The sequence below is a fragment of the Neomonachus schauinslandi genome, chromosome 16 (genome assembly GCF_002201575.2).
Source record: "Neomonachus schauinslandi chromosome 16, ASM220157v2, whole genome shotgun sequence".
NCBI classification, from domain to species: domain Eukaryota; kingdom Metazoa; phylum Chordata; class Mammalia; order Carnivora; family Phocidae; genus Neomonachus; species Neomonachus schauinslandi.
In genome coordinates this window covers 31,900,506-31,970,948 of record NC_058418.1, presented here as the reverse complement: position 1 = coordinate 31,970,948, position 70,443 = coordinate 31,900,506, and the positions used below count along the sequence as shown (strand labels likewise).

General features: G+C 47.4%; 3 protein-coding genes and 1 long non-coding RNA gene across 4 annotated transcripts in view; 1 reads left to right on the top strand and 3 right to left on the bottom strand.

Moving 5' to 3' along the window:
• Window positions 1-101: 101 nt before the first annotated feature.
• Window positions 102-1,036, bottom strand: LOC110593284 (metallothionein-2). Its single transcript, XM_021704540.2, has 3 exons — window positions 925-1,036; window positions 559-624; window positions 102-380 (listed from the first exon to the last, which is right to left on the bottom strand). The coding sequence occupies exons 1-3, from the start codon at window positions 950-952 to the stop codon at window positions 289-291; spliced, it is 186 nt and encodes a 61-aa protein (XP_021560215.1). The 5' UTR covers window positions 953-1,036; the 3' UTR covers window positions 102-288.
• A 27,249-nt stretch (window positions 1,037-28,285) lies between these two features.
• Window positions 28,286-30,514, bottom strand: LOC110593288 (metallothionein-4). The gene is made up of 3 exons (XM_021704552.1): window positions 30,424-30,514; window positions 29,108-29,173; window positions 28,286-28,543 (listed from the first exon to the last, which is right to left on the bottom strand). Exons 1-3 carry the CDS (start codon window positions 30,452-30,454, stop codon window positions 28,452-28,454), a joined length of 189 nt encoding a protein of 62 aa, XP_021560227.1. The 5' UTR covers window positions 30,455-30,514; the 3' UTR covers window positions 28,286-28,451.
• A 4,251-nt stretch (window positions 30,515-34,765) lies between these two features.
• On the bottom strand, window positions 34,766-43,722 carry LOC110593297. The gene is made up of 3 exons (XR_002481149.1): window positions 43,667-43,722; window positions 43,085-43,184; window positions 34,766-34,777 (listed from the first exon to the last, which is right to left on the bottom strand). It is a non-coding gene; the product is annotated as an uncharacterized LOC110593297 (long non-coding RNA).
• A 17,882-nt stretch (window positions 43,723-61,604) lies between these two features.
• BBS2 (Bardet-Biedl syndrome 2) overlaps window positions 61,605-70,443 on the top strand; it is a 32,598-nt gene continuing 23,759 nt past the window's right edge. The window contains exons 1-2 of the mRNA XM_021705814.1: window positions 61,605-61,847; window positions 66,804-67,031. Of these exons, the coding sequence (XP_021561489.1) occupies window positions 61,731-61,847; window positions 66,804-67,031 (345 nt within the window). The 5' untranslated portion in view covers window positions 61,605-61,730. The remainder of the gene's footprint in view (window positions 61,848-66,803; window positions 67,032-70,443) is intronic.

Here is a 70,443-nt window from a genome sequence, read left to right as displayed (position 1 = left end):
CTAGAGAATTAACATTTGTGTCCAGAAAACAGGTTTCTGCAATTCCCGTCGAATTCCCCACCCTAGCCCCGGTAGGCACGCAAAGAAAAACAGAGCAAGAATAAAAGTCGACAACTTTTATTATAATTCACGCATTTTATAGGAAAAACAAAAAAGAAACAAGGAATGTAGCAAACGGGTCAGAGTTGTACCCAAAACAAAAAGCACCAAAAAAAAACAAACAAACAAAAAAAAAACTGCAGGTGTGTACACGTGGCTGTATTTACATCCGGCGCAGGTTCCCCCGCATCAGGCACAGCAGCTGCACTTGTCCGATGCGCCTTTGCAGATGCAGCCCTGGGCGCACTTGGCACAGCCCGCGGGACAGCAGGAGCAGCAGCCTGGGCCAGGGTAGGGGAGGGCAGCGATGAGCGCTGGGCACACAGGATTAAGGATTCGGGTGGTCCGGGACAGGGAGCGCTGTGGAGGCAGCACGTTCCCTCCCCCAGCTGAAGGATTTCCCTCGGGGTATAGAGGGTAGGGGTGGGTAGGGGGTGTAGGAGCAAAGATTTCACTCACTCTTCTTGCAGGAGGTGCATCTGCACTCTTTGCATTTGCAGGAGCCGGCGCACGTGCAGGAGCCACCTGCAAGGAGCAAGGCAAGCGGTGACAACTGTCCCTGGACCCGAACGCGGGAATGCGTGCGGGTTCCCACAACCAACCCCTGAGAACCGGGACCCAGCTATGAAGTCCGACCCCTTATCGGTAGAAGCGGGGGGTGGGCTGGGGTGGGTGCCTCGATGAACCTAGAGAGAGGTGCACCAAAAAGCTTTGGAAAACAGCAGTTAGCAGCCCCGAAACTAAGTGGCCAGGAAGAGAAGGGGGCATCAGAGATTGCTTCTCTAGCTCTGAACGGACGCGCGGCCCCGGCCCGGATCTCCTTACCGGGGGTGCAGGAGCAGTTGGGATCCATAGCGAGAAGAAGCGGTGGTGGAGTCCGGCGACAGCGGTCTGAGAACGAGCTGGCACTTCGGGGAGGCGTGGCGCAGCGCGGCGGGCCGGGCCGCCTTTATAGCGGGAAGGAGCCGGGATGAGTGCAAAAGCCCGCCCCGCCGGCCGCTGCCTGCACACGTCCCGCGCTGCCTCACCCGCGGCCGCGCGGCGCACGGCGGCTGTGCACACGGCCGCCAGCCCGGGTTCCCAGAAGCCGCCTCCGTGAGCTCCGGGCCACCCCGCACGAGGGAGGGCCGGGTGCAGAGCGGGGACGCCGCGTGCCTGGTGGCTGGGCCGTGTGCCCACGGCCCCCGCCCTCCTGGTCTGTGCTTGAACTCGTTTGTCTTGGAACGGGGACTGGGACGGGGATGGGGGGGAGGGGGGGAAATAAGCTGGGAGGGGGTGGGGAACGGGTCTTGGACAGAAAAATCGGTTGGAAGTGCGGACAGATTACAAAAACCTCTTTGTACCTGTCAAGGCTTAATAATTTTAACAGCATAGTAAGCCCATGGGGTGGATGGTTATGGAAAACATACCTATCCAGGGTATATGGAGTGCTTTATTGTGTGATTGTGTGTTATTGTGTGTTATCTGCCGGCTCTCATTTAATCCTGTAATAACTGTTAAAAAGAAAATCACAGGCCTGGGGCGCCTGGGTGGCTCAGTCGTTAAGCCTCTGCCTTCGGCTCAGGTCATGATCCCAGGGTCCTGGGATCGAGCCCCACGTCGGGCTCCCTGCTCTGCGGGAAGCCTGCTTCTCCCTCTCCCACTCCCCCTGCTTGTGTTCCTGCTCTCACTATGTCTCTCTCTGTCAAATAAATAAAATCTTAAAAAAAAAAAAAAAAAGAAAATCACAGGCCCAAAATGGTGTCACTTAGACCAAGTCACCAAAGTGGGCTTAATACCTAACCTAACTGCAGTTTCAACCTCCCCCAGAAATGTAAGTCTTAGGGGTCAATCAGGAATTTTCTGATCAGCACGCAGGAGGCAATCTGTCACCAGGGTCCTATTTCCCAAAGGAAGATGAAGTGATCCACCTAATAAGACCCCTGCCCTTCCACCTAAGGGAAGGTGACCTTGCCTACAACAATCCTTTCCTTTTCCCTTGCTCCTAACTTCTTGCCCCACTCTTTCCTATAAAAACCTTCCACTTTGTACAACTCCTCAGAGCTCCCCTCCACTTACAGATGGGATGCTGCCTGATTCATGAATCATGCAATAAAGCCAATTAGATGTTCAAATTTACTAATTTTTGTTTTTATTTTATTAAAATATTTTATTTATATATTTGACAGAGAGCAGGAGAGAGAGCGAGAGAAAGCACAAGCAGGGGGAGCAGCAGAGGGAGAGGGAGAAGCAGGCTCCCCACCAAGCAGGGAGCCTGATGTGGGGCTCGATCCAAGGACCCCGGGATCAGGACCTGAGCCAAAGGCAGATGCTTAACTGACTGAGCCACCCAGGCGCCCCTGAATTTTGTTTTTAAACACAACCTTGTGAGGTAAGGACTATCTCTTAGTCTTATTTTAAAGAGGAGGAAATGGCAGCCCAGAGAGGTTAAGTAACTTGCCCAACGTCACAGAGCTAGTGCATAGCAAAGCCTGGTGATTCAAATCAAAGCATCCAGCAGATGTTAAGGATATAGATCATCTAAGGGTACACATCACCAACAGGGGAGAGTAAGGATCAATAAACCAAGAGCCGGGGCTCCTGGGTGGCTCAGTCGTTAAGCGGCTGCCTTCGGCTCAGGTCATGATCCCAGGGTCCTGGGATGGAGCCCCGCATCGGGCTCCCTGCTCGGCGGGAAGCCTGCTTCTCCCTCTCCCACTCCCCCTGCTTGTGTTCCCTCTCTCGCTGTGTCTCTCTCTGTCAAATAAATAAAATCGTAAAAAAAAAAAAAAGAAAGAAAGAAACTAAGAGCCTGGTGTCAGGAAACTCAGAGTCATGGGGGCAGCCCCATGGGCGCATAGGGAAAAGTGACACCAGGGTCCTGGCTAGGATGGAGGTTGCCTTCGGGGACGGGGGAGCAGAGAGGGGGAAAGTCAGTCCAGCCTGGAAGGAGGTGGGCCAGTGAGGTAAGGAGGGTGAGATTCAAGGAGTTGTATTCCAGCCTGCAGTTGGAAAGTTGGCATTGCCCTGGAACATTTGGAAAAGCCCACAAGAACTTTCTATCCCCGTGTAGTGGACGGGAAGAGTGGAGGTCGCATCCAATTTCCTCTCTGAGGGGGCACACCCTGCTTCACCCTGTGGGTCTGGCCGCTGGGTAACGGATCTTAGATCATCATCCTTGGAATGCCCAGAGTGTGTCATCAGAGGAGTCAGCAAGCTTTGGTTGCTGGAAGTTTCCGGGAAGCTTTAGGGAATGCCAGTTGCTGCAGCAGGAACTTAAATGAGGAGACGGGCGAGGACAGGCTGTTCTCGTAGCATGTATTGTAAGGTCCTGTGGAAATGTCTTCAATGTCTCAAACGTCACTTCCTCGGGAACCCGTCCTGAACCCTGTGCTCGGTCAGGATGTCCATGGAACCTGCTGGTAAACATCCTGTCCTTCTCCTTCCTGGCACTTTCCATGTCTGTAATATGTAGGAACGTGTGTGATTCTCGGATTGATGTCTGTGTCCCTCCCCATTCCAGCATGCTGCTGAAAACAAGAATGGTCATTGCCCCCAGAATGTGGCTCTTCCCCGGGCACAGGGCCAAGTCTGCAGTAGGTACTAATAAATATTTGTCAGATGAGTTATCCCCTTAATGTCCCCTCCTTCCCCAGCCCCCGCCTTACATTAGGGCCAATTACAAAATGAAAGTAAACTTTTTTTCCACTGCCCTGGGACCTGTGTGCTCATTCCAATAAAAACACCAAGCAGGGCGGGAGAGTTCTGCCATCAGAAGGACTAAATTCTTTTTTTTTTTTTTTTAAGATTTTATTTATTTATTTGAGAGAGAGAGAATGAGAGACAGAGAGCATGAGAGGGAGGAGGGTCAGAGGGAGAAGCAGACTCCCTGCTGAGCAGGGAGCCCGATGCGGGACTCGATCCCGGGACTCCAGCATCATGACCTGAGCCGAAGGCAGTCGCTTAACCAACTGAGCCACCCAGGCGCCCCAGAAGGACTAAATTCTAACGGTCACTGCCATTCACTCGCTGAGTGACCTGGGTGCAGTTGCATGCCAGGGCCCCTCCAAGCCTCCGTTTACCCATCCTGTCAAATGATCCAATTGTACTAGAACTCGAGGGTCACCTGCAAACTTTCTCTAATTTTAGAGCCAAGGTCTCGGAGGTCTCCCTGTGTCCAGCAGCCTTGTGGACTAGTGCACTCAGGGTCTCCTCTTGGGGCAGCGGGCGGATTTTGTTGTTGTTGTTGTTATTTACACTGACACGCACATTAGATGCGAAAGTCCTGGTTTCCAATCAGGGGGTCACTGGTCCACTCAAGAGAAACAATCCAACTCTATGAAGAGACAACAGGGCTTGTTTTTGCCCCAAAAGTCTTGAATCTAGCCTTGGGTCTGGGCCATCCATGTTGGCAGTAAAATTTGCTTGCTGCCTTCAATCATTGTGACTCAGTAAGGGGAGGGATGACCAATCATCAAAGGGGGACCTGGCCCTAGTCTTGCTCATTGACATGCCCCTGAAAACCTCACTGTGCTTGGGATGGAGCTGGAGAGGAAGGACCTTCCAATGTCTGCATCCCTAGCATGGTAGAGGGTGAGGGAGATGAAGCCAAGCAGCATTAGATGAGGAAAAATACCACACTGCTAATCTGATGGGAATCATCAGTGTGAGGCAATGATGTGGCCCTGGATTGCATTAATAGAAGTATGTTATCTAGAATGAAGGAGGTGAATTTTCACTCTCCTTTTAATTTTCACTCTGATGCCCAACCATCCATTCATCCTTCCCCTATGGTAGTACCCTTAGTTCTCCTTTGTAGAATCTCTCCTCCTTACTCTTGGTTCATATATGGTTTGTATGGTAGAGACCCTGTCTCTGGGATCCCAGGCCATTCTGCTTCCCTGGCCACAGGGATTGGCTCTGATGGGTTCACCCAGCCACGAACCAAAGAGAATCACTGAAACTTTTGCTGGGAATGCTGGGAAAATGAAGTTACTCTTTCCATCTACACTTGAACCTGAGAGGAGGTGAAGCTGAGTTTCTAAAGCCTTTTGTCTCTAGGAGAAGAGCCTGAAAATAAAACCGTGACAAAGGAAATGGAGACCGACCTCACTGGAGCACCTGGACCCAGCCATCCCTGAAGCTGTTGTGAGTGAATCATTTCCTTTTTAGTGAAATCATTCTGGATGAAGTCCTAACTGGCACTGTGGGCCAGACCATCCTGAAGTTTGTCTTCATGTCAGGCTTCAAATGTCCAGGAGATGGTTGATCACAATGGTCCTAAGACTCAAAACTCCATCTCGTGAACAACAGTTCAGAGGGGTGGACAGGTTCATTCTGGAAGAAAAGTTACCTTCGAATATTTGCACAGTGGATGCTCTGATTGTCTACAACTGTGTGACAAACGACCTGAAACTTAGTGGCTTAAACAACCACCATTTTATTGTCTCTGGTTTTGGGGGTCAGGAATTCCAACAGAGTTCGTTTGGGTCATTCTTTTGTTCTGTGCATCATCGACTGAGGTCACTTGGTGGCATTCAGTTGGTGAATGGGCTGGACTGGAAGATCTAAGACAGCTTCACGCACATATCTTGCGCCCTGGCAGGGATGGCTGGCTGGAGGTCTGAGCTCAGCTGAAGCTGGTGACCAGAGCTCCCACATGTGGCCTCTTCAGCATGGCAGCCTCTGGGCAGTGAGGCTCCTTCCATTCAGCTCAGGGCTCCAAAGGTGCAAGGACCGAGAGTCAGGCATGGTAGCTGCGAGTCTCTCAAGGGGAAACAATGAAGGCCCTATGTCTTGATGGGAGGAGTCAGTGACTTGGCAGGCATCTCTACTCTTCAGACTAGTTCTGGGGAATAACATATATAATATATATTACTATATTATATATAATATAATATTATATTATATATTAATATAATTATTAATATAATAGCATATTATATTAATAATATACATTATTATATATTATATATATTATTAATATCGATAGTATTACTATAAATACAATATTAGTATATTATTAATATTAATGATATATAATATGTTATATATATATACACTTGCTATATTGCTATATATACTTTTTTTTGAGAGAGAGCACACAGCAGGGAGTGGAGAGAAAGGCAGAAGGAGAGGGAGACAGAGAGTCTTAAGCAGGCTCCACACTCAGCATGGAACCTGACTCGGGGCTCGATCTCACGACCCTGAGATCATGACCTGAGCCAAAATCAAGAGTCAGATCCTTAACCCACTGAGCCACCCAGGCGCCCCGTGGGGAATTTCGAGCACCTGCTATGTACCAGGCGTGGTGCTAAGGACATCCTGAATTTATCTCACTTAGACAGCTCAACGAGGCAGACACTGCTTTTTTTTTTTTTTTTTTTTTACAGATTTTATTTATTCGACAGAGAGAGACCCAGGGAGAGAGGGAACACAAGCAGAGAGAGTGGGAGAGGGAGAAGCAGGCTTCCCACAGAGCAGGGAGCCCGATGCGGGGCTCGATCCCAGGACCCTGGGACCATGACCTGAGCTGAAGGCAGACGCTTAACGACTGAGCCACCCAGGCGCCCCCAGACACTGCTTTTTATAGACGAGACCCTGGAGGTTCATGGCCTGCTCAGGGGCACAGATGTAAACGGCAGCACTGGGATTTGAACCCAGGACTTTCTGACTCCACACTTAGTGTTCATGCCGTGCCAAAAAGAGGAAATTAGGCTTGTCCTCTGTGGTCCCAAGGGCAGAACCTGGCCAAGGATGGGGCTGCAGGGATAAAGGTTCTGCTCCAGATGGGAAAGGCCTTTCTTGCAATTCGAGCTGGCCATGACCGAAAGGGACCCACTTGGAAGATAGTTTCCTGTCACCTGTCACCTCACAGAAACAGAGGCTGGTGATTCCAGCATCAGATAGGGGGGTAGAGAGAGGTTAGGTCCCTTCTCAGGGAGCCTAGAATTCCACAGTTCCTGTCCCAGGTATCATCTGTGTGATCTTAATCTTTCTTTTCTTTCTACTGACCCTGACTTCATTTTGGAGGTGTCTTAGTTATCTAATGCTGCGTAACAAATTTAGCAGCTAAGACAACACACAAGTATTATGTCGTGGTTTCTGTGGATCAGGAAGGCAGGCAAGGCTTAGCTAGGCCCTCGGGCTCAGGTTCCCTCACGGTCAGCAAGCAGGGCATTAGCCAGGGCCACAGTCATCCCCAGAGTGAGCTGGGACAGGATCGGCTTCCAAGCTCCCTCATGGGGTTGTTGGCAGGATTTGGGTCCTCGGGGGCTACTGTGCTGAGGCCTTGGTTCCTCATAGGCTGTTAGCTAGAGGTCTCCCTTGGCTCCTGGCCACACGGGCCTCTCCCTAGAGCATCCCACAACAGGACAGTGAGCAAACAAGAGAGAGTGCCAACAGCAAAGTGCGATCAGATGGAAGTCATGGTCATTTTATTTTTTTTGTTTTTAATTTTTAATTTTTTTTATTTTTAAAGATTTTATTTATTTATTTGACAGAGAGAGACACAGCGAGAGAGGGAACACAAGCAGGGGGAGTGGGAGAGGGAGAAGCAGGCTTCCCGCGGAGCAGGGAGCCCGATGCGGGGCTCAATCCCAGGACCCTGGGATCATGACCTGAGCCGAAGGCAGATACTTAACCGACTGAGCCACCCAGGCGCCCCAGTCATGGTCATTTTAACACAGAGTGACATCCTGTTGCTTTTGTAGTGTTGTATTTGTGAGAAGGAGTCACTAGGTCCAGGCCACACTCAAGGGGAGGGGATGCACAGGGACATGAGGAGTGAAGTATAGCATCATGGTGTCACGGCATGACAGAGTAATGGAATATGGCATCATGGCATGGCGGAGGCCATCTTAAAAGTCTGGCTACCCCGGGTGAAGACGGTGGGGTGCCTTCTGCCTTCAGGCCCTTTGCGCAGGCTGCTTTCTTTGCCTAAAATGCTCTCTCCATCCCTGTCCTTTTCATTTTGTTGGGTCTCAGCTTAGAGGTCACTTCCTCAGAAAAGCCTTCCCGGACCCCAAAATACCAGCGTGTCTCTGTTATCTGCAAATGCACGTCTTCTCTGTGGCAGTTATTACAGTGACAGGTACGAGTGATAAAGCAGCTAATATTTACGTCCTCCAGATCCTGTGCCAGATGCTCAATGCTGTACACGTGCGAGCTCCCTTGATTCTTCTGACAGCTCCCGAAGATAGGGACTGTTGTCACCCACATTTTACAGAGGGAGAGGCTGCAGCTCGGAGAGGCTAAGGAGCATTGCTGAAAGCCAATCGCTAGCAAAGGGCCCGACCAGGCCGTCTTTCCCCAGAGCCTGTGTGCTCCGGCCCTCTGCCACACGGCCTCTCCCAGCAGCTAATGCACTGTGTGATTTTTTTTTTTAAATTTAATCTTTGACTCCCCACTAGGCCGTGCGCTGTGTCTGCTGTGCTCCCACTGTCCTCTGGCACCTGGCGCAGTGCCCGGCTCGGGGTGGGTGCTTAATAATGCAGAGGGATGGAGAAAATGGAGTCCTGCCAGAAGCCAGGAAGGAGGCTCCTTGAAGGGCGAGACCTGCCTTGTGGAGAGTCAGCTCTGAAAGCCTGCATTCAAGGAGCAGCTAAACACCCTCTGGCATCACTCTCTTCTTACTAATCTGGCCTCAACTTCCCTTTTCTGTCCCCAAGCACTTCCACCCTAGGATCAGGGCATCTCACAGCCTCCTCCAAACACATGGGACACTCCACACTCCATGTTTTCGCTCCCTCCTTCCGTCCCCAAAAACCTCTTTCGGATGCCTCCTCCTCTAAGGAGTCTTCCCTGATCTCCCAACCTGGTGGGGTCTCTCCCTTCTTAAAGCCACCAGAGCTTTTGCTTGTACTTCCTCACCCTCCCTGGGCCTCAGCCTCCTGAACTCTAAAATGAGGAGAGCCTGGGTGCCATGGTCTGTTAAATTTCTTCCAGCTTCTAAAGCATCCAGGATTAAGGAGGGCAGGTGATGCAATGAGCACTGGGTGTTATATAAGACGGAGGAATCACTGGCCTCTACCTCTGAAGCTAATAACACATTATATGTTAATTAATTGAATTTAAATTAAAAAAAGAATAAAGCATCTAGGATTCCACTCCGGAGTCTTAGAATGGCTTTACCCTCCCCACCAGTCTGTGAGTTCCTTGAAGGGCCAAGACTATTTCCTTTCATCTCTCCTCAGTGTCCACCACAGAGCAGGGTGATTTTTAGGCATTCATAAATATTTTTTTGTGAGGAAATGGTTGTGGGGGGGGGCAGGTTGAGATGGCAGCTCAGTGGGGATGTATATCTCCTGTGTCTGCTCAAAATCCCATGGAAAGAGGGAAAAGATCATTCATTAAAAGGCGGAATGATGGAAAACTCTAAAGAATGCCACCAGAAGGCATCATGCTCCCTGATTCCAAACTATATTACAAAGCTGTAGTAATCAAAACAGTATGCTATTGGCATGAAAACAGTCAAACAGACAAATGCAACAGAACAGAAAGCCCAGAAATAATCCCACACATATATGGTCAATTAATTTACAACAAAGGAGCCAAGAATATACAATGGAGAAAGGACAGTCTCTCCAATAAATGGTGTTGGGAAAACTGGACAGCCACATGCAAAAGAATGAAACTGGACCATTATCTCACACCATATACAAAAAATAACTCAAACTGGATTAAAGATTTGAATGTAAGACCTGAAACCATAAGACACCTAGAAGAAACATGGGCAGAAAGCTCCTTGACATCAGTCTTGGTGATGATTTTTTTTTTTTTTTGGATTTGACACCAAAATCAAAGGCAACGAAAGCAAAAATAAACAAATGGGACTCCATTAAACTAAAAAGCTTCTGCACAGCAAAGGAAACCATCAACAAAATGAAAAGGCAACCTACTAAATGGGAAAAAATGTCTGCAAATCATTTATCTGATAAGGGGTTAATATTCAAAGTATATAAAGAACTCATATAACCCAATAGCTAAGAACTAAACAATTTGATTAAAGAATGGGCAGAGGACACATTTCTCCCAAGAAGACATACAGATGGCCAATAGGTACATGAAAAAATGCTCAGCATCCCTAATCATTAGGGAAATGCAAATCAAAACCACAATGAGGTATCACCTTATACCTGTTAGAATGGCTATTAACAAAAAGAAAAGAAATAACAAGAGTTGGTGAGGATGTGGAGAAAGGGGAACCCTCTAGCACTGTTGGTGGGAATACAAACTGGTGCAGCCACTCTGGAAAACAGTATGGAGGTGCCTCAAAAAGTAAAAAATAAACTACCCTATAATCCAGCAATTCCACTTGTGGATATTTATCAGAGGAAAATGAAAACACTAAATGGAAAAGATATATGCACCTTCATGTTCATTGCATTATTTACAATAGCCAAACACTGGAAACAACCCAAATGTCCACTGATGGAAGAATGGATAAACACAGTGTGGTATCCACATACAATGGAAAAGTGATTCAGCCTTCAAAAGGAATGAAATTCTGACAAATGCTACAACATGAATGAACTTTAAGGACATTACGCTCAATGAAGTAAGACACGAAAGGACAAATATTGTATGAAGTCACTTACATGAGACACCAAGAGGAGTCAAATTCATAGAGAAAGTAGAATGGTGGTTTCCAGGAGCTAGAGAGAGACAAGAATGGGGAGTTATTGTTTCATGGGGACAGAGTTTAGTTTGGGAAGATGGAAAATTTCTGGAGATGGATGGTGGTGATGGTTGTACAACCATGTGAATATATCCAAGGTTACTAAGCTATATACTTGAAAATTGCTAAAATGGTAAATTTTATGTTATGTATATTTTACCATAGTAAAACATTTTATAATGGACAAAATATCTGAATAGACATGCCAGCAAAGAAGATACATGAATGGCTATTAAGCACATGAAAGGATATTCAACATCATTAGTATTGGAGAAATGCACATTGAAACCATAATGCAATACCACTTTACACTTACTAGGAATGGCTAGGGTAAAAAATTCAGGTATCTGAGAGGGCTGGCAAGGATGTGGAAAACACACAATCCCTATGCACTGCTAGTGGAAATGTAAAATGGTACAGCTACTTTGGAAAGCCATTTGGCAATTTCTCCAAAAAGTAAACACAGAGCTACCGTAAGACCCAGCACTTGCACTCCTAAATATCTAACCAAGAGAAATAAAAACATATGTCCACACAAAGACTCATGCACCCATGTTCATAGCCATTTATGAACATAGCTATTATTTGAAATAGCCAAAAAGTGCAAACAATTCAAACGTCCATCAACTGGTGAATGGATAAATATAATGTGGTATATCCATACACTGAAACACCTATTCAGCAATAACAAACAAACAAACAAACGAATGAATTACTAAGCAATGCAACTACGTGTCATGAATCTCGAAGACACTATGCTAAGTGAAGGATGCAAAGGACTATGTAGGATTCCATTTATATGAAATGTCTAGAAAAGGCAAACTCATAGAGACAGAAAGCAGGTCATTCACTGGTTGCCTAGGGCTGGTGGTGGGAGCAGGAATAAACCGCAAATGGGCACAGCAGAACTTCTGGATGATGATAATATTTTAAAACTGTATTGTAGTGATGGTGGCACAACTCTAAAAACTTGTTAATGTAATTGAATTGTACACTTACAATCAGTGAATTTTATATCATGTAAACTATATCTTAAAAAGGGGTTAAAAAACAAGAAAATAGAATTCCACCAGAAGCCCAAAACCTTCAAGAACTTCCTGAAAAACAAAAAAGCAGATAGAAAACAAAGGATCAGTGGCCAACCTATACAAAGAGCTTCTACAAATCAATAAGAATACTACAAACAAATGAATAGAAAATAGGACAAAGGACATGAATCAGTAGTTCACAGAAAATGACAACCGAGGGCCAATAAATCATTGGAAAGGGGCTCAGCCTTACTGTTAAAAGGAAAGGTGTAATTTAAAATCTAAGATGTCATTTTCACCCATCAGGTTGACATAAAAAATTCAAAGTTAATATGCAGGGTTGATGAGGAAATGGAGCATTGAACACTCTCAGACATTGCTGGTGGAATGCAAGTTGGAACAGTCCCAGTGGAGGACTTTTGGCGAGATCTAGGAAAAGGGCTGTTTCTTGTACTCCAGCAATTTGACCTATCAGCTCACAACTCAGAGAAACTCACTGACCCATGTGTACGAGAAGGAGCCGCAGTCTGCATGTTGAAAAAAGTGGAATCTACCTAAATATCCATCCATTAGTCTGTAAGAAAATTTTGAAATGAACTGCGATATAATCATTCCATGATATACTCTATAGCAGTTATTAGCTACCTATGTCCTAACAGAAATATCTCCAAGGCATATTGTTGAGTGAAAAAAGAAAAAAGTAAGTTGTGGTATTCACTTGCATACATAAAAATTAGCCAAACAGAAGTTAATGCAGTCTCTTTGTAAAAGATTAATATGAATAAAGCTAAAGATCTTTGATTGTCTGGGAAAATCCCACTCTCCATATATATATGAAGTTTTTAAAAAAAGATTTTGTTTATTTGAGAGAGAGTGCATGCACGAGAGAGAGAGAGAGCGAGAGCGTGAGCATGAGCTGGGAGTGGGGGGCAGAGGAAGAGGGAGAGAGAAAAGCAGAGTCTTCACTGAGCAGGGAGCCCAACGGATGGGGCTCTATCCCAGGACGCAAGGATCGTGACCTGAGCTGAAGGCAGACGCTTAACCGATTGAACCATCCCAGCGCCCCTATATGTGAAGTTTTAATTTCCCTTTTTAATGTAATTAGTATTATACTATATGTACTGTTTTACATGTTTGGTTTTGGGGTTTTTTATTTGTTTGTTTTTACTTAATCATAGGTTGCGGTGGTCTTTCCATAGCAGTACCCAGAGCCTTACATCATCCTTTTTTTTTTTTAAGATTTTATTTATTTATTTGTTAGAGAGAAAGCACAAGTAGAGAGAATAGCAGGCAGAGGGAGAAGCAGACTCCCTGCTGAGCAAGGAGCCCGATGCGGGACTCGATCCCAGGACCGGTCATGACCTGAGTCAAAGGCAGACCCTTAACTGACTGAGCCACCCAATGTGTCCCTTACATCATCCTTTTTAATAGATGTTCATTATGACCAATTTTATACTTCCCTACTAAAGGATATTTAGCTTATTTTGAGGCTTCTGTTAATACAATGATGGTACAGTGAACTTCTTGGGTTGAAGGTATACACATTTTAAGTTTGACTAGCTACTGTTAAAATGTCCTCCAAAGTGGCTGTACCAATTTACACAGAGGATGGAGATTCATAACCACTCCCCTACCACCTCACTATTAATAAAAAAATAAGTCTTTCACTCTGTTGCCAAACTGGTGGGCAAATGTTATTTTTATTTATACCTCCTTGATAGAAATGACATTGAATATTATTTCATTGGTTCTTTGGCCTTTCCAGTTTATTTTCCCATGAATTGCTTATTTATATCCTTGGGAAATTTTTTTTTTGAAGGTTTTATTTAGGGGGCGCCTGGGTGGCTCAGCGGTTAAGCCTCTGCCTTCAGCTCAGGTCATGATCCCAGGGTCCTGGGATCGAGCCCCACATCGGGCTCCCTGCTCAGCGGGAAGCCTCCTTCTCCCTCTCCCACTGCCCCTGCTTGTGTTCCCTCTCTCACTGTGTCTCTCTCCGTCAAATAACTAAATAAAATCTTTAGTTATTTGACGGAGAGAGAGAGAGCACTAGCAGGGGGAGCGGCAGAGGGAGAGGGAGAAGCAGACTCCCCGCTGAGCAGGGAGCCCAAAGTGGGGCTCGATCCCAGGACCCTGAGATCATGACCTGAGCTGAAGGCAGACGCTTAACCGACTGAGCCACCCAGGCATCCCTCCTCTAATATTTTTTAAAAAGGTCTTATTTATTTATTTGAGAGAGATGGCACCTGAGCGAGGGTGGGGGGCAGGTAACAGAGAGAGAGAGAGGAACAAGCAGACTCCACGTGCTGAGCTGGGCTCGTAGAGGGGCTCAATCCCGCCACCCTGAAATCATGACCTGAGCCAGATCAAGAGTCAGACGCTTAACCGACTGAGCCACCCAGGTGCCCCCAGTTTTGTCTTTTTTGTGACTGGCTTACAACTTCACGTTGTAGCATATCTCAGAACTTCTTTCCTTTCAATGAATGAATAATATTCCACTGTATATATATACCACATTCTGTTTACCCATTCTTCTATCAGTGGCTACCTACATTGCTTCCACCTTTTGGCTATTGTGAATAATGCTGCTATGAACATGGGTCTACGAATATCTCTTTGAGACCCTGTTTTCAATTCTTTTGGGTTTTACCCAAAGGTGGAATTGCTGGGTTCTATGGTAATTCCATCTTTAATTTTTGAAGACTGCCATTCTGTTTCCATAAGTGGCTGCACCATTTTGCATTTCCACCACTGAAGCTCAAGGATTCCAGTTTCGCCACATCCTTGCCAACACTTGTTATTTTGTTTTTTGATAGTAATCATCTGCTATGGTCTGAATGTTTGTGTCTCCTGGGGCCTTTGGGAGGTGCCTCGGTCATGAGGTGGAGCTCTCATGCAAGGGATTAGTGCTCTTCTAAAAGAGACCCCATGGGGCTCCCTAGTCCCTTCTGCCATGTGAAAATGCAGTAGGAAGTCTTTGACCCAGAAGAGGGCCTTCACTCTGATCTCAGGCTTCTCCACTCCAGACCCGCGAGAAATAAATTTCTGTTGTTTATATGCTTCTCAGTCTGTAATATTTTGTTATAGTAGCTCCAACAGACAAAAACATCACCCTAATGAGTGTGAGGTGATTCAGGTTTGTTTTGATGCCTTTTGTAACACAAGGCAAGCCAGAAGCACGAAAACAAGCATGGTTAGGTTTAAGGGTCTGATTTTAGTCAGTTAGCCTAGGTTCAAATCCTGACTCTCCCATGTTCTAGCTACATGGAAAGTAGAAGCAATGACCCTGAGATCATGACCTGAGCCTGTTCTTTTTCTTTTTCTTCTTCTTCTCCTTTTTCTTTTCTTTTTTCGTCCTATTATAACTTCATTGGTCCTGCTCCCTTCTGCCTATAAAAGTCTTTCACTTTGTGCTCCTTGGAACTCCTTTCTATCTGCCAGACTGGAAACTGCCTGATTTGGATCAATGTTTGCTCAAATAAACACATATGCCTCAGTTTCTCTTTTAACAGACCTCTATAGTCCCATCTGTAAAATGGGTATAATCATCATACCATTCTTTTAGAGTTCAAGGGTTAAGTAAGATAACATACTTAAAAGATACATTTGAGGACTTAGCACAAGTCCTCAAATGTATCAGTCTTTTCTTTTATGTCTTATTTAAAAGAATCATCTCCACCCCAGAGTAATAAACATCCTATTTTTCCCTTCTGATTCTTTTATAGCTTTGATTTTGCTCCTAGGTATTTAAATCAATTGAAAATACTTTTTACATGATATGCAAAAGGATAGTCAAATATTCCAACGCTTCTCACTGACTACTAGTGTATTCTTTTGCCACTAACCTGATCATCTCTTACTCCCAGCTACACAGGGTCTGTTTTTGGACCCTCCTCTCTGTCCAACGGATCTATTCCTGAGCTGACATTACTTCCTAGAGCTTTAGAACAAGAAATGCTAGCGGGTTAGAGCAAACCCTTTTTGCTGTTCCTTTTCAGAACTGGTTTGGCTTTTCTCAAACTCTATTTTTCTACACAGCCTATTAGGTCTTAAAAATAAATCCTGGTGGGCTTTTGAATGAGCTGTCCTGAAAAACTAAATTGGAGGAAAATCGCTGTGTTTACAGCATTGTAACCTCTTGCTGGGAAACTCTTGACTCCCGGAATTCTGTCTCTCCCTTCTCAGCCAGCCCAGGTAGAGCTGAGTGTTCTCTTTCACCAAGGACTGGATCACAACCACAGTGGATAAAAGCTCTTATTACCCTACTTGCCCTTGAAGAAAAAGGGGCTGGAGACAAACTGCCAAAGGAGATGATTTGAAAGGAGCTGAATAATCTGTTTCGGGGAGACAGGCTATTCAGGGTGGTGACCTTGGAAACGCAGCTGACAGTTTGCCAAGACAGGCCCCTGGGCCTCCTGGACTCTCTCCTCTGATGGCTCTCACAACAGGCAACTTTGTAGGAGCACTTAGAACATTCCAGGAATCACAGGGCTTTGGGACTGTGAATTAACTTCCCCCCAACCCCGTTGTACAGATGAAGAACGTGAGGTTGACAGGTAGGAGCAAAAGACCAGCATATGGGTCTGGTCTCTCTGTCCCCAGATTTGAGCTTGACTTAGCAGGAGGTTCAAGTGCCATCTGAAGGTTGGGGTGGGGGGGTACGGTGCCTAGAGCTCCCTCCCAACCCCAAGCAGAACGGTGGCCATGTCTCAGGATTTCACTTTTCAACGGGGCAGTTCCCTCAGATTAGACTCCCCCTACCCCCACATCCTTCCCCTTTAAGAAGAGACCAGTCCTTGGCTTAGGCCATTCATGGGATTTATTGTCACTTGCCAGGGGCTGGCAGTGGAAGGGGACACAGCCACCACAGGAGAGGTGGCACTGGGCCACCCAGCTCTCTTCACACGCGGTTCACACGGAGGGACGCATCCTCACTGGCGGCAGCTACACTTGTCAGCCTCGGCCTCCGCACCCTCTCCACCTTTGCACACACAATCCTTGGCGCATTTCTCACACTCTGCGGGGCAGCATGAGCAGCAGCCTGCAGATAAGATCGGGAGCCACCAGGCTGATGGCCTCTCCCTGCATCTATCTCCATCCAAAGGGAGGGGGACAAGGAGGGCTGCTAGGGGCCTAGTCGCTGCCACCCCCCCCCCCGCCCCCGGAGTAGTCTCACGCCTGGTATGACTCAGCATCTATGGTGTGTCAGCTGCATGCTGGGCTACCACGGGAGAGGAGTGTCCAGGAAGTAGCCCACAGCCCCTTCGGTGGATGCAGGGGAGTCCCGGGGATGGTGGGGGTAGTGCTGGACCGTAAGGAGGAAGCATCACAGGGCCAACGGCCTTGAAAAGGGACTTGAAGGATAAACTTGGAGGAGCCCAGATGATATAGGTGTAGGGGTTCCAGGAAACCCGTGGGAGGATCTATGGTTAGTCTTATACACCAGGGAGGAAGGCAGCCTTCCTCCCACCTCCTACTCCCCAAGCATATTACACTGCTCCTGGGGAGACTGGGGGAGGTCAAATTGAGGGGACCCTCAAAGGCCTGAGAGGGACCAAGGGACCATAACTCCAGAGCTGGCCCCCAGCCTTGCCACTGGCTTCCCCAGGCACTGAGGTTTGGAGGTGAGGGTTTGGACCAGGGTTGCGTTCTCCATCCCAGCTCCCCATGAGAAGCTGGGGATTTACAAAAACATCTTGCCCCAGGCCTACTGTTCCAATCACTGGGGGTGGGGCCTGGGCGACTGCATCATGGTCTCCCCAGGTGATTCTGTCCCAGTAAGAGTCAAAAGCAACGTAATAGGGGGCCTCCGGGTCTCTCCATCTTGCGTAGGGAGACATGGACTTCAGGGAGCAGAGGGGGCAGGGGCGGGGGGGTCCCCACACTCACTCTTCTTGCAGGAGGTGCATGTGCATCCCTCGCACTTGCAGGAGCCGTCGCAGGTGCAGGAACCGCCTAGAGGGGGGGACGCCACAGGAAGGGTTAAATGTGCTAAAACTGGGGTGCGGCCAGGCCTAAAGGAGGAGATGGGGTGTCAAATCTCAGCGCCCTCTGGGATATAACCAAGTCCACCCTTCGACGAGGTTAAAAATGGCAAACAATCCCTTCCCCCAAATGTCCTTGAGCGGGTCCGTAGGGCGTGGGATTCTCTGCAAGTCAGGGGCGCGCTGTGCCGCGGGCTGGGGGCGGGGGCTCACCAGTAGGGCAAGGGCAGGTCTCAGGGTCCATGTCCAGAGGAGCTGCCGCTGGAGGAGGTGAATTGGCTTCTCCGGGCAACTGGACGCACTAGTGGCAGCAGGTGGCGAGGCTTTTATAGCCCCAGGCGGGGGCGCGCATGCACAGCCCGCTCGCGCACGGCGCCCCCTCTCTCCATCTGGGCACACGGGCTTCGGCGGAGGCGCGCATTGCGGCAGCGGACCCCCCCCCCCCCTCCCCCCCCCCCCCCCCCCGCTGCGGTGTGCACTGCCGGGTGCGCGCGCGTGCTCCCCAACTCCCCTGCGGGGGCCCCTTCCCACTGCGTGTGCAGGGGCGACCCTCCGCGCTCGACCGTGTGCGCGCGGCCGTGAGCGCCGACGGGGACGCGTCCGCCGCTGCAGCGGTCCCCGGCAGAACGTGCGCCCTTCCCCCCTCAGAAAGCGGCGGTGCACGTTCCCCAGCCCTTCCCTGCCTCTCATCTCCTCTTATTCTAGCATTTTGGGGCGCCCGATTCATCCAAATGGGGTGCCGAGCACCCTGCTGCTCTAGGGCTCCATGAAATGGGAAAAGAATCATAACACCAATAGAAGGGCCTTGCAAACTGGATTTGGGAGGGGCGGGGCTCTGGGAAGACTGAAGGACAGGGCTGGGGTGACGGGGGGGAGTCCTGGGGGGGGGCGCGGGTGGTGGTACTAGGTGGCTGCATCCCAGTTTCAAAGGGAAGCAACTCTCCTTTTATCTTTTCCTTCTGTTGAGTCCCTTGTGCCTGTGGTAGGCTGAAGAAAAGGCCCCCAAAAGATATCCATGTCAAATCCCAGAACCTCTATTACCTTATTTGGACAAGTGGCCTTTGTAGATGTCATTCAGTTAAGGATCTTGAGAGGAGATCATCGTGGATTGGGCCCTAAATCCAATGACAATTGTCCTTATAAGACACACAGAATAGACAGAAGAGGAGGAGGCCATGTGACCACAGGAGACTAAGATTGGAGCGACGGAGGCCGCGGCCACCAGAAGCTGGACCCAGAGCAGATCACTTCCTTCCTTTGAGCCTCACTGGCCTTGCTCAGCAAATGAACACACTTAATCCCCAGGAAACTGGGGAGCAAAGGAAAGCATTAGATAACCCGTCAAGGGCTATCGAAGTAGAAGAAAGAATTGCTAATGGTGGCATTTCAGTCAGTCACCTGGTGACCCCCCCATGGAGAGGCCTCACTTCACCTGCCGGTGGGGCAAGCACCTTTCACATAGTTGCAGTGGGCTTCCTAGGGACCAGGCTTATCTAGAGACAGAGGTTTTTTTTTTCTTTTTTTGTAAGCTTTTATTTATTTGAGAGAGAGAGGGCTAGTGAGAGAGCGCACAAGGGCGGGGGGCACAGGGAGGGGGCAAGCAGATTCCCCAGTGAGCAGGGACCCCATGTGGAGCTCAATCCTGAGATCAGGACCTGAGCCACCTAGGTGTTCCTAGAGACAGAGTTTTAAAAAAAGAGAATAATAGGAAGGAAGGGAGGAAGGAAGGAAGGGAGGGAGGGAGGGAGGGAGGGAGAAAGAAAGGGAGAAATTAATTCTAGGATCCCTGCAGTAAAACGTTGGAAAGGTGGAGGTGGGAGGGGAAATCCACTGCCTCCCCAAGAATGGACGTTCCCTCATAAGCCCTCACAAAGTGTTCTTATCACCTGTCCAACCCTAGCTTCCACTTCTTTCAAGGAGATGCCCTTTTAGGACCTGCATCCCTCCCTCTTTAGAGGTGATCCCTAGGCTGCCTCCCAAGGAAGGCAGGTCTGGTGAGCTTTCAGACTTTGGTTTTGCTGACTCTGGAGCAGAAACTGAGCACTGCTACAAATATCCCCCATGCAGAGTGAGCCTCTGTTCTCAATCAGAGCTGGACCAGCACTTTCAAATGTTGGTTGGAAACCCTCCCTCCCCCAAAAGGCCCCCCAGGGGCCTCCAAATGGCTTCATCTGAGGGGTGGAGCTAGCTGGTTCCTCCAGGCTTTGCCGGTCCCACATGTGTTGGTCTGTGAGTCTAGGCATCAGTAGTGGTGAGAGAAGAGAAAAGCAGAAGACGAGAACCAAGAGTCTCAGGAGATGCTATGGTGTGATCTATCAAGGTATTTAATGGGAAGTCCAGGTTGGTTCTCAACATTGGCTTCATGCAGTTTCAGATGACAGAGCTCACCAGCTCTGATTTCCTGTTTGTTTTCATGTTGCCTGAGGCTCCTCTGGCCCCAGGTCCGCATTGCCCGTAGCCCTCAAGGCTTCAGTATCTAGAACTTTCCCTGCCAGTAAAAAGTGCATGCCAACACACTCAGCCAGAGCTGTCCCCTCCTTCCCCCTCAGGCCTCTCAGACTTCCTTGGGACTGAGCCTCAGAGGAAGCCATTTGGAGCCCCTGGGTTAGCTCATCTTTTCTGCGATGACCTCAGAAAAAAGCAAGGAGCCCAGCAAGTCCCACCCCTGGCCGATCTTGATTCGGTGCTGCACTGAGCTGTTGCGTTGCCCTCAGAGGGTCTCCTAATTTACTATCCTGGGACCGAACAATTGACCGAGAGTTCAGGATCCTGGGCAAATAGTGGTGTGCTGAAAGAATTTGCAAATGTGCTTCTTTGTAAGTAAAGTCGTTTCTTGGAGAGATATGGCTTTATTAGTAGAATGAATGTTGAATGAGCAACTTTATCCATGGGGCAGCTGAAGCAGCAGAAGGGGCCGGGGGTCACAGAGAGGGTAAGGAGGCAGAGTAAGGATGGGGAGGGAGCCTCAGCCTGCCGTAGAACAAGTTAGCTAGAAATTTAATCCTCTGTCTCCATGGTTACCTCCTGTTTGTGGCAAATGATTCAGTTTCTCCTCTACAGTAGTGATACAAGACCTCCTTTTAAAATAAATTTAAGTATAATAATAGACCAGGTGATATGTGATTATGCCTAAAATCGAGTAGGTGGTTCTCGAAGGACAGCAATCAGGGAAATACTGCCCTACACGAGGCCAATCCCCTGAGCGCTCACATCCAACGTGGCTTCGGGCTCCTTCTCCCCTGCCCTCCTGCATCCTTCCCAGCCAGGCATTGGCACCTTTTGGGTGTACTCTGAAGGCCACGGGAAGATTCTGTTCTCTCTGATCACTCGTGGGACGGAAAGTGTTGGAGGAGAAGGCGGGGAAAGGCAGCCTCTGAGCGTCCAGGTTTCAGAAAGTGGCCAGGTTGACCCCAGCAACCGTGCCAATACCTTGGTTCCTGGGGTTTACTCCGAGCTCTAAGGACTGTAATGCAGAGTTTTCCCCAAGGGGCTGCCATCTCCTCTCAATGAGGGGCCCGGGCGGGGCCGGGGGGGGAATCATTAAAGTCAGGGCCCAAGCTGAGCTGATTTGGGCATCGGCGGGTTGGAGTTCAAGGGCCATCCCTCGAGGAAGCTCTTGTGCGTGGTGGGGTCAGGAGCTCCATGGCTCTAGGGGGACAGGGTTATGACGAGGGAAGGGTCCATTTTAGCTGGGGCATCAGGAGAAAGCCCGCAGGGCCCCCAAACTGCAGGAGACACTCCGGGTGTCTGCTGGGCTCCCACATCAGGATAACGGGGGTCCTGCACTGCTCACGTATCCCAGACCACCCTGACACTCCCGCCAGAATCTTCTTCCTAAAATGCAGCAAGTGAAGACGGACTTTGGCGTCAGACAGACCTGATTTTGAATCTCACCAGTTTCCCTCCGCTATTCACTGGGGATCATCATACTCCTTACCGCTTCGGTTATGGTGAACATCCAGGAGATTCTTCAGGCAGATTGCTGAAGACATCCCAGGTCTCAGCAAACAGTGCTTCAATGCCTCGCTCTTCCAGGAAGTCTTCATTCCTACCTGTAGCCGGACTTACCCATCCTTCTTGGAACTTCTATGGGGTTTTGTCTAGATATTTTCCTCCCTGGAGGAGAGGGGAGAGGGTAGTCCAACAGTCTCCCTGACACACTCTGAGGTCCCTAAAGGCAGAGGCTGAGCGAGGAGGTTCTTTTCTCTCCTCCCTTCTATGCTTAGCAAAGATCCCTGCACACCTGAAATGTCTTTGAATGCTGCGTGAAAGAATCAATGTGAGAACTAGGAGTCTGACTTTGGGCTCACCCTTTTTTATGGGACCTCTTGAAGGCTGGGTTGTGAAGAGTCAGGTTAAATTACATGTGTCTTAATGAAGTTACCCTGTAGCCTCCAGCATCCTGCTTTGTGTAATGAGCAACGTGGTGGTGAAGTCTCTCCTTCTCCACCACAAACGTTTATTGAACACTGCCTTAAGCCACACACTGTGTTAGGAATGGCAGGTACAAAGGGGAGCAGGACAATGACAATGTCTGTCTTTTCTGAGAACCCACTATCTGGGCAAGGAGGCATTTCATAAGAAATCCACACATATGGGGCGCCTGGGTGGCTCAGCCGGTTAAGCGTCTGCCTTTGGCTCATGTCATGATCCCAGGGTCCTGGGACCGAGCCGCACATCAGGCTCCCTGCTTATTGGGGAGTCTGCTTCTCCCTCTCCATCTGCCCCTTCTCCTCCACCCCCCTCGTGCTCTCTCTCTCGCTCTCAAAATAAGTAAATAAAATCTTAAAAAAAAAAAAATTCCACACGTAGTAAGCTAAGTGCTGCCGGGAGGGTACATGACATGGTGGTGCCTGTGCTTTCTGCATAAACCAATCTCCCCTCTCTCCCTTCCTCATTAGATCCCCGCTCCCCCAGTACCCACCGCCCAGGTCTGGGGACAGGCAGCATCGCCTTCTCCCAGAAATCACCCCAGAGCAGCCTCACCTAGCATTAAAGTTGTGTCCCACATCTCACCTTACTTCAGTAGTTCTCCACGATCAACAGTTTTGCCCCCAGGAATATTTGGCAATGTCTGAGAACATTCTGGTTGTCACAACGTGACGGTGGTGGTGGTGGTTATCATGGTGTTGGCATCGAATGGGTAGAGGCCAAGGATGCTCCTAAGCATCCTTCAATGCCCAGACTAACCTCCCCCCAAAAGAATGATGTGGCCTAACATGTCAATAGTGCAGAGGTTGAGAAACCCTGCTTTACTTTATCCTATAACAAATCCAGGATGGTTTTTTAGCAACTCAGCCACGGAGGGAAGGGAGCCAGGGGAATCAGAACCCCTGCCTTATCCCCAGCTTGCATCTTTGGACTTCTGATTCATCCTCTGGCAGATGTGGGTAGTCATGCCCAGCCCTGCCTCCTTGACGAAGGTGTCTGGGAACTGAAATATGAGAAAGTAAGTGAGAGCACTTGCCAGGGAAGGTGGATGGTAAGGCTGGGCATGGAGAGGGAAGGAAGCCTCCATTGAGCCAACGTGTATTGTGGTCACGTGGCCCAAACTTTCCAAGACTGTTTCAGTTTCAAGTACCCTGTCCTATCCTTACCTCTAAAAATAATTCACACCGGGGTGCCTTGGTGGCTCAGTCGTTAAGCGTCTGCCTTCGACTCAGGTCATGATCCCAGGGTCCTGGGATCGAGCCCCGCATCGGGCTCCCTGCTCAGCGGGAAGCCTGCTTCTCCCTCTCCCACTCCCCCTGCTTGTGTTCCTTCTCTCGCTGTGTCTCTCTGTGTCAAAAAAAAAAAAAAATTAAAAATAAATTGTACAATTCAGGCCACCTGTACCTCAGATTCAAAAACATCTGGGTCTACCTTCCCTCTTCCTCTTCTTCCTTCTTTGTTTATTGCAGAAATTTTGAAAAATTAAAAAATCTATATAATTCTTTCAAATATAAAAACAGAAGCCTACAGTATACACTGATTTATAAATGACTTTTTCCTTGCTTATCAGATTATGAACATCTGCCCATGAAATCAATTTCACTTTACAATTTTATTTTAGTAGGTTCATTACACAGTTTATTTAATGGTCTCCTACATAGACACACTTTTGTCGTTTCCAGATCTTCACTGTTATAACCCGTGATGTGGCAAACATCTTGGTAGCTTTTGTGTGTGTATATTCATGATTTTTTCCTGAGGATACAACATTCCCTACAGTAGAATTTCTTGCTCAAAGGATACATTCCCCCCCCCTTGTCAAACAGTATTTATTTTTAAAAAATGTGCTACTTCAGTAAAATTTGGAAAATCCAGAAAGACACAAAGAAAAAAGAAGGAAAAGTAAAAATTATCTTTTATCTGTGATTTGAACACAACCACTGTTAACACTGTAGCGTATTTTCATTTCCATAGTTTGTATTCTGTGTAGCTTCTTTTTTAAAATAAATGACTGCACACCTAATTTGTAGCAGATTTTGCCATAATTATTTCCTGCGTTTTTGCATTTTTAGTGGCATATCCTGTTGTGAGTGCCGCCACAGCGTACTTGAACGATCTCATAGACTTGAGGCCCTTTCCAGTTTTTCACAATTGTAGATGGTACCGCAATGAATGTTTTCGTGGGAGTGAGGCTTTTTTTATTTTCCCCTGAATTTGTGACGAATTCTTTTTTTTTTTTTTAAAGATTTTATTTATTTATTTGAGACAGAGAGCATGAGAGGGAGGAGGGTCAGAGGGAGAAGCAGACTCCCCGCCGAGCAGGGAGCCCGATGCGGGACTCGATCCAGGGACTCCAGGATCATGACCTGAGCCGAAGGCAGTCGCTCAACCAACTGAGCCACCCAGGCGCCCCATGTGACAAATTCTTTAGACAGCTTTCTAGAAGTGAAGCTACTGGGACAAATAAGAAGGATTTCATGGTCCTTGGACCCACGTTGCCAAATTATTTTAAAAGCCTCATGTCCTGTGAATCTGGGTGCTTTACACATTGTTAAGGGCTTTTTACACCTAACCGGCCCTTGGAGAGTTTGGCCTGATTTATCTTCCCTGCAGCCTCGTCTGAGGTTCCAAGCCCTTTCTGTACAAGGAGGGGAAAAGGAGGCCAACCTGATGATCACGTGGTAGGCTACAGCCACTTCTTCCATCAGTCCCCATCCTGGTTTCTGGGGATCTCTTGGGCCCCAGACGCCGCCAGACTGAGACCGGAGGAGCGACCTCAACTCTGGCGCCCGGCTCAGAGTGAACGCCTCCGCACCTGCCTCTGGACCTCGAGCGCCCCCTGCAGTCCTCATGAGGAACTTCCTTCCTCGTCCTGTGCCCTGCGTTTCATTCCCCATCGTCTTCCTCTGGTTTCCATCCAAGTGGGAGGATGTCCTGAGCAGGTGCAGACTGTCACAGCCTCTCATTGTCCTTTAGGCAGCACAAGAACACAATCCGTGATGTGTCAGCCTCCTGGTAGAGCCCCTTCCTGCTCCGGGCACCTCTTCCTTGAGAAAGCTCTTTTTTTCTTGATGTAAAATTCTGTTTTCTCGGTGTTTCCTTGCACTGCTCAAGTTTCACCCCTCATGGCCGCCTGTAACTAGTCTGCTCACTCTTGGCTTCGGCCTTTTCCCCAACTTGTCTTACCCCGCGGTCTTCAAGCGTCTGTCTCTCACCTAGTCCTGCCTGAGTTTGGGGAGAAAGCCTTAACTTCTCCAAGTCTCAGTTTTCTCGCCTGTAGAATGGACATCATAATCTGACTAAGAAGCCTAGCCTGGAATTTGGGGCTCAAGATGGGAGACGGAATACATGCATTTACCTCTCCTTTCTCCTGAGACTCCATTGAAAGAAACTAAAAAAAGACAAACTAATAAAAGAGCTGAGAATTGGTGCGGGGGAGGATGACTTGAACAGCACATCAGTGGATCAGAGGTTACAAGATTTTTCTGGAATACTGGAATCGGTTAAATCACATTGATGAGTAAATGGGTGGAGAGGAAGCCACAGCTCAGATCAAAAAGTAGAGAAGTCTATGGGGGTTCTGTGTTACTTGGTTTTGAGGGGGTTGGGGGAGTCAGACTGGGATAGCGGCAGAAGAAGTGGTCACAGAAGCCAGGATGGGGACTGATGGAAGAAGTGGCTGTAGCCTACCACGTGATCATCAGGTTGGCCTCCTTTTCCCCTCCTTGTACAACCCTGCCAGTTGCCCGCAGGCTGAGGCTGTGAGATGTCTCTGAAGAAATGGAGTAACCAGTCTAGGAGGGGCTAGGGCTCGCGGAAAAGGGTCAGAGGAGGGCCCTTTTGGTTTTGGCACTGAGGGGGGGGGCACACCTGCCTGCTGGCTCCCCACCTGGGAGTGCTAAAACCAAGCCTGCCAGTCAGCAAACCTCACTGACACCCACAGAGCCTGCTTGCAGCTCAGAGAAGCAGAAATAGTTCAAGAAAGAGGAAACTTAACAAACATTTAAAAAAACTTCCCACACATCGGAGAGATTCAGGAAAGGACTTAAACAAATAAGGTATTATGATAAATGTTCAGAGAAGAAGCTCTTAATGTATTAAAATGATTGACCAAAATTTAAAAGATCAATAAGATTGCAAAAAGCCTGAGAAATTTCTCAAAAGCGCCCAGTGAAAAATAAAGGGCAGGTCATGTTGGTGTTCCTAGCAGGAACGCCAAACGTTGGAAGATAATGCAGCGCTGTCTTCAAAAGTGCTAAGAAAAAATTATATTGAACTTAAAATTTGATATCCAGCCAGACTCTCAAACAGGCATGAGAGAAAAATAAAGGTGTTTTCTGACATTTAGGGAATCCATTCTTTTGGTAACAACAACAACAAAAATTGCTTGAGGAGGTACTTCAGCAAAATAGAAAGGAGCCCGAAATAGAGGATGATGGGGGACCCAAGTACCAGTGGGTCTAGCCTAGGAGAACAATGAAAAGAGATCCCAGAATGACAGTTGTACAGAAGATAAGGAAAGAAGCCAGCACATATTCGATTGTTCCACAAATAGCAAGGGGGGAAAGGCAATTCGAAATGCAAGGAAAAACAAAAAGACTACTGCTCTCTGATGGCCACCTGGACATAGGCTGGTGGAGTTGACAGCCGCTCCCAGCCTCCGCTGGGCCCTGCTTTCAGGCCCTTGGCAGCATGAACGCCATCCCAGAGCTCGGGTTATCCACACTCTGCTGGGGGTGGGGTGATGTGGGTGAGAGGGGACCGAGTCTCCCCCTCCGAAGCGCCAGCCTCCAGGGACTGCAGTCTTCACCTCGGTCCTTCTACAAGGTTGTTTCTGCATCTCCACTTGCTCTCAGTTGCACAGCTTTGGAGTCTGTAAATCTGGATTCGAATCTCAATTCTATAAACTAGCTGTGTAGCCTTGGGCGAGTCACATAACCTCTGTGAGCCTTGGTTTCCCCCTCTGGGGAAGACGGAGTTGATTAACAGTAATGACCTCGTGAGGTCTTGTTGTGACGATTAAAATGAAAATAATGCAGGGGAGATGTGGGGCCCAGTGCCTGGCAGGTAGTAGGTGCTTCATATTTTAATCTATCATTAGACCACTTTATTCTTTTAAATAACAGCATGCAGCTCAGATCTTGTGGGGGATCCAGAGATGGCTCAGTGGGTTCGGGAGTTCCCTAAGATCACATGTAAAATTGAGTGAAGGTATTTATATGGGCATTTTTAGGAAGAGGAAGGCTCATTGTCGTCAGTGCTTCTCATAGATGTTTATGGTCCCTGCTCTGCATGGTCCCTGGCAGGTGCTAGGCTCAGCGGCGACTCTGCTGTGGGAGAGACTCGGGTAGAGTTTCCTCTTTGTCTCCTACTGTGTTTCATCCACTAATTCTTGTTTTGTCACCGTATTTTTTTTGTGGTTCAATCTTTCTATTTTTTCCTCTACTTACTCTTCTCTCTTAAGTGGAAAAAAGGACTTGGCAGAGAGTTAACTGTATAAGGGAAAACACAGTTTCCCCAGGTATATAGCACACTGCTGTGTGTGTGCACACGTGTGTGTGTGTGTGTGAGGCAGCGTGTCATACGTGGGATTCAGTGAGTCCCGAAGCAGACCCTGTTCAAGAGGTTTCATTGGCTGGGGATCCCAGGAAGCACTGGGAGGAAAACGGACAAGTGAGGCAGGGAAGGAAGGGAGCCAATATGGGGTAGGTTAGTGAGCGGGGTACTGCTGTGGGCTACTGTAGCCCTGCGCTGCCGGGGACTTCTGGGGCATGGTGTGGAACCTGTCTCAGATTCGTCCCACCGTAAGGGTAGAGATGCTGGGGGGTATTTATCCACCGACTCCTGTTTGTTGTCAGCCAAGGGCTGTCCCCAGGGGCGTTGACTGCCCAGTACTCCTGGGCTGCTCTGTGCATGCCTCAAGCAAGCTCCCGCAGCCGGAGGAAGCCCCTGAGGCAGAGTTGCTGGGTCCTGCGGTGAGCAGCCACCTGCAGAAGGGGCGCAGGCTGACGCTTACTGTATGCAATGGTGTCAGCCCTTCTCGGTCCTGCTGGGTTAGGGCAAAACAGTGCTCTGAGCCACCAGACAACCACGAGCGAAACCTTTATTTTTCAAGCCCTTTCCATGAAGGTCACCCACACCGCATCTGAGCAAATATATAAAAAGCATAACCTATTGTACAATAATTCCAACTTCTCGACTAAGGCACTGTACAGACGCCTGCCGGGCCTTGGCCCTCAGCACAACGGATGTGTTTCAGGGGCAGCAGCTGCACTTGTCCGAGCCCCCTTTGCAGATGCAGCCCCGGGCACACTTGGCGCAGCCCGGGGGGCAGCAAGGACAGCAGCCTGGAAGGGTCAGGAGATGGACAGGTCAGTTTGGGTGTCAACGCTCCTCTCTTACCACGTCCTCTCCCACCACTTAGAGAAAGCAGGAAGGGCAGAGCAGGCCACAGGCTTCAATCCACATTAGCAGAAAACCCTGGGGCAGCAAGCTGTGGGATGCTAGTGCCAGGAGGGATCTCAGGGGTCATCAGGTCTACCAGCTGCCCCAGCGAGGGGAAGGGGCTGGCTCAAGGTCACTGGTCAGTGGCAGATCTGAAACTAAAACCCAGAGCTCATGACTCTAGGTCAGTGCTCCGTCCCTTTCGGCACTGGGCATAGCAGGACCTCCCTGCAGCCCTCTTCCTCCGCGAACACCGGCAACCCGGTGGACGCCCTCACCCCCAGGTGAGGCTGCCCCCCTCAGGAGCTTTGCCCGAGGCCTCGGCTCAGCTGTCATCTCAGATCCCTCTCAAATGGGTCCAAGGCCTCCAGAACCCGCTTCATCCCACCATGGCTGGCGGGTTGGGAAGGGAAGGAACAGACTTTCCTAGCTTCTGGCCAGCCACATCCCCGCTCAGCATAACTCACTTTTCCGGCATGTTTTACAGTTGCAAGTTGTACATTTGCAGTTGTCTCCGCAGACGCAGATTCCTCCTAGAAGAGAGGACAGAGCCCCAAGCGTGAGGACTGGGGTCAAACGGGGACACGAGGTGGCAGGGTTTCTGGGCTGTCCTTGGGGAGTGGCTGGACAAGTGGATGAAGATGCTGCCGAGCATCCCCCCCTCCCCCCGCCCCGGGGCATGGGCCCTTGGATGGTTCCCAGTCACAGTCCCCGGATGGAAACTGGGGTGGCTGCATCGGGCCCCTCAGCCGGGATACTTGCTAAAATGCAGATTCATGGGACCGACCCTTGAGATACTCTGATTCATAAGTCTGGGTGGGGAAAGGGAATCATATTTTTCTTTTCTTTTTTTTTTTAAGGGAATCATATTTTAAAAAGTAACCCAGATGATTCTGATGTACGATTGGGTTTGAGAACCACTAAGACCAGGCCAGGTCTACCAAGCCCAAGGTCCCCTAGGGACTGTGGAAGCCTTGTATACCCTCTTCACCTTTTCAAGGTATCAGGCAAGATGGAAACCCTGAATGGGCAGGAGAAAGAACCGGGGACATAAATAACCCCAAAATGAGAGCTGTAGCTGCAGCTTGTTTTCATATAAAACCCATCTACACTTAAAAAAAAAAAATCATCCCACCTATCATTTGGAGTGTCAAATTTTGAGTGTCAAAATGCTGGAAGTTTCTCTTTGGCAAGTTTGGGGTACAGACATGTCCTGCTAAGGACCAGAGAGGCTTATGAGAATTCTTAATACCATTTCCAAAGGCCATAAAAGCCCAAGATGCCTCCAAACTCTGACCTCTCTCCTGCGTTATGTGCTTCCATGGAATTAAGGGGTTTCAGAGACTCTGGAGCCCACATACACTTCTAACGACTCCCTTGACCTCTGCAAGTGCCTTATGATTTTAGTACTTTCTTAGCAGCCCTGGGAGGTGGGCAGTTGAGGAGGAGTGACCCTAGTTTTCAGATGAGGGTATGGAGGTTCAGAAATATGAAGTGTCAGGAGTGAATGGCAGCAGGGGACCCAAACCAGATTGCCAGGTCCTTAGCTCTGGTGGCTGCCCCTAGGGGCCTGACACTAAGCGCCCCCTGAGCCAGGGTCTCAATTCTAGCAAATCAGGCTGGTAGGCAACAGAGTGGGCGCTGCCCCAGAGGTCGCCGGTCTGAGACAAACCCCGTTGGCAGCTCTAATTGGAGGAAGAGAAATATTCATCAGAGCCCTGTGGGCTCCATATCGGAAGCTGGGGCAAGGTTCCAGGACCCCCGAGTGGGCATCCTTACTCACCAGACATGCAGGTGCATTCCCCGGGGTCCATGGTCCAGGCGTCCCAGAGGCTCCAGCACTATCACAGCTGGGGAAGAGAAGCTGAGTGAGCAGCTGCTGGAGGCTCCCTATTTATAGCTGTGTAGGTGTGCACTTGGGCGTACCCCACCTGTCCCCGGGGCCAGACGCCCTGCACACGGCCCAGCCAGACGCCGCAGGCTGGGGGTTGGAGAGAGTGGGCAGAGGGAGGGCAGAGGAGAGGGAGAGCAGTACAGTCATTTGGATGCTTCTCACAAGGGGTGCAGATGGCTGAACCCACCCATCTACCCACGTGTCAAGGTGTCAAGGAGCCAGGCTCAGGCTTCAGTGGCACTCAAAGTGCTCAGATTGGCAGCCATACCTGTCCGGTCTCCAAGTCCTCTGCAATCTGCCATTTCTGCTCCCTCCTTCACAGGGCCTGGCTCAGGGCCTCATTCTGTCTCCCCTGGTCATGAAAGCCCTTACTGTGGGCAGAAGGGGGCCCCTATCTGGGGTCTTGGGCTTTAGAACGTCCCACTCAGGCCTTCTCTTGGCATGTCCCCCAGACTCCCTGGGTGAGAAGGACAAAAATCAGGGGCAGTGTGCAACCTCTCCTTCTAGACCACACACATGTAATGCTCTGGCTTCTGGAATTTTCCCTCATCCCAAGCCAGCCTGCTTCCAAAGGTTTGCTCAGACCTCTGCCCCAGGCTCCGAAGGGTAGATGCTCAGCCAATGTGTGTCCCTCTAGGGCTGAAGCGTGGCTGGAGGTAGCTGTGTGCTGGGGGTATGAACAGTTTGGATATGTGGGCTTGGTGCCCACAGGCGTGCGTGAGGCCTCTCACAGTGAGGGACGGAGGAAGGGATGGAAAAAGACTGGATATGGGCCCCAGACTGGAGGTTGGGGCCATGGGGCATATCTCTCGGCACCTTCCGGTGTGAAGATTTGAGAATTAAACATTGAACCTGGCCTTTCAGGTTGCTATGAAGCTCTCTTTGTCAGGGTAGGGGGATAGAAAGTATTTTATGTGTTCATTTGATTTATAACTTTTAGATATTTTAGCCAGTGACATGTGAACCTTCATTTACACTCTTGCTCTGCCACCCACCCCCAACATTAGGAGGGGCCTGGAACCAGCCTCTTGTGGTCTTGCCTGCTCCTTTTCATTCTCCACCTTGCCCCAGAGATCGAGCCCCCAAATAGCATTGGCCATATTATTTTCTTGCTCAAAACCTTCGGTGGCTCCCACAATCTGCTGAATGAAGCCCAAACACCTTAGTCTTGCATTCCAAGCTCAACTTACCTTTCCAAGGTCACTGTCCACTCCTTCCTTCTACCTGTTCCACCAAAACCTAAGGACTCCAGGCTCCCTGTACTTGGCCTTGAGCTTTTCCACATCCAGGCTTTTGCTCCTGTCAGGTGTTCATCCTTTCCCTACCACCTTGAGTCCAGATAAATGCTCCTCATTTACTGAGGCATGAGTCAAATGCCATTTCTTGGGTGGGAGAAGCAAGGGGGGGGGCGCTGGGGGAGAATGAAGCCCCCCAATCTCATCATGATCAGGCAGCTGACAGATATTCAGTCTTACGGAACATACCCTCCTGATGACGCAGCTTCAAGCTGCCTCCAAAAGCTGCCACCCTCACCCGCTCCCCATGTAGAAATTCTGGAGCTGCTGCTGCTGAGCCTTGCTCCAGGAAGCTGTCTCTGATTCGCCCTTTCTCGACTGGAAGAAACCTTTCCTTCTGTGACCCCTCAGTGGCCTGTTTGTATATCTCTCATGCAGTTTACTACTTTTTACTCCACTGTGTGTGTTCATGGCTCTTGTGCTCCATGTCCCAATCTCGGAGCTCTAAGAGGCAAGACCCGTTGTCTGAAGCATCTCGATTCTGCAGTGGTCTGCAAGTTTAGGAGATGAATGAATGAATGAGATGAATAGTCAGATGACTGAAGACATGAGTGAGCACGTGAGTGGGCATGGGAGTGAACAAATGAACGAGTGAGTGAGTGATAAATGGACAAATAAATGCACAAGGCTCCTGCATGTGGGTACTGAGGACCTCTACTGAAAAATACTGTCACTGTGCCGAAAGGCAAAAGAGATGGGGCATGGCCAGAACCAATGGTGATAGCTCCTTCCATTAGTAAATTGCTGGGGTCTCTATCACTTATCCAGAAGGACCGCTGGAAGCATGGGTTTTAGCTGAGAAGTTCTAGGGAGGACAGAGGCATTCAGCCCTATGGGCATCAGCAATGCACAGAGAGGATAGGTAGGGGCAATCTTGTATTGATCCATAAATAGGCCCTGCCTGCAAGGAGTTCACAGCCTTCTAGGGGATCGAGGCACATTCCATTCATTCACCTCCTTCTAAGGGCCAGTACTGTGCTGGGTACTGGGGAGCGAAGGGTGAGTAACACCAGAGCTTATAGTTGAGAAGGTCAGGAGGACATCCCAGGAAATCTCTGCCTGGGCAGGCTGCTCTCAGAGTTCAGAGGCTGGTTTCGTCCTCCTGGGCCCGCATTCCCAGCCCAGTTCCGGCCCACGTCTTGGCAGGACCAGCCTCCCCCCACCTCTTCTGTGTGTGTCCTGCAGCGGACATCAATGCCTTAGAAGATCTAGCCCAATGCATGAGCCCAGAGCAAGGAAGGGATTTTCCTTCACCTTCATCCAAACCAACTCTCTTCCCTCCTTCCTCTCTGAGCCAGGAATGGCTTCGTCCTCAGATGATTGACAGTGTGATGTTGCTTAAGGCCCCAGCGGAATGAAAATCTCAAAATTCAACCCCGTAGGTAGCATGAAGCTATTTCCCAGGTTCTGGGCTGCGCAGATTGAAACGACCCCGTGTAGCATCGGGCAGTCAAGATCATGTTGAACTCTGCCCCAGGCTATCCTGTCCCTGTTACACAGTCCTTCTTCCAGTGCCTGGGGAAACACACCCACAGGTCCCTTTTGCCCTTTTGCCTGTCTTCTGGGTCTCAGCTCCAGATCTTTGCATGGATCATAGAACCAAAAATACACACACCACCCCAAGAACGTGCAATTGCTGCAGGTGTAGCTTAAACGTGCACTTAGAAAATTAGCATTTCAGGGTCACCTGAGTGGCTCAGTCAGTTAAGCATCTGCCTTCCGCTCAGGCCATGGGATCGAGTCCTGCATACAATACAAGATTGCCCCTACCTATCCTCTCTGTGCCTTGCTGATACCCATAGGGCTGAATGCCCTTGTCCTCCCTAGAACTTCTGGGCTCCCTGCTCAGCGGGGAGTCTGCTTCTTTCTTTTCCTCTGCTACTCCCTCCCCCATCTCTCAAACAAATACATAAAATCAAAAAAAGAAGAAGAAGAAAATTAATATTTCAAAGAAGTATTAATTAATTGTTAAAGATGTGATTCTTCGTTTTCTTGGGGTATTCAAGGAGCCCTAGGAAATCTGATGAAAGCTCTCGATCCTCTACCCAGAAAAAAAAAAAGCACAAAATACATTTCCCCCACAAGTTCAGAGGCTTTGTGCATCTCTTAAATCTCATTGGTGAACCCACTGCCCACCCAGGCGCCATACCCAAGGGCTCCCAAAGTAAGACCTTCCCTGCAGAAAAGCAGTCCGGCCTGTAGCAGCTCTCTCCTTATCCCACAGTAGCTGGAGCTCCTTTGAGCCAGTCCTAAATATCTCCTTGTCCAGGTATGGCCTCTTTTGACTTTTGTGCATATGTCAAGTGTTCTTCTCAGAACAATAAAACGGGTTGCTCCAAAGAAGCAGCCAATACCCCTGGCTTACAACACACGAAATGACAGGGTTTCTGTAGTCTCCCCCACTCCCAACAAGGTAAAAGCTAAATACACGTTCCTGAGCCCAGTGTATTTTTGTAAGAAAGTTTCTGGGACTCATGGCTCAGGAATGGAGGTTCGGCCAGGCGATGAGGTCAGAGAAAAGCCCTGTGCCATGACTCCACACACACCCTGGTCCATGTTTTGCACCTGGGAATCACCATCTTTTCCCACACAGGACTCTCTGGACATACGTGCCCCCCCCCCCCCCGACCCCAGGAGCAGCCTGGAGCCATTGGTTTTATTATGCTGGTTTAGATACTGACTTCTCTCTCTAGACAACACGCTTCGCAAGAACAAAGGCTGAGCTTATTAATCTCAGCATCCCTGTGGCCAGACTCACTGAGTGCTGCCACACAGTGAGCGCTCAGTAAATAGTTATGGGCTGACGATGAAGAAACGGCTCAGTTCACAGACTTACATCTAGGCTGTCTTCTCTGGCTCTTGTAGAGGAGATGAGAGGAACCTGTTGCTCAGCAAGAGCCGTCAAGAGCTTGAGATCCGGAGTCCTGCAGCCAGGCTCTGTTTCTTCTCTGCTGCATGACATGGGGCAAGTTGCTTGATCACTCTGAGCCTGCACTGAATTCTCGTCTGGCTCATGAAAATGATAATCCTACGTACGGCACTGTCCTTGTGAGGGTTAAGCGGGAGAATGCATAGTAATACGCACTTATTAGCAATAGTATTATTATCATTTCCTGTGCCTGTTAACAACCTGGCAGATTGGTTCAGCCACTCACCCATTTGTATGTTTCAGGGCCATGGACTATTCTTCAGCCTGTCCTGGGGTCCTGAGGAGGATGCATTCAGACTTTTCAAATACGGTGGGCCGCCTGGGTGGCTCAGTCAGTTAAGCATCCGACTCCTGGTTTTGGCTCAGGTCATGATCTCAGGGTCGTGAGATCGAGCCCCATGTCAGGCTTTTAGTGACAATATTTGAAAAGTGGGTTTTTTTTTTTTTAAGATTTTGTTTATTTGTTTATTTATTTTTGAGAGAGAGCACAAGCAGGGGTGGGGAAGAGCAAAGAGAGAGAAGGAGAGAATCCTCAAGCAGACTCCCTGCTGAGCACGGAGCCTGACATCAGTATATAAAACTCACTCATCCCTAAAGGATGGCTAGGTGGTAGGGGGGCAATCACTCTCCCAAGATCTTACACTAATTTACACTCCCTCAAGCAATTTCTGAGAGTTCCCATTTCCCCAGTTCCTCCTCCAGTGCTTCCTGTATTCAGACTTTCAAATGTTTCCTCAAATGTTTGCCCATCTGATAAGTGTGAAGAAGTATAATGGTACCTCACAGCAGTGTAATTTGCATGTCCCTGCCTCCCAGCTTCTTTGGCCATTAACCTCCAGATGGTGGTGAGCCATGGTCTAGTTGTTCTCATACTGATCGTGGGCTTCTCAGCAGCCTTTCACACTCTGATGAGTGAGAGAGAGCATAGTGAATATTATGGGCAGCGGTCCTTCGCACATGGCTAGCATTCTGACTCTTCCATCTCCCTTATGCCTGTGAACCCCAACTGTAAGATGGGGGTCACTGGGCCTACTCATGGAGCAGGCATTTAACATAGAAGTGCTTAAGGAATGGTAGATATTATTAAGATTTTGTTTGTGATGGCATGCTATGTCTATAGACAGCTTGACACGGAGTCAGATACACCTGGAGTTTGGCCTCGATGCTTTGGCAAGGCATATCACCTTTCCAAACAACAGTTTGCCATCTTTAGAAGGGAGATGATAATAAGTGGAAGGAGCAGGACAGGAGATGCAAGGACAGAAAAATCAAAGGAGCAGTAGGAAGCCGTAAAGAACGTAAAGGGCAAATATCTTTGTCACAAATCTGTTCCATGGCCTGGCCTGGAAAAAAGCGTGAAGCAGAGAGGTGACAGAGCCCCAAACCCTGACGGGCTGGGCTTTGCGGTGGGAGGCTGGTTGAGAGGAGCAGGGGCAGCACCCTCCTTCCCCATGCATTACTCCTCCCCTGCTGGGCTAACGAGATGCCTCCTTCTCTGTGATCCAAGCTCTGAAGGTCTTATCATCAGGAAGAGGTTCTGTAGATTTTGATAAACTCTAAGGTTCTTCACATTTCCTTTATTTTTTTTTCACATTTCCTTTAAATATATGTTTCTAGCCATTTGTTCCAACAGCTAAGGTAACAGTGGGTATCTGTGTGTGTGTAAGAGAGAGACAGAAAGACGGAGAGACTGAGAAAGCTGCACTTGCCAGGGAGTCTGGGGCTGTTCTGTCTCAGGATAGCTCCAAGAAAGCCTCTTCCCTCCAATCAAAATATATACACCCACACAGAATTCTGTTTTCCTGGCCCCCGCTTCCATTCACAGAGCCCAGGTAAAGAACCCCCAACCAGTGCGTGACCAGCCTCTGAGGACGTGGGTCTCAGCTCTGGGGATCATAAAAATCAGGCCAAGGCTAATTAGGAGCCACCTTGCTCAATGCTCAATCACTTGCGTGCTCGGCAGACTTCACAGACTCTCCAGAGCTTGCGGCTGCTGGTTAATTACATAGGACTCCAGCTCCAGGGCTGTAATTCAGTACCCACTGGGCAAGTGAAACCCTCTGCTTTGCACACGGCCCTAGAGGAAGGATCAGTAAGGCCAAAGCCAACAATTACCCACACTCATGGCCCCCAGCAGCAAAGTGGCTGGCCCGGGTTGGCTGGCAGCCCAGATTAGGGCTTTGGAGATGGGGCAAGAGGCTCACGTCTGTCCATCCATCTTTCCTTCGTTCTTCTTCCTACTTCCTTCCCTCCCTCCCTCGCTCCCTCCCTCCCTCCCATCAATCATTCAGCAAACATTCAGGGCCTACTGTGCACTAGGCTTCAGGTTAGCCCTCGGGATGGGGTAAGTGAGCCAGACACAGGGCCTGGTCATCAGGAACTTGCTTTCCAGCAGGGGCGATAAGTATGTCAATAGCTGTCAGAAAAAGAGAAGGCGAGCAGGACATAGGGCACACAAGTGCAGGGTGGCGCTTGAATGACCCTGACATTCAGTAGCTCCTTAGATTTTGTGCCCTGGGCGCCTCACTTGCCTTCTCTGGTCTCGGCCCTTCATTTCTCCCAGTCTAGGTAAGCTCTGAGCAACTCATGGAATGTGGGGGGGTTCACCCTGTGCAAGTTTACAGCCCCGGGGGTTCAGGGAGGTGTATCACAGGGGCTGCTGCAGATGGGATGCTAGGTCTCATCCCTCCTCTCTTCCCCTGTTTAAATGGGGCAGGGGTGCCGGGTGGCTCAGTTGGTTAAGCGTCTGCCTTCGGCTCAGGTCATGATCCCAGGGTCCTGGGATTGAGCCCTGCTTGGGCTCCTTGCTCAGGGGTTGGGGGGCTGGTGAGTCTGCTTGTATCTCTCCCTCTGCTTATGCTCTTTCTTTTTCTCTCAAATAAATAAATAAAATCTTTTTTTTAAAAAATGGGGCAGCTGCTCTTCTTAAACTCTGTTTTGTCTTGTGCATCCCACCCACCTCCTCTCACATAGTAATTGTATCTGGGGTGCGGGTGGTGTTGCCAGTAGAAGCAGTGGGAAAACCATTATACCAGCCTTGCCTTCAAGGCTAGTGGACTTGCCCAAGGGAACGGTGGGTGCTTGCAGATCTGCACCTGGAATCTCAATGAGAACTCTGGCCCAATGACCGTCCTTGTTTTCTCTCTTTTTAAGATTATTATTTATATTCTGAATGATCTAAAAAACAGGTAAGAAAGTCAAATATGGAAAATTCCAGTGTTAGCAAATATTAACATTAAGTCCTATTCATTTCAATGACTTAAAGAACAAAACAAAGAGAGTGGAAACCTCCCACGTAAACTTCCCATATCTTGTTCTGACCCCACCACCAGACCCGAGAACTAATTTCTCCAAGTGTTTACCATGCCCACGCATGCTTTTCTACTTTTACTACATATATATGTACCTATAAAAATTACATGGTCTTGTTTTACAAGTTTGTAAACCTCATATAAAATGGCATCATTCTCCATGGAGCCTTTTACAACTTTTTTTTTTTTGTCCAGTATTTTGAAATTTATGATTTATTTACAAGACTATTTCACAGTTCGATCCTTTTCCCTGTTGATGAGCATTTAGACGTTTCCCCTTTTCCATTATTATGAACATTGCTGCGATGGATTGCCACATACATGTGGTTCCTTGTGTGACATGTGCTAGAGTTTCTCTGGGGGTAAAGCTGGGAGCAGACTTGCTGGATGGAAGGTCATGTGCTTATTCTACCTTCCTAGATATTCTCAAATTGCTCACCAAAAGTTCACACTCCTGTGACCAATGTCCTCCCTGAGTGTCCTTGTCCTTGTTAACACTTGATATTGTCAGACTTAATTTTCATCAGTCTGACAGATAAGAAATGGCATTTCCTTGGTTACCGATTTACACTTCCCTAATTGCTACTGAGGCTGAGCAGACTATTATAAGATTTTTGGCTAGGGGCACCTGGGTGGCTCAGTCGTTGGGCGTCTGCCTTCAGCTCGGGTCATGATCCCGGGGTCCTGGGATCGAGCCCCGCATCAGACTCCCTGCTCGGCGGGAAGCCTCCTTCTCCGTCTCCCACTCCCCCTGCTTGTGTTCCCTCTCTAGCTGTCTCTCTGTCAAATAAATAAATAAAATCTTAAAAAAAAAAAAGATTTTTGGCTATTTGGGTCGCCTCTCCATGGTCCAGTATTCTTGCTAACACACTGCATTCCACGATAGCTCGGTGGGGCATCGCACTAACTGATCTGACGTTGGGACCAGTTTATATCACTTTCTCTGCCACACGGCCTGCATCTGTCTTTCCATGTCACTGGTTTTTAATAATTTCCCCACTCAGAGGGCTCAAAGTGACCTTGGGTGATGAAGAAGATGAACATCCTGGTATGTCCCCAGGAAGGACACTCAGGGTCTGGTGGGGAGTGGAGGGGCAGCCTGGAGCATCCTGAGCCTTCGATTTCTCTGCAGTCACTCAGCCCCCTGGGGGAATGGTCAAGTCGGCAGAATGCATTTTAGGCTTCTGCGCTTTATCCCCTTTGTTTAGAAACCCTTCCTTCCCATTGAAATGTATTTATAGTAAGGGGTTCTGGATTTGCCCTGTAATGCCTCTCAGAAATACCTGAAGAAAGAGAGAAGCAGAAGAACTGGAATTAACATAATTCTACAACGCCAGGGCTGTAAGGGCAATAATGTGGTCCAAACAACCTCTCCATCTCAAACCCATTTACAGATAGAGAGCCTGAGGCTCTGAGCGGGGAAGTGCCTCGCCTATCATCCAACCCCCACACTCCCAGGTGCAGATCAGCTGGGTGAAGTGATACATTGAGGAAAAAAACCTCCCTGGGCTTTGGAAACCTCCTATTTGGACTATCAAGTGTGGCCATTCCTAGAACCACCTGCTCGGATGAAGCAACCGCTTAGGGCCCCACATGATGCCACATGCCTCACCCAGGGGTACAAAGAAGGTTTTATGGTATAATTGGGGAGCCGAAATGCCGAGAAGAAAGACCACTGGCGGGCATCACAGAACCATGTGCCCGCGCGGTGAAATAAAGCAGGGTGTCTGTCCTGCGCATGCCTCTCCCCTCCCTGTCTTCTCTCACTCTGCATTCCTTCCCCTTCGTGTCCTTTCTCCTCCTCCTCTTCTCTCATTCCTCTCTGCCTTCACACATCTCACTTTTTCTCTTGTATTTTCTCTCTCCTAAGGCAAGAAGACCGGCCTGGGACTCAGGGCAATGGAGTCCTCTAAATTCACTCGCTGGTGTCACTCTCCCACAAGTGCACTTCTCTGCCGGGGGCCTCAGTTTCCCCAAAACGCCAAGGAGGTGTCCATAGCTAGATCACCATTCGGTCCCTCCCCACTCTGTTCTGGGAATTGGTAAAGAGACAGCTGTTGGGAAGATGCCTGGCTCTATGATTTCTGGAGGGGCGACTCCCTCAGCCAAAGTCCCAGAAAAGCAGTTTGTATTTAAAGCATTGGGATCAAAGCCACTTTTTCCAGAAACTTCACTAATTGTTCACTGTCTACAGGCACTTTTTGGCCATGCTTTTCCTCCAAAGAGATGGGTGGGAATATAGCAGATCAGGACCTGCAGCCCCTGCAGTGAGCTCTGCCAGCAGTGGGCTCACCAGACCCCCAAAGCTTCTTCCAGTTCCACAGTCTTGGCGGGGTGGTGATGTCTGTGAACTTCTGTCTGAACAGGTGTCTCGGGGAGAGGGACCAAGCCTGCAACCATCCAGCCCCTTCCCCCCTGTCCGGGTTCCGCTAATAACTCGGGACCATAGTGCACTATTCCATTTGTGGATTACTCCAGGATATACATGGTTCTCTGAAGATAATCAGATCATCCCCAATTAAAGTTATGGAGGAAAAAAACAAAGACAAGAGTTTGAGGGTTGTAGAGGAGAATAATTAGCCACCACAGTCATTTTCTGTGTGGTAGATGAGTTGATGACAGAGCTGGGCGCCCCCTCAGTGCTTGCAGGGTTACTGACCTCTTGTCTTCTTGCAGCTCAGGTCTGGGAAGCCCAGCGTGAGAACGGGAGGGGTGGTCACAACAGCCTGGCTGGGCACGAAAGCCTGTGCTAGAATTCTGGACCAGAAACAGGTCTGTGTGAGCCTCAGATGGACAAGGAGGCTGCCATTGCTTTGATTCCATCCATCTCGCTCTCTCTCGCTCTCACTCTTTCTCACTGGCCTGGGGCAGGCCATTTGACCTCCATGTCCCTGCCAGTAAAATAGGGATAATAACACACCCCTCTAAGGCTGCCTCTTACAAATAATTGGCCAGTTTTTTCAGGGCACTTTGAAGAAAATTGCTGTGAAGATGTTCTGCTGGCCCTGGAATTTTCCTTGGTGCAAATATCAAACAGACAAGAATGGCCAATGTTCTGATTCTGGCACTCTCAGCCGAACCATTTTCCCCAATTCAGTTGGAAGAGAGGAAGACGGGGGAGGGGCTGTAATCACAGCCTGGGCCTGCCTGGAATATTAAAGACACAACCCTGCCTTTGATGCCTGCCTGCAACGCTTGTTAATTTTAATAGGAAGCGAGCAGAGGCGGGAAGTTTCTGCCTGGCACAGGAAAACAGGCTGAGGCCAAAGAGGATTAGTGTCAACTCAATTTGGATCTTATGTGGCTTTGAAGTCCTTGGCCCAGTGCTGGACAGAGTTAAAGGACAACTCCTAGATGTCAGCAGGGTGGGAGGCAGGGGGCTGGGGAAAGTGCAGACCTAACGGCCCCTCAGTTCCCAGCTCAGCCAGGAACAGACAGCCTCTGTCTCATTTTGGGAAACACCTTGGAGTCAACAATCTCTCAAGCTGGTGAATTTCTGGGGAAGCTTCAAATAGGGGTCTCCGACTAAAGTGCCTGCAGGGACTAGGCAGTTAACTCACAAGAGCAAAGTAAGCTGACTGTACGTAACAGGGAGTGATGGGGACTGTGGCAAACACAGTAAGCTTCAGCGGAATATTGAGATTTGGGAATTAGGGTTTAATTTGTCAGTTCTTTTCTAGGGGATTTATAGGAGAAATGTGTTGCATTTTATAGGAGATGTTGGAAGTCTGAATTGTGTGTGTGTGCGAACGACTGCAATTTTTAACCATTGACCAAAGTTGTTTATTATTTTTAAATACCCTCCTCTTGAAAAAACACACTCATAAGCCAGAGCAGCCCATGGGGCCCTGTTTTGTGACCTCTGTCTTGGAACTCTAAAGCTCTGGGGGTGCAAAAGTGCTTAAAATTCACCGAGGCCTTTGGTTACTATTTTTTAGAGACTTCAGACCAGTGCTTGGTTGAGGTAATCAGAATTACCCAGTGAGACCCTTTAAAAAACACAATTTGGGGGGGGGGTATTCTGATGCAGTGAACTTGGAGTGGGAGTTCGAGAGGGTCTCATATTTTTTTAACTCCTCAGGTGATTCTGGTGTGTAGCCAGTTTGGGAAAACGGTGCCCTCATCAGTTCCTCTCAATGACTTTTAATCTTTTCCCTTTTGAGAGCTAAAAAACTTATCAACATTTTGCATAATGAAAAAGAAGATGCTCATCCAGAAAAAATTTTGCATACAATGTCAGAGGGTCTGAGCACTCTCCTATTCACAACCATCAAGTGAAAAACCTCAGCAGTACTTGATGCTAGAATCCCATGTACAAGAGTCATAAAAATGGCTTCCAAGGTCTCACTTGTATTCCTCCAGTGACAGGGAACTCATTACCTCTGGTGACAGCCTATTCCTTTTATGGGAGCATTACCAGTAGTTTTGTGGGTTCTTTTGTTTGTTTAGTTCTTGTGGGTTTTTTTTTTTTTTAAGATTTTATTTATTTATTTGAGAGAGAGAGCAAACACAAGTTGGGGGAGGGGCAGAAGGACAAGCAGACTCCCTGCTGAGTGGGTAGCCCGACGTGGGGCTTGATCCCGGGACCCTGAGATCATGACCTGAGCTGAAGTCAGATGCTTAACTGACTGAGCCCCCCAGGTGCCCCTGAAACTTTCTTAAACCTGTTTTTATTCTTGGCTCATCCTATGTCTTGGGGTAGAAGAAATCACAAGGTCCTTTGCATAAAGTAGGTTGAGGGAGGTGGCTTTTCTTTGCCTTAAACTCTTTTAAACTTCAAGGGAGACTCTCCTTTTCCTCATAGTTGAGGTTGGGTGTCCATCATCCCTCCCTCTCTGCATCCACTTTGGGACTTTATAGATTTAATTCAAGCCAGGCCTCTTTTTCTGCACCTGGAAGAAACCTCATTTTGTACTCTGTAGTCTTGCTGTCTCTTTGATGGCTTTAGTCATCTGTCCTTGCCTGACACATGTATCTGGGTTTGAATGCAAACACCCCGAAGCATTCTCACTCACCTTTTATCCCAGGGCTTCTGGAAAAGGGAGCACATGTGCCTGCAGACATGGGCCTGAGTGAATGCCACAAGGAAGCTGGGAAAACGGCATCTTATCAGCCCTGCAGGAAGATAGCAATGACTGGCCACTTTCCATCGAATGGACATCCAGTGGGCCTGGCAGGGTCCCACTCATGCATTCATTCACACATCCATGCCACAAATATTTACCAAGTTCCCAAGGTTTTGGGCACCAGGTTTTGGGCTGCATGCTGCAGACAGAGCAACCAATAACACCAAGCAAGTTTGTGCCCTCCAAGAGTTTGTATTTTAATAGGGGAGATAGAAGACTAGCAAGTAAGCACACCCATGAATAATTACGAGGTGTGATGTGGCACGTGAGATAACTCTAGATATATTAAGGGAAACCTAATTCAGACAGAGGAGGTGATCCTTCCACTGAGAGTTGTTGGGGAAGGGTGTTCCAGGCTGACAGAACAGCATATGCAAGGGTCCTGTGGCTGAAAAGAGTTTGGTTTTTACAAGAAACCCAGAAAAGGCCAATGCAGCTAGAGATAGTAACTAAGGGGGAAGAGATAGGCACCTGTGGGTCCAGTGTTGCCAGGCCTTCTGATCTTTCAAGAGAATCCTCAAACTTCCATTTTTCTGCAAAATCTTCTATTAAAAAAAAAAGAAAGAAAGAAAACTGAGAAGAAAAAAAAAACATCACACGTTTGAGGGCCAAATGCGGCCTGCCTGGGTGCTGCCTCGTTATAACCCCTGGGCTGGGTAAATCCACAGCAGAGAATTAAAGAATTGTAGAGCAGGGAGTGTCCCCTCACTCATATAGGTAAACTGAGGCCCAAAGTACTCTCAGCTTCTAGCTCTTGCTCTGCTGGGTAGTTTCCTGAGAACACGAGCAGCCCTTCAGGCTCATTTCCTCTTTGGGGCCCAGGCAAGAACTTAACCATGCGGCTCAGTTTCCTAATTTGCACACAGGAACGTTGAGGCCAAGTTTGGCGGCTGCCTGGGGCCACAGTGTGTGGGGGTAATTAGGGTTTGTAAACAACTTTGAAGCTTCTAAGAGTAAGTACCCAGCAAAGTTCAGAAGGGGATTTCTTTCTTTTTTTTTTTTTAAGATTTTATTTATTTATTTGACAGAGAGAGAGACAGCAAGAGAGGGAACACAAGCAGGGGGAGTGGGAGAGGGAGAAGCAGGCTCCCCGCAGAGTGGGGAGCCCGATGTGGGATTCGATCCCAGGACCCTGGGATCGTGACCTGAGCCGAAGGCAGTCGCTTAACCGACTGAGCCACCCAGGCACCCCAGAAGGGGATTTCAAAGGGCTTGTTTCTTCAAGTGCCACCACTGTATCTGTCCCAACCTCTCCCCATCTCCAGGGGGCTTTACCCAGATGGGAAATGAACAAGAGGCTGCCCTCTGCTGCGGGATTCCAGAAAGCCCCTCCGTACATTCACATCTCCCCACCAACCTGTCCTTTCCTTCCCTCCTTTCTGTTCCCCTTTTCTTCCTTTGCAAACACGCCGTGAGCCCTTCCAGGTGCCAGTCACAGTAAGTCACAGCGCCGGCTCTAGGCATGCAGGCTGGTGGCTCCTGCAGCCCAGGGAGTCAGAATCACACGTGCAGCACACATAACAAGACAGAACCTTTGGAGAGAGGGTCATAGGAGCAAATAACCTATCTGGGGGTTCAGGCCCCCTCAGCGCCCCCCTCCCATCCTAAATAAGTGAATGCTCAGCTGAAACCTGTAGTTGAGCAGGAGTTAGCCAGAGCGAAAAGGAGAGTGGGGGGAGACAGTCTAGGTAGAAGGAGCTTCCACGATCAGGGGCTGGAGGAGGTATATAAGGGAGCTCCAAGTGTTCACACACCTGAGAGATGCCCACTGGCAGGGGCCTCGGAGCTGTCAGAGGGGGCAGGGTGGGAGCAAGAATTCCTGTCCCCCCAAATGTCCTTATAGCTAGACTAAGAATTAAATTGACTTAGACAGGTTAATAAAAAAATCACATTTAATAGCGTAGGGCTGGGGGAATCCACACACACGTGGATATTCCAAAGACAGTCCGGCAAAATGAAGCATGTGTGTCATCCTGAACTGAGGGAGAAGTGGGTAGGGGCCTGGGACTTCAGAGCGAAGGAATGCACTTTATGGGGCCATAAGAAGAAAAGCAGATGTTCAGTAATTAGATGGTTACCCTGCCATACAGATGTCACTCAGATAAAATTTAGCTCTGGTAATAACCCTTATGCTGTAAAAGACCCCCAATTCAGATTCTTCTAGGTAATTGGAGGAGGGGCAGAGTTTCTCTTGAGCCCGCAGGGTCTTGATCGCCTTCAGCTCAAATATTCTTCATGCCAAAGTAGCTCATCTCAGGATGACCTGTCCTCACCCCCTAACACAGCCCCAGGCTGAGTGGTGGATGCGAGGCAAGGAAGCCGATAGGAGCCTGCTCACAGGGGGCCCTCAGAGTGAGCGCAAGGATTGATTGACTGATTGATTTTACTTTTTAACTGTTTACCCTGAAGGTAATAGCGTAATAAGAAGTTTCTGAATGTCAACCCGAAAGGGTATGTTAGGATTTTTTGATTGCGTTTTTTTTAGAACTCAGTGGTTATTTCCCTAGGTTGATCTTCTTAAAGGAAAAGCCTGGCAAATGAATCCCTTCTAATTCTGTTCTTCTGTGATCTTCAAATCCCCTTTCTGCACATTTTCTGTGTCCCAAGACACCACTACATTACCTGTGCAGTGGGTACTATTGTAAATCCATATTTGCGAGGAGAACACTGGCCCCGAGAGGTCATCTGCTAAGGTCACCCAGCCAGGAAGGGGCAGAGTGGGGATCTGAATCCTAGTCTATTTGTTTCCAAACCCTGGGCTCTGTCTACAAGAAGGGCATGATCAAGATAATGACCGACAGCCCGGTGATGACCCACATCAGCCAGGTCCCATGGTAGAAAAAGCCCCTATCTGTAGAAATCTCCCTGCAAGTGTTGGATGGAAGAAAAAAAAATCCCATCTCTAACAGCAACCTCTGCGCGGAGGTGGTTCCAGGGGCAGCTTGGAGAAGCAGCAGCTCCTCTCTGCCTGTGCTTGCATACTAATGAGGCAGGGACGCCAGTGGCTAATTAACGAGGGCCTGACCTCCAGGGTTCTCAGGATGCCAGCTTTTGTCCAAGTCTTTTCTCCTTCAGAGAACACTGAGCTTGTTCCTAGACCGGATGCAGCACAAAAGGGCCTTTCAGGGCCTCCTTTGAATGAAGCGTTCTGTTCCCACCACAGCTTTTTAAAGACTTGGGGAGAAAACAGCAACCCAGAGGGACTAAGAAGTTCTGTTTTTCAAAGATGGGCAGGTGGCACGCTGCAAAGTCCCAGGACAGGCTTGCCCTGGGCCGGGCACCAGCTGCTGGCGGCTCAGAGAGGGGGCAGAGGTGCTGGCCTGGGCCTGAGCTGAGTCACGTTCCCAGCTCCCATGGTAAATTATCGCCCTTGGTTTACAGCTAGTAAACCCAAAAGGAGACTGGAGTCACTGGGATGGCTCTGGTCCAGATGCACCAGGAGATGCAGATCCTATTCTTTTCAGTCCCCAGAGGGGTCCAAAGAGGGCTCAGCCTGGGATTAATGCCATGGGTTTCTCTGTAGGAAGGCTAGGTCTGTGGTAGAGGATTTAGACCACTCATCTACATGCAGAGAGAGATGACAGAATAATACAAATGGCTTTTAGAGCAAGTGATAAGATACTCATTTATGCTTATAATAATAGAAGTGCAAATTAAAACTACAACCAGATATCATTTAAAAAAAGTCTATCTGATTGGCAGAGATCCGAAAATGTGAAGTATGTGTGTGCAGAGGCAGCGAGGAGCTAGGCATGCGCAGCCTGTGGGCCAACCACAGTCGCATCCACAATGGGGAAGGCATGTGGACTTCCACGGAGCACCTCCGCTTGTGGGAAATTATCCTATATATTTATTTACACATTGTGCATGAAGAAGTGGGTGCAATTCATTGTAATTTTGCTTATAAAAGATTGGAAAAGGACTGTATGACAATAGGGACTGGTTCAAAGAATTATGACACATCAATGCAATGGAATTCTAGGCAGCCCTTAAAAACATGAGGTAGTCCCATATGTCCCCATATGGAAGGATCATGAAGAGATATAGTGTTAACTGAGGAAAAGCAAGGTGCAGAATGGTGTGCACAGCAAGGATGCCATCATTTGTGGTGGGAAAGTGGGAAGAGGCTACCTAGATATCCACATTTGTATACGGACAGAATACATCTGCAAGGAGAGGCAAAAAACACATAATGGTGGTGGTTACTTCTGAGAGGGGGGCTGAGGAGCTGAGGGTCTGCTGGGCCCGGAGGTAGACTTACACTGGAGGCTTGTCTATAGCATTTGAATTAGTTTTACCTTAGGGGCGCCTGGCTGGCTCAGTTGGTAGAACACGTGCGTCTTGATCTCAGGGTTGTGAGTTTGAGCCCCATGTTAGGTGTAGAGATGACTATAAAAAAAAAAAGGGTGAATTACTTCTACCGTACTACTTTTTCAAAAGAAAGGAAGGAAAGGAGGGAGGGAGGGAGGAAGGAAGAGAGGGACAGAGGGAGGGACAGAGGGAGGGAGGAAAGAGAGAGAGAGAGGGGGGAAGGAAAGGAAGAAACAAAGAAAAGTGTAGATAGGCAAAAAGAAAAAAATGCTCAGTGGCAATCCCACAACACTAGTAAGATTTTGGCTTATATCTTTCTATCGTTTTTTAATTAATTTCAAAGTTAAAGAAAATTTACAAGAATAATACAAAGAACTCACATATACCTTTTACTCGGATCTGCATGTTGTCACATTCACCTCTCTCTCTCTCTCTCTCTCTCTCTATAAATATATATTTATTTTTTTTAAGATTTTATTTATTTATTTGTCAGAGAGAGAAAGAGAGCACGCACAAGCAGGGGGAGCAGCAGCAGGAGAGGGAGAAGCAAGCTCTCTGCTGAGTAGGGAGCCCAACGTGGGGCTCAATCCCAGGACCCTGGGATCATGACCTGAGCCGAAGGCAGATGCTTAACTGACTGAGCCACCCAGGTGCCCTTACACATGCATTTTTAAAACACAGAAATTGGGGCGCCTGGGTGGCTCAGTTGGTTAAGCGACTGCCTTCGGTTCAGGTCATGATCCTGGAGTCCCGCGATCGAGTCCCGCGATCGAGTCCCGCGATCGAGTCCCGCGATCGAGTCCTGCATCGGGCTCCCTGCTCAGCAGGGAGTCTGCTTCTCCCTCTGACCCTCCCCCCTCTCATGCTGTCTTTCATTCTCTCTCTCTCAAATAAATAAATAAAATCTTTAAAAAAAAAATAAATAAAACACAGAAATTAAATTACATTCAACAAGCTACTTTGTAACCTTTGTCCCTCCCCAGTGATATGCTGTGACCATCTTTATTTTAAAATTTTAGTTTTATTTATTTTTGAAGAGATAATACAGTCAGATGGTTCAAAATTCAAAGGGAACAAAAGGGGAGGCAGTGAAAAGTCTGTCTCCCTCCCCTGTGCCAGCCCTGCAGTTCTCCTTCTCTAAGGCAACAACTATTCCCTAGCTTTGTGTCTCCTTCTGCTATTTTATATACACGTCTGATGAGAGACCAGTGAGGCCAGCATGTGGTGACCATCTTAATGAGCAGTATGTGGAGGGCTCCCCACTGACATCGTTGTTTTAGGAGGGTGGCCAGAGGCCTGCAGCTTCCCAGGATCTTTTAAGAGCCTCCCCTTTTTTTTTTTTTTTTTTTTAAAGATTTTATCTATTTATTTGAGAGAGAGCAAGTGCACATAAGGGTCGGGGGGGGGGGTGCAGAGGGAGAGGGAGAAGCAGGCTTCCCGCTGAGCAGGGAGCCCGATGCGGGGCTTGATCCCAAGGTCCTGGGATCGTGACCTGAGCTGAAGGCAGACGCTTAACCGACTGAGCCACCCAGGTGCCCTTAAGAGATTCCTTTTGATCCTTCTAGAAATAGCCAGGTTTCTCCTGGAACCCAGCCTGATGGATGAGCTCAACCTCCTCGCTCAGGGCTCCTCTGCCCCAGGAACTCCTGCCCTGCTGAGACATTGTCACCACCACAATCCTCGCCCTAAACAGTGTTGTCCTGCCTCACTGCCTGCAACTGTGGGAACAGGCCCTTTATATGCACAATGTCATCTTCAAAGTGCTTTTAGCTTGTTAATTGGCCACGATTCACATTAAGATGGCTAAAGATCCCACACATGCCCAACAGGGGAGGGCTGATGTCACTGGCCTTGGGAACACCTTGCTGGCAATTCACTGTGGAAAGCCACTCCCCCCCCCCAGCCCCCACCACCAGCTCTGAGTGATAGCTGATCCTGGGAGAGGATCCCAGCTTCCCCACTTTAATGTCATCTCTGGGAGCCTCAATTATTTTGATCAGAGAAATGGGGGTGATAACGTTGTCAGGAGCACTCATCACACAGAGTGGCTGGTACGGGGTAGCTGTTCCATAAATGTTGGTTTCCTTCACGCTCAGAAGTTACTTCCTCCACAGTGCATTTCTTGTCATCTTTCTTCTAACCTCCAGAACATCCCATATGTTCCTCTTTTAACCCTGATTGGTCCATTCTCTGCCTTGTATTACGGTGAATTGTGCCCCTGCTGCAGCTGTTAAGTCATCGAGCACGGGGCTTACGTGTAAGGCATTCTCACACCTCTCTCGGTAGGAAGCCCGGGGCCCACTGTCAAATTCAGTAAACGTGTGCGTGCCCGAGAGGCAGCACCAGCACTGTACAAGGGCAAAGGGCCCCAGAACCCCACTCCGTGGGCGCAGCCCCGGTCCCGTCATTCACTAGCTATGGGATCTTAGGTGAGCTACTTACCTCTTCATGCCTGGGAGTCCTGATCTGTAAAAGGGGAATAATTAATAATAGCGCCGACATCAAAAACTTGTTGCAAAGAGTAAATAAGTTAATGTGCACAGAACAGCAGCTGCCACATGGTAAGAGCTTTATAGCTCTTGGCTATTGTTAGACTAGCATCCAGCAAAGGCCCCTTCTCCTGGTGTGGCCTCTGTACATGTTTGTTAAGCTGAACTGAGAAGACTGTACCCCCACCCTGTCCTCACGAACACACACACTTGGCCGATTTTCTGAAATGCTACCATTCCTAGTTCATTCTTTGGAGTTCAGGTATTCTACCTTATTAAAATGCAAATGTTGATTTCAAATGTTAGTCCGACACTTTCTATGTGAAAGGCTTTGTACAGGAATACCACTCTGTGGCCTTAAAGTGGGAGGAGAGGACTTACTTATGCCATCACAGACCATCTTCAGAAGGAGATCCAGGAAACTGGTCTCAGGAGGGTCTCTAGGGAGGGGATCCTATGGCAAGGACTGGGGTGGGAGGGGGACTTCCTTTTCAATGTATATTCTTTAAAAATATATTCTTTTGTACCATGGTAAAATATACATGACTTAAATGTTACCTTTTTTTTTTTTTTTTAAGATTTTATTTATTTGAGAGAGAATGAGCAGGATGAGGGATAGAGAGAGAGCGAGAAGCAGACTCCCTGCTGAGCAGGGAGCCCGATGCGGGACTTGATCCCAGGACCCTGGGATCATGACCTAAGCCGAAGGCAGACGCTTAACCGACTGAGCCACTCAGGCGCCCTAAATGTTACCTTTTTAACCATTTTTAAGTATACAATTCAGTAGCATTAAGCACATTATCAGTGTTAACTAGCCATCACCACTATGTCTGGAACTTTTTTCCCATCCCATACAGAAATTATATTCATTAAACAATAACTCCCCATTCTGCCTCCTCCACACCCCCCAGCCCTGGTAACCTCTATTCTACTCTATGTATTTGCCTATTTTTGTACCTCATGTAAGTGGAACCATGCAATATTTGTTCTTTTGTGTCTGCCTTACTTCACTTGGCTTAATATCTTCAGGGTTCCTCCATGTTGAAGCATGGAGGCAGTCCTTTTTAGGCCTGAATATTATTCCATGGTATGAATCTTATTGATTTATCCATTCATCTGTTTGATTTATCCATTCATCTGTTGATAGCTACTTGGGTTGTTACCATTTTTTGGCTACCGTGAGTAATGCTGTATGAACACTGTTGGACAAATAACTGTTTGAGTCCCTGTCTTCAATTCCTTTGGGTATATCCCCATAAGTGGAATTTCTGGATCATGTGGTAATTCTATATTTCATGTTTTGAGGAATCATCCTACTGCTTTCCACAGCGGCGGCACCATTTTGCATTCCCACCAACAGGGCACGAAGGTTCCCATTTCTTCACATCTTTGTTATATATGCTTTTATATATTTTAATTTGATAGGGTATCAAAGCATTACTGCTTCAATAATACATTAAATATTCTGAGAAGCCAGCGTTCCAAAGAGGTGAGGGCGCATGAGTGGACAAGACAGCAATGATGAAACAGGCAGCAGCCCTCTATTCAGCGGGAATGCATGACGAAGAATCCAGATTGTTGAATTCAAATATCGGTTCTGCGTTTTATTGGCTGCATTGTCACACCCCCTCTTTGGGACATGGTTTTCTCAGAGGTCAGATGGAAGTGTTACATGAGGCCCTCCTGAGTTCCCTTCCTGCCGTATCTGCCAAGAAGCCCACACAGAGAGGTCATAAGAGAAGTGTGGACAATGTGCCCCTCCAGGTTAGATTCCTGGTTTACATCTCCCACCTCCCTTGCCTGCTGGCTTCCACTGGCTTAGGTGATGCGGGGGGGGGGGGGGAGAACGGTGGGGGTCTTCAGCACTCAGCTCCCTCCTTGCGCTGCCACCTCGGTGAAAGCAGCTCCAGCCAGGTTCCCCTTCACTGGGCTCCTGAAACACAGTTCCTTACCCTGGGGAAGGGTTAGGAGTGGTACGTTCGTTTCCCAGGGCTGCCATTACAACGTACCATAGACTGGGTGGCTTAAACAACAGAAATTTATTCTCTCACAGTTCTGGAAGCTAGTGGTCTGACATCAAGGTCTCTGTAGGATTGATTCCTTCTGGGGGCCATGAGAGGGAATCTGGTCCATGCTCTTCCCTTCTTCCTGGGGTTTGTTGGCCATCTTTGGCTTGTAGAAGCATCACCCTGATCTCTGCCTTCATCTTCACGTGGCATTCTGTGTGAGTCTGTATCCAAATTTCCCCCTTTTATAAGGAAACCAGCTGTGTGGATGATGATCCCATAATGACCTCTCTTAAACTTGATGATCTCTGCAAAGACCCTCTCCAAATAAGGTCACATTCTGAGGTTCTGGGGGTGAGGACTCCAACATACCTTTTTTGGCAGAGGAGGGACACAATTCAGTCCATAGCCGGTGGTCACAGCTTCCACTGCTGCTCCCTGACCCTGTGTTGGTTTCCCAAGTCCTGCCCACACCTCTGTAAATAGTTCCTTGGTTCAGTTTCTCACAATCCTGGTTGAGAACGTGCCTCTGTGTCCTGCAGGGACCCGTCAAGCCTTAGCATCTTGGCCAGTTTGTTTTTGTCTGTTCTTAAAAAAAAAAAAGAAAAAAAAAGCCCTGATCTTTGCTTCCTGGTGTCACTTCTGGAGAATTCGGCAGGTGAGGGGAAGGGCTTCTGTGTTCGTTTGGGGGGGGGGGGCGTTCAAAATAGATCACATCTGCAGTCTCCTCAAGCAAGAAGTCATAGTAAAGTGTGCCCACACATTCCAAGAAAGCCTTGAAGGGTCCACCTAGGGGTGTTCAGCATAAAGAAGCTACGGAGGGATGAGGATCTATCTTCAAATATCTGAAGAGCCGACAAGGGGAAGAGTCATGAAGTCAATCTATTTCTACAGAGAGACTGATATGTGGCTCAGTATAGTATCATGAGTAAGAGATTACTTATGTAAGTTTATAAAAAAGATATATATATATAATATAAACAGATTTATGTAAATAATATAAAGTAAGTAAGAGATTTCTGAGAATCGTGTGAATTGTGGGCATCCCAGTCACGGGAAGTATTCAAACAGGGGCTAGATGGTCAGAAGCCGGGGCTGGTGATCTCTCCCCTTTCATACTGGCAAATGCCATGATTGTAGAAACGGGATTGCAATTTCTTTAGCCTGCTCTGCCCCCTGAAGATATGAGGCTCACATCTCCAAAGCTGCACAGTGCTTTCAGATGTAAGAATTTATACCAAGGTAGAAAAACTCAAACTTCCAGAGCAGGTGCCCCAGCCATTGGCTTCCCACCCAAATGGGTAATTACTAAAGCTGAGTCAAGCCTCAGCCAGCGTCTGATGCTGCCCACACCCAGGTATGGCTCCAGGGGGCTATAAAGAGCACACTATTTGGAAACTGGAACAGACTCCAGCGATCAGCTTTGATCTGCACCCTGTCGGCAGGCTGGGCTGGGAGCCGGTTTCTCTGCTCCTTGGGTGCTGGGCTAACCTCTTGGGTTACCTGTTGGGTTCTGTGGCCTCCTTTAATTTCAAAATCATTCGAAGGCTCCCAGTCCTTGTTGCCCTGGCAGAGAAGCTTGTCGCTGTCAGCACACCTCTGGTTACGCCTTTTTTTTTTTTTAATTAATTTATTTATTTGTCAGACAGAGAGAGAGAGCACAAGCACGGGGAGCGGCAGGCAGGGCAGGCAGAGGGAGAAGCAGACTCCCCGCTGAGCAAGGAGCCCGACGCAGGACCCGATCCCAGGACCAAGCCGAAGGCAGATGCCCAACTGACCGAGCTACCCAGGTGTCCCCTGGTTACGCCTTCTGATGACCACCATTTACCACCATGGGCTTGGCAGGTGTTGATGGAAGCAGGAGGAGTTTTTCATTAATCATGAATAGATTTGTAGATTAAAAAAAAAAAAGTCACAATTTACGTCAGTTACATAGGTATTTCAGAATCAGAAGCTGATGCTTCAAGCCAGAGAAGGTTGGAAAGAACAACAAGAAAAATTAATCGAAATGTATTTCTTTGAGTGAATTGTTTGGCAAGGCTATTATATTTGAATCATGCTAGACCAAATCTTTTCTTTATTTTCCTAAAGAGTCTTCAAATACAACTTACTGAATAGGACTTTACATAACTGAAAGTGTGATGCACAGCATTGCTTTATTGTTGTTATAAAAAAAAAAAGGCCTACTCCTCATCTGTGTGCGAATGGTAATCAATTCCCCATAGCTTCCCTTCTCTCTGGGAGTCCCTGGCTCACCCAGAATCATATTCGGAATCATGCCCAGAATCTCAGGCATGGTCTTGTGGGTGTCATGGTGCAAAACAAGAAAAAGAAAGAGGCATCCCTTCTCACTGTGTATTAGTACAAAACCATACAATCTCTTTTGAATTTGTCAGTGGGGAGAAGTTATGTAGGCCAATACCACAAGGTGAGAGAGATAAAGCAGGGTAACGAGAGAGGGTGAGCCTGGGGACTCAGGGTAGGCCTCTCTGAGGAGGGGGCCATTGAGCTGACATCTAATTGACACATGGGAGCCAGGCTTGACAAGATCTGGGGGTGGAGCATTCCAGGTGGAAAAGACTGTAAGGTGCTGTAGGAGGTCCTGCCGAACAGGTATATACAATGTGGTATTGATTTATTTGAATCAGACCATCATTCACACACCAGATATTTCAAGAGCGCCCACTAGGTGCCAGGAACTGCTGAAGGTGCTTGGATGATGTTAGGCTGGGATGTTTCTTGTGGAGAGAACAAGAATGTTGCACAACAGTCCTGGTGTCTTTCACCCCGGCTGCCCGGCTCTTATTCCTGGGCTAGCACCTCAGCCTCCTCTGAAGAGGTGGCCTACTTTACTCCTTGACGTGTGATGAAAGGAGCCTGACCCAGGACTTGGCCTGTGGTTCTCCAGTGATGGACAAATCTCTGATTCAGGCATTCAGGATGAGGAAGTTCGTTTTTTCAGCAAATAGAAGTCACATTTTCCATGATCAGTTCTTATGAGGGCTAAAATCCTATTTCTGCTTCTACCTGCCTGACTTCTACCTCTCTCTCTCTCTCTTTAGGTGGGGGTGTGGGGAGCTGCTAGTTATTGGGCTTCTCTATCCGAAGTGGCCAAGACACTTGCAGAGCTTGCATTTGTGTGTGGAGAGCCAGACAACAAACAAGTCAAAAAATAAATAAATAAGATATTCTCAGAAAGAGATAAACACTTTGAAGAAAATCAAGCAGCCTGGGAGACACCGAGAGAGCTGGGCCGCAGGGCAGGCCTCTCCGAGGAGAGAGGTATTGAGCTGAGACCTAACTGACGTATGGGAGCCAGACTTGACAAGATCTGGGGGCAGAGCATTCTAGGTGGAGGGAGCTCCAAGTGCAAAGGACCTGAGGTGAGGTCACACTTGGTGTGTTGGGATGGTTCACAGACACCAGAGCTCTGTAGGCCAAGTTAGGATTTTGGATTTTACTTATTGTGTAATGGGAAGCCATTGAAGAATTTTATGTATGTGACTTAAAAATTGATTTAAAATTTTTTAAAATTTCAATTTCAATTTAGATTTAAATTTTTTAAAAAAACCTACTTCCTAGAGGCTTAATTTACATACAATAAAATTATTTAAAATGTACAGTTTGATGAGTTTTGACAGATATATACATCTATGTAACCACCACCACAATTAAAATATTTAAATTCCTATCATCCCAAAGAGTTCTCTTATGCCCCTTTATAGTCAATCCGACCCCCCAGGACCATCCCGAATCCTAGCACTATGCGAGACTTCCTGCAGACTCTTCATCCAGCTCCCCCGGTTGGTACCATCTTACATAATCACAGTATGTCTGTCAAAAGCACGACATTGACATTGGTACAACATTACCACCCAAACTATAAACTCTAGTCAGACTTCCCCGGTTTTCTCACTGTTCTTTTTCTCTTCCAAGATCCAATCCAGGATTGTGTTTCCTAATCGTGTGTCCTGAATCTCGTCCATTCTGTGACAGTGTCTTAGTTTTTCTTTGCTTTTCATCATCTCGGCAGTTTTGAGGCATACTGGCCAGGTATTTTGTAGACTATCTCTCATTTTGGGTTTATCTCTTGTTTTCTCACGATCAGACAAGGCTTATGGGTTTAGGGGAAAGTACCACAGAGGTGAAATGCCTGGCATGATAACAAGACTTTACCTCGTTATGCATCTTTTTTTTTTTTTTTAAAGATTTTATTTATTTATTTGAGACAGAGAGAATGAAAGAGAGAGAGCACATGAGAGGGGTGAGGGTCAGAGGGAGAAGCAGACTCCCTGCCGAGCAGGGAGCCTGATGCGGGACTCGATCCAGGGACTCCAGGATCATGACCTGAGCCGAAAGCAGTCGCTTAACCAACTGAGCCACCCAGGCGCCCCCTCGTTATCCATCTTGATCACCTGGTTAAGATGGTGTTTACCAGGTTTCCTACCAGTTAGGGGACATGTGTCGGTGGTGGGGGGCAGGGTAGAAGAAAATTGGAGTTGAAATTAGTTTCTGCATCTGTAAAATGGGGATAATATTACCTATCTCATAGGCTTACTGTGAGGATTAAGCCACATAATAATACAAGTAAGGAATTTAGCAGTCTGGTACATAGTAGGTGCTCAACACGTGTTAGCTTCTACTATTAGTATGAGTAGTAGCAGCGGTACATTTTCTCCTGTCTACCTTCCAGAAGGAGCAGTTTCTGGTTTTTTATATGTAACGTGCTGCTAAGTAAGTGGCCTGAAATATGATTCTTCACTTCCTCACTGCTCACAAGTGTCAAATGAGCTAACAGGACACCCAGACAGACAGCCTCACCCCCACGGCCCACAGCAGACCCAACCCGGAGCCAGGTGATGGGGGTCAGGCGATGAAGGGTTGCAGGAGGGGACCCCTGGAAAGGCTGCTCGTGAAGTGTTCTCACAGAGCCGGACCCCGTGCTACCTGCTTTGCTCCGGTGGTCTCTGGCCCCTGCCCCTCTGTGCGCTGGGGAGAGATCCTAATGGCCACTCCCATAATTCTGGGGAAACTTAAGACTGGGGTCCTTTATAGGCAGGTTCTGGGGCAACAGAGTGGGGAGGGGCTGTGGATCTGGATCTCTGAAATTCACAGACATCCTCCACATCCACACCACTTTATTTTTTTTAAAAGATTTTATTTATTTATTTATTTGAGAGAGAGAGCGCGCACAAGCAGGGGTGGGGGGAGGGGCAGTGGGAGAGGGAGAAGCTGACTCCCAGCTGAGCAGAAAGCCTGACCTGGGGCTCGATCCCAGGACCCTGAGATCACGACCAGAGCTGAAGGCAGACACACAACTGACTGAGCCACCCAGGCGCCCTGCACACTACTTTATTTTACAGTGTGTGTGTATGTTTATTACAAAAGTACAATCTTGCTGTGAAAACAGCAGACACCACAGCGCACAAAAGAAAAGTCAAAGTCCTCCTGTGGCTGGCCCCCTGTCCCAGTCCACTCTCCAGAAGTGAACCCCATGACTGACAGTTGGAGGCCTTCTGTCTAGAGGGGCCCTCTCACCAGGCCTGCCTCCAGGCCTGTAATCCAGAGTCCTGCGGTGCAGGAACCTCCGTTCTTTACACCTGCACACCCTCTAGTGGGACTGCTTCACACAGCGAGGTGAGGACATGGGGGTGGGGGAGGGGCAGGGGTGGCCCAGGGAAATCAGCATTCCAAGCCGGGTCTCACTTAGTTCCCACCAGACCTTGTCTAGCTAGGTGGGTTTTTTTTCCCCACCCTGGGGCTGAGAGAGAACCAGAAACAGTGCTACTTGCTAAAAAAAAAAAAAAAAAATAAAAAAAAAAAAAAAAAAAAAGAAGAGGAAAAAAAAGTAAAAAAAGACACCAAATTTATTACAATAACAATCCTAACAAGTCAAAGGTAGCCTTCTCACCAAGACAGAATCATAAAAAGCTCATAATAATCATAATAACCATTTATGGGAGCCCTTATTAAGGCAGGGCATTGTTTTACTTACATTAATTTATATAATTATCATAATATTCCCCAGAAGTAGTATTCCAGATATTTCTCTTTTCTAGAAGAGGACGCTGGCTCTCAGGAAGTTCATTGCAGGAGACACTATAGTACGTGGGGCGGTTCATAGCTCAAGGCCTGGAGGCAGACCACCTGGGTGTGCCATCCTGGTTCTGCCACTTACCAGCCATGTGATCTCAGGCTTGGGTGATCCAACCTGCTGTGACTGTTTCCATTCTTGTAAAATGGGGATGATGATAGAATCTGCCTCAGATGGTGGCTGTGAGGATTAAGCAAGTAAGTGTGTGTGTCAAATGCCTGGCACAGAGAAGACATTCAATACATATGAGTGTTAGGATTAAATGATGGGCTTGAGCCTCAGCGAGTGACTGATGGAGGGGGGATTTGAACTCAGGACTTCATACTTGGACACTTGTGAGCTCACCCTCTAGATAGTGTTGCCAGCCTAGAGCCCACCAGCAACTTCCCACAAGTCCTGGGTCCTCAGGAGCCCCAGGTCTCACTGACGTGAAGATGACAGCTGTCCCCTCTGAAGAGCCAGTGATTCTTGAGGGGGAAGTCATCAGAGGTAAAGAAAACCCTGCGACTGTTGGTAGAGGGAGAGCCATCTCTGGGCCAGCCTCTCTTGGCTGTTGTTCCTTTCTCCTTAGAGGAGAACCTTCCCAAGTCCCCTGCTCTGATCAGTGCTTGTCAAGGAGGATGGGGATTATCTACCCTTCTGGGGATCCTTGCTGATCCTAACTAGGATTGTGATCCAAAGACTCAAAAACTCCAATATGGCAAATGATGTGATTGCCAGGGGACCCATGAAAGGGTGGCTACCTCCTAAATATGGGCGCAGACATGACTGTCTGGAGTGGTGACGTCCAATCTGTCTCCAAAGATGGGTGGGAGTTATGAAGTGACAGAAGGACATTCTAGGCAGAGGGCCAATGTGAGCAAAGGCAGGGAAACTAGAGACAGCATCGAAGAAGGGATCGAGTTTGAGGCAAGAAAGAGGTGGCAGAAGAGGAGGCTTGCAGAGGCCAGTGGTGATCAGAATTTGATCTCTATAAGTTGTCAAAGTGCTTGAACTTTCTTTGGTTGAAACTGGGGCACCAATGAGGAGTCATGAAAGGAGGAGGTGACAGTGGAAAAGTTTTGTCATCTGTAGAATGGGCTAACAATAGCACCTGCCTCACAGGGTTATTATAGGATTAAGTGAGCCATCCACATGAAGTACTTAGAAATGGTGGCATGTAGGGTGCCTGGGTGGCTCAGTCGGTTAAGCGACTGCCTTCAGCTCAGGTCATGATCCCAGGGTCCTGGGATTGAATCCCACATCGGACTTCTTACTCCGCGGGAAGCCTGCTTTTCCCTCTCCCACTCCCCCTGCTTGTGTTCCCTCTCTCTCTCGCTGTGTCTCTCTCTGTCAAATAAATAAATAAAATCTTAAAAAAAAAAAAAAAAGAAATGGTGGCATGTAGAAAATGAAACGTTAGTGATATAAATGTTAGTGATGCTGCTGCTGCTGATTGCAATAGGAGGCCACCAAGGCAGTCCATCAAGTGAGTGAGGCTTTACTGGGTGGATGGAGGCCAAGGCCAGCTTTACATGGAAATCCAGTAAGCCATGGACTTGTCTGCCGCTAGAGAGTAAAACCCAAGCTCCTTGGTGTGTTTCACAGCCTGAGGTGATGTGACCTCTTTCTCATTCACTAGGTTTCAGTCACGTTATCTTCTTTCTGATCTTGGAACATACCTAACCTGGGCCTTTCCCTTTACTGTTGCCTCTCTCTGGAAAGCCCTTCCCCCACATCTTCTAATGGAAGCTGCTTTCTTATCATCAAGATCTTAGTTCAAATTTCTTCAGACAGACTTTTCCTGAGCCTCATCGAGCACATCAGCCTTATGACCAGATAAAATGATCTTATTTGCTTTCATGTGTAATGTTTGTTGCTCCTTACCTCCTCTAGGTTGTAAACTCCATAGGGGCACCAATTACACATTTTTTGTCCACCGCTGTTTTCATAGGTCCTTGAACACTGCCCGGCATATGGAGACTGTCCGAAAACTGATGGCCGGAAATGATCTGTTAGAGATTCATTCCTTTCAAGCTGTTCGTGGTAAAGATCAGCTATTAGCAAAGTGGATTCAGTTTGCTGACAACTTTGTAGAGATAGACTCTGGGGGTAGAGGGGAAGGATACTTCACAAAGCAAATTAAGTTCTGATGGATGAGGGCAGGGGTACAAGCCAGGGCAATTTCTATTATGAGGCTGGTTGGGGAACTGCTACGAACTGTGGTGTCTTGACGGGTGACAGAGGAGGTGGTGGGGCAGAAAGGGGCTGGTGGGACTCAGAAGCAAGGCCTATCAGAGGGGCTGCAGAGGGCCGTTTTCTCAGGTCTTACATTCCATCAAGGCCCTCAAATTTAGTCTTTTGACATGATCTCCAAAGGAGGTTACAACTACTCAGACACAACAGTAGGCTTTATGAAAGATGCTCATTTGTACAGCTGTGATTACAGAATCCAAGGGTAACAAGAATATTGTAGAACTCATCTTTTAAGACCTACCTACAGCATCTGACACAGTTATTTTCCTTCTCCCTGTCTTCACTCGGCTTCCAGAACACTATACCGTCCTGGTCCTACTTCCTCGATGGCTGCTCCTTCTCAGTCTCCTCTGTTGGTTCCTACTCATCTCATTCCTCACTTCTAAATGTCTATTTCTAGAAGGCACTCAAACGGAGTGCTCAGGGCCTTTGCACCTGCTGAAACATTCTTCCCCAAGACTGGCTCTTTCACTTTCAAGTCCTTAGCTAAATGTCACTTGAGGTCTCTTCCCTACCATCCTATGTAGTACTGCACTCCCTCCAATCCTCTACTCCTCTTCCCTCCTTTAACTTTAAGGTTCTCATCACCAAATGACCTACTGCATGTATTTCTTGTTTAGTGCTTGTCTCTGCTGACTAGTAAGTTGGTGCCAGGAGAGCTCCAGCAGAGCAGTAAACTAGTATGTTTACTGCTAAACCTCTATTCTCTAGAACAGTGCCTAACACATAGTATATTTAAATGAATGTTGGGAAGTTTTGTGACTTTTCAATTTTGTATATTTTCATTTAAAGATATATAAGGAATTTTACAAGGGAGGGCTGGACTACTTAAATATGAGTCTAATGCACGATTTTTATTTATCCTGGAAGGATTGGTATACTTAGTGCAGGTAACTACTGTGGTTTGCCCCGACTAACAGCTAAATCAAAGGGCAGAGCAAGCATTCAAGATACCTTTCCTGAGCTTCCCTTTGGGACTGAGGTACTTGTGTGTGGAATCTGCAGGGGTGCAGCCTGGTTGTGGTGCTAGGAAAAGTCCCGGGAGTGCAACGGCTCAGACATGTTCTTACAGGGGACTAGAGCGAGGTAAAATTACAGCAGCAAAACACGCGACTCGGCCAAAGAGAGAAACTTTAGCCTCAGCCAGGCGCGAGGCCCAACCACGCAGCCGCAGAAGGACCTGGGGCGGAGCCTGCGCAGCCGCAGAAGAGGCTAGGTGGGCCTGCGCAGCCGCAGAAAGAGCGGGGGCGGGGTCGCGGGGTGGGGGGCGGCCTGGATCCAGCGCTGTTCGCGCCAGGCTTGAAGCAGCGGGTCCCGGAGCTCCGCACCGCGGCGGGTGAGGCCGGCTCCGCTGCACAGGCCTCCGGCCGCGAGCCCTCTTCCCCTGAGCCGCCGCCATCATGCTGCTGCCTGTGTTCACCCTGAAACTGCGCCACAAAATCAGCCCCCGCATGGTGGCCATAGGGCGCTACGACGGGACTCACCCGTGCCTGGCAGCCGCCACCCAAGCGGGCAAGGTAACCGTTCCCACCGCACGGAGTCCGGGTCCGCCGAGTCCCTCGGATCTCCGCGGCTGCGCCCCTGCGACCCCGCCCTTCACCCTGCGACCCCGCCCCCAGCCACGGTTGCCTGGCAACCTAGCTCTCCGTCCTGCGCAGAATAAGGAAGGATGATGGGTTCTCGCGTGAAGGGCTTTTCCAAGCAGTTTGTCTATAGGCACTTAGACTCGGACAGTGTTGGAGCCCCTGTGCAGATAGGAAGCTTAGGGAAGAAAAGTCCCTAGGAGGGAAGGGGCTTGGTCAGGATTAGGAGTGGTAGCGTACCCCAGATTTGAGCCCAGGGCCTCTGCCTGTCACTCTGGAGCTCCTTCCACTATTTCATATTGCCTCTCGAACCAGACAACTTTGCGGAAAAAAAAAATACAAAGACCCCTAAATTCAGTGATTCAGATTTCACTTGATCTTTATCCGTGTACATTTACGTCTTTTCCTAGAATTTATTCACTGAGTACCTGTTCGGTGCTTACAATGTGCCAGGTGCTGTGCAAGGTGTGGGAGTCACAGAGATGAAATGGTCATTTAACATTCATGAGACTTACTGAACACCTCCTTTGTGCTAGATGTTGGGGGTTCAGAGATAAAGCTGAAATCTCTACTTTCACAAAGCTTAAAATCCAGCAGAGAAGGCACATCAAGGCACTCTGTACTGATGGAGGCATGACCAAAATACATGGTATACAGTGACACCAAGCGTAATAATGTTTAACAGGTACAAAGCTTTATTACACGAATGATCTCGGCATCCTTGCTACAATGCCAAGGACAGCAGCATAGCACAGGTGTGATCTGGGCTCCAGTACCTACTAATTTCATGACCCTGGGCAAAGTACTTAATAATAGTATCTACCACATACGGTTGTTATGAGAACTAAGTAAGTTAATACATGCAAAGCGCTTGGGGTGTGGGAAATGTAGGCATGTAAGTCACTAATTGTTGTTATTTTCTTGTCCTTACTCCCACTTCACTGACTAGAATAGCGGTTCAGAGAGGTTCAAAGTAATGCTTGAGGTCGTGCAACTAGAAAGTGGTGGAGGGCGCCTGGGTGGCTCAGTCGGTTAAGCGACTGCCTTCGGCTCAGGTCATGATCCCAGGGTCCTGGGATCGAGTCCCGCGTCGGGCTCCCCCTGCTCTGCGGGGAGCCTGCTTCTCCCTCTGCCTCTACCTGCCACTCACCCTGCTTGTGCTCTCTCTCCCTGTCAAATAAATAAATAAAATCTTAAAAAAAAAAAAAAAAAAAAAAAAAAGAAAGTGGTGGAGATGAAAGGTAAAGTACCTGTGCTTGACCCAGTGTGGATTTAATAAGATAACATTTATATAATGTTTTATAGTTTTCAAGGCACTTCCACCTACGCTGTATGTTAGATGATAGGTCTTGGGATACATAAGTAGAAAGTAATGATGCATTTTCATTAGGTACTGTAATGAAGTAGAGCCCCCTAGCACAAGGCCTGGCATGTAATAATGTTAGTTATTAAGAGGTTCTGCAAATGCCAAAAAAAAAAAAAAAAAAATCATATTGGTTCCATGGGTGCATAGCAGCTAAATAAATGGGCTGAAAAGGTCCCGTGGATATTGGCTCTGCCCCTTATTTGTTGAGGGCTTACTACAACTGAACACTGTTCTTAGCTTTGTAGTTGCAAGGTTGAAAGTGACAAGTGTCACCCATTTGGAGTTTACATTTGAAAAGGGGAGCTAGACACCAGGGGGAGAAAAAATATATATGTATATTTATATATTTTATGTTTTATTTATGTTTTAAGATATATTTATATATACATATAAATAACACACAGATAATGTCTCCCTAGGGGGGAAAAATAGTAAGGGGATGGGAATGATGGGAGATTACTATTTTATTTTATTTTAATTTTATTTAATTTTATTTTTTAAAGATTATTTATTAGAGAGAATGAGAGAGAGCACATGAGAGGGGTTAGGGTCAGAGGGAGAAGCAGACTCCCTGCCGAGCAGGGAGCCCGATGCAAGACTCGATCCAGGGACTCCAGGATCATGACCTGAGCCGAAGGCAATCGCTTAACCAAATGAGCCACCCAGGCGCCCAGGAAATCACTATTTTAGATAGGGTGATCCATAGGCCTCTGATAACTGTAGATCAGAGATTTGAAGAAAAGGAAGAAACAAGCCCTGCAGATATGTGGGGTAAGTGCCTTCCAGGCAGAGGGATCAGCAAGTGCAAAAGCCTTGTGGTGGAAATATGCTTGGTGTGTTCCAGCAACATGAGGCTGCTGGGGCTGGGATGGAATGAAGGAAGCAGTGAGATAGCCAGGGGCTAGATCATATAGGGCCAGTAGGCCATCTAAAGACCATTGTTTTCGGGTGATGGGGTTTGATTAATGTTTTAAGATAAAGCATAACTCTAGCTGGTACTGCAACAGAGCTGCAAGGAGGTGAGTGTAGAAGTAGAAGCAAGAAGGTCAGGCAGAGGTGTCTATGGAAGCCCTATCATTAGAATGTGACCGAATATGGAAGACAGGGACACTGGAGTCTAGGTCTGTTTCTGGAGTTAGAAAAAATAGAGTAAGAGCGAGATCGAGAGAGAGAGAAAGTCCTGTGACCTATGTAATTGGATATTTTGTTTAGAACTTTAAACACATCTCAAAAGTTATGACCTGATATTTTATATTGAGACTTTAAAAAAATGGTAACATTTTATGATCCAAGTAATACAGGAATATATTCTGCTTTAAAAATAATTAAGCAACTACAACACAATAATAACAATTAAACATTCCAGGTAAGGCTAAAGCCCTCCTTGACCATTGGACATCTCTAGAAACAGGATTTTGTCATTATAAGTGGGATTCTGTTAACGTGAATCTGACATACTGGGATCTGGGTCTCTGAGCCTGAGCAAGGATTTTATTTGTTTTGTTTTGAGCAAGGATATTTTAAAAAGGGTTTTTTTGCAAGATAAATGTTATTGTTTTCCTCTGGGGACATTTTTCCTCTCACCATGGGGCTGAAGGGACCCGTTGAATTTCTCCTGTCAGCAGCATCCCCTCAGCTAGAACAAACGTTCCACGAACTTCAGCCAGTCCTTTGGCTGAAGGCACGGGGAGTGATCCATTTGTTTGTGTGACTGAGCTTGGCTTTTTCCATGCCCGAGGGACAGGTAGGTCTCCTGGAGACTCAAGAGAACAGCAGGAGGGGAACTAGGGAGAAGTCTGCTCCTGGGAGTGTTGCTGCTGTTGGCCACAAGCCCCAAACTCTTTCTTTTCCAATGAGCAGGAAATATGAAGTCCATAAGTGATTTCCCTTCCTGTTCTCCCTCAGCCTAATTACTGGAAGACTCTGAAAGAATTCTTTTGTTCCGATACATCCGCTATCCGAACTGTTTAAAAGGAAGTAAGACATGGTGGCTAGAGTGCAGGTTCTGGAACTGGATGCCAGGTGTCAGGTCTTAGCCCTCTTCACTTAGCAGTCACCAGACCTTGGGAAGGGGCCTTGACCCTTCTGACCTCATCTGTAAACCAGGGCTTGTTGTGAGGATCAAATGCAATAATGTTTATAAAAGCGTATTGTAAAGTATTACACAAATGAGGACATCAACACGATATTCCATAGTTATGTACCTTTTCTGTATATTTCTAATCAATTCCTTTGAAAATTATTTGTTGTTGAGCAGGCTGTCTGTTTAGATAATAACTTAAAATTAATCTTTGGATTTCTATTGAAGGGATGAAATACTTATTTAAAAATCAGTGAATTTTAAAACTGGAAGAGGTTTTGTTTTTTTAAAGATTTTATTTATTTGACAGAGACACAGCAAGAGAGGGAACACAAGCAGGTGGAGTGGGAGAGGGAGAAGCAGGCTTCCCGCTGAGCAGAGAGCCCGACGCGGGGCTCGATCCCAGGACTCTGGGATCATGACCTGAGCTGAAGGCAGATACTTAACGACTGAGCCACCCAGGCGCCCCTAAAACTGGAAGAGTTTTAAGCGATCTCTAGTACAGTGTTTCCCACCCTTTTTTACTTTGCATTTTTTAGACAGGGAAGATTTCCCTAATGAAATTTTAATACCAGAGATATGCTGCATGTCTGTTTTTGTACTGTGCCCTTTGGGAGGGTCACAAGCCATTTTAATATCTAACATCCTCCTACCCCACAAATAGTGACCCCTCTTGGGGTGATTATATCTATGAGAGTTGGAACTGCTAAGTTAATTAACTTTGGACTAATTATTTAATTCTGTCTTACTAGTATAGACCATGAAACCTTGAAAAAGCTTGACCACATGACTCAGTTTAAGTTTGTAAAACAGATCTATGAACAACCAGACTTTAAAACTATATATTTTAACTCTTAAAACAACCAGGTTTTTTTTTTAAGTTTTATTTAAGTAATCTCTATACCCAACATGGGGCTTGAACTTACAACCCCAAGATCAAGAGTCACATGCTCTTTCCAATAAGCCAGCCAGGCGCTCCTGAAACAACCAATTTTAAGGGTTAGGAAGTAAATGTATTAGGTGCTTGGATGAAAGATACCACAGGAAGTGTTTATTATTGTATGTTATGGGATCGTCTTAGTGTGAAGCAATCACGTTGTAGCTGGAAGCGCTTCCTGAAGGTTGACCAAGAGGAGGCTAGTTTGTGAGAGTGCTTGACGTCCTGCTGGTGGGTAGCAGATAAGCTGCCCTGGTGAGCAACAACTACATCTGGTCCATTACCTTGTTCTCGAGAAGGCTAAGAACCAATGGGTTTCCACAGTTCCTAGTGATTGAAATCTAGCAATACACAGAACTATGTATGAGTGTTTCAAGTTTTGTAGGTGATTAAAGTAACCTCTTGTTAGTGTTGATATCTGTTAATACCCTGGGTCTCTTAAAAAATGTATGTTAATTTTACATTTTTGGTATCTTAAGGGGATGTAATTAACTGTTTCTGTTTTAGGTTTTTATTCACAATCCTCATACCCGGAGCCAGCATTTCAGTGCCTCCAGGGTCTTCCAGAGCCCCCTGGAGTCTGATGTTTCGCTTCTCAACATTAACCAGGCAGTGAGCTGCCTGACCGCAGGAGCCCTGAACCCAGAACTTGGGTATGATGCTCTTTTAGTGGGGACGCAGACTAATCTTCTGGCTTATGATGTCTACAATAACTCAGATTTGTTCTACAGAGAGGCAAGTATACCCCTTTACAACCGTAGCGTTCTCATTACTCATGAATGTCCGTTGGTATTTTATGCTTGAAAGAGATGAGACATTTATTTTGGTTTGCTTATTGTATGGCTCTTGTAATGTAAACAACTCGCAGATTTTTCCATTTCCATCTGCACTCTGCCTGACACTTGTTTTATCATGGTTGGTAACCACTGGGCACCACTCCAGCTTGTCTCCCATAAGGTTCATCTGTGCTACCACCACCTGTCAGGATCTATTGAGAGCTCAGCCAAGAGCCGGGAAGTCAGTGATCAGACCTCCTGGTAGCTTTGCAGTGAAGTTTAGTATAGTAGTTTATAGGAGAAGCCACTTACTGTGCTCTGCCATCTACAGGCTACAGGCTTTTTACCCAAGTTACTCATGTTTATTATGGAAAAGATAGGGAAGCAAAAAAAAAAATACTCATAATTTCTCCATCTAGAAATAACACAACCCTTGAACTGATTTTTACTAAATGAATTTTTTTTTTACAAAATGGGATCATACTAAATACCTGTAGCCTTTTTTTCCTACAACTTATTATAACATATTAACATATATTAAGATATGATTCACATACCATACAATTCACCCATTTAAAGGATACAATCCAGTTGTTTTAGTTTATTCAGCGACTTGTGCAGCTATCACCACAATCAGTTTTTTTTAAGATTATTTATTTATTTGAGAAAGAAAGAGAGAGAGGGGAAGAGCAGCAGAGGGAGAGGGACAAGCAGACTCTGTGCTGAACGCGGAGCCCAATGCGGGACTTGATCTCATGACCCTGAGATTATGACCTGAGCCAAAATCAAGAGTTGGATGCTCAACTGACTGAGCCGCCCAGGTGTCCCCTCACCACAGTCAATTTTAGAACATCTTCATTATCCCAAAAAAACCCAGTACCCATTGGTAGTCACTCCCCATTCTCTCCCAACCTGTGTTGCTTAGGCAACCACTAATCAACTTTCTGTCTCTGTAGATTTGCCTATTCTGGACATTTTGTATAAACAGAATCATAAAATAAATGGTCTTTTGTGACTAGTTTCTTTTTCTTAGGATAATGTTTTCAAGGTTGATCCATGTCATAGCATGTATCAGTACTTCATTTCTTTTTTATGGCTGAAGAATTTTCCATTGCATGGACATAGCATATTTTCTTCATCCAGTCATCAGCTAATGGACACCTGTATTGTTTCCACTCCCTGGCCCTTACACGTGTCCTTTTTATTCAATACCACACTGTGAATGTCTTTATATGAAGTTACTGTATATTCATACATCATTCTTATTGGTTCTAAATTTTTTTCATTGTGCTACTATATAATAATTTGCTTAATCAATTTCATATTGTTGCATATTTATGTTATTTCCATAGTTTCTGTATTACAGTTGATATTTTGATAAGCATATACCTGATGATTTCCTAAGGATAAGTTCCTAGAAATGCAGTTATTTTGGGGGGGGGTATTTTTTAGATAAAATATACATACAGTGAAATGCACAAACCTTATGTGTACTGTTCAGTGCGTTTTGATCCCTGTAACCAATGTGCCCTATAAAAATAGAGAATTTGTCCATCACTTCAGAAAATTTTGTTGTGCCCCATTCCAGTCATTTCCTATATCTCCTAGACATTCAGTGTTCTGATTTCTGTCACCTTAGCTTAGCTTTCTCTGTTCTTGAACTTCATATAAATCCTCCAGAATGTGCTCCTTGGTATCTGGCTTCTTTCATCCAGCATGTCTGTGAGAATCATCCATGTTGTTGCATAGAGCAGTAATTCTTTTTTGTTGCTGAGCAGTATTCCCTTGTGTGAATATACCACAATTTGTTTATTCATTCTTCTGATCATAGACAGGTGGGATGGACATATTGGGTTGTTTCCAATTTTGGGCAATGATTAATAAAATGGCTATAAATATTTTTGTACTAGTCTTCTTATGGGCATGTGATTTAACTTATCTTGGGTAAATACCTAGGAATGCTTGTACCATTTCACACTTCCCATCAGCAGTGTATGAGAGTTCCAGTTGCTCCATGCTTTCTCAATATTTGGTAATCCCAGTCTTTTCAATTTTAGCTGTTTTAAGGTGTAAAGTGGTATCTTATTGTGGCTTCATTTTGCATTTCCCTCATGACCAATGATGTAGAACACCTTTTCTTGTGCTTAGTTCCCACTTATCTGCCTGCTTTTGTAAAGTGTCTAATAAAAAGGTCTTTTGCCTGTTTTTTATTGATACTTTGGGTGTATTATTGATTTGTAGATTTTCTTTGGCTATACTGGGTACGAATTCTTATATATATACATATATAAAATAATATTTATAATATATATAGCAAATAACAATATGTATAACAAGTATCTTCTCCCAGTACATGGCTCATTCCAATAAGTAGGTGTCTTTTGATGAGCAAAAGTTTCTGATTTTGTTGGAAGTCTAGCTGTTTGGTTTTTTTCTTTAATAGTTAGTGCTCTTTCTGTCCTGAGAAGTCTTTGCCTATTTCAGGGTCACAAAGATATTCCTCCTGTATTTTTGTGCAAGACTAAAATTGAGTGTAGGGGCTCCTGGGTGGCTCAGTCGTTGAGCGTCTGCCTTCGGCTCAGGTCATGACCCGAGGGTCCTGGGATTGAGCCCCACATCGGGATCCCTGTTTGTCAGGAAGCCTGCTTCTCCCTCTCCCACTCCCCCTGCTTGTGTTCCCTCTCTCGCTGTGTCTCTCTCTGTCAAATACATAAATAAAATCTTTAAAAAAAAAAAAAAATAAAATTGAGTGTAGGACGGGTATATGTACATATAGGGAGAGAGAGAGATTAACTGGTTTATTTTAAGGAATTGGCTCAGACAATTGTGGAGGCTGGCAAGTCCAAAATTTGCAGATTAGGCATCATCTAGGGGAGAGATGATGTTGAAACTTGAGTCCAAAGACAGTCTGGTGGCAGAATCCTTTCCTCCAGGGAGGTCAGTCTTTTTTTCTATTAAGGCCTTAACTGACTGGATGCGACCCACCCATATTATCGAGGGCAATCTGCTTTGCTCAGTCTGCTGATTTAAATGTTAATCTCATTAAAAAAAAATACCTTCACAGAAACACCTAGAATAATACTTGATTCAATATCTGGGTACCATGGTTTAGCCAAGTTGACACATAATTAATGATCTCAAGAATGCACCTCTGCAGTTGCTACATTAAAGGCCTTTTTTAAATGAGATTTTTTTTTTTTTTTTAAAGATTTTTATTTATTTGACAGAGAGAGATACAGCGAGAGAGGGAACACAAGCAGGGGGAGTGGAGAGGGAGAAGCAGGCCTCTTGCCGAGCAGGGAGCCCGATGCGGGGCTCGATCCCAGGACCCTGAGATCATGACCTGAGCCGAAGGCAGACGCTTAACGACT

Bases quoted from the DNA above. Each gene is read 5' to 3' on its own strand.
- LOC110593284 (XM_021704540.2), bottom strand. From the start codon at position 952: ATGGATCCCAACTGCTCCTGCACCCCCG. The intron at 625-924 runs GTAAGGAGATCC...TGCTCCTTGCAG, and splicing joins CAACTGCTCCTGCACCCCCG to GTGGCTCCTGCACGTGCGCC. The intron at 381-558 runs GTGAGTGAAATC...ACCCTGGCCCAG, and splicing joins ATGCACCTCCTGCAAGAAGA to GCTGCTGCTCCTGCTGTCCC.
- LOC110593288 (XM_021704552.1), bottom strand. From the start codon at position 30,454: ATGGACCCCGGGGAATGCACCTGCATGTCTG. The intron at 29,174-30,423 runs GTGAGTAAGGAT...CCTCTCTTCTAG, and splicing joins GGAATGCACCTGCATGTCTG to GAGGAATCTGCGTCTGCGGA. The intron at 28,544-29,107 runs GTGAGTTATGCT...TGACCCTTCCAG, and splicing joins CTGTAAAACATGCCGGAAAA to GCTGCTGTCCTTGCTGCCCC.